The 72,089-nt window shown below is 32.9% G+C and overlaps 1 protein-coding gene across 1 annotated transcript; it reads left to right on the top strand.

The window, feature by feature from the left end:
* Positions 1-45,456: 45,456 nt before the first annotated feature.
* LOC130898027 (zinc finger protein Elbow) lies at positions 45,457-57,380 on the top strand. Its single transcript, XM_057807061.1, has 2 exons — positions 45,457-45,730; positions 49,888-57,380. The coding sequence occupies exons 1-2, from the start codon at positions 45,671-45,673 to the stop codon at positions 51,139-51,141; spliced, it is 1,314 nt and encodes a 437-aa protein (XP_057663044.1). The 5' UTR covers positions 45,457-45,670; the 3' UTR covers positions 51,142-57,380.
* The last annotated feature ends 14,709 nt before the right edge of the window (positions 57,381-72,089 follow it).

Raw genomic sequence — 72,089 nt, forward strand, 5'->3', positions numbered from 1 at the left:
TGTTTGATTTGAAAAGGGCAAAACGATACTAGAAAGATGATACCCCTGTCGGAGCATGATTTTTACCTACCTACCTATTCTACGTTCAAAATTAGTTGAGGGCTCAATACTTTACAATGCAAAAAGATGCACAATCATTTGCTAATTGAAAACAAATCTACGATATCTTTTCACGTATTTGGATTTCGTTTATTTAGTTATTTACAAGCTTTTGTCTACAAATTCTAAACAATTTTTTGACAATAAAACATTTGTCTTTCTCTTTTTATCTTTGAAATTATTTAAGGAACGTCCTATATATTTAAAGAACAAGTTTAACCGGTTTCTTACCTGTTCAAACCTTATTTTTACTTGGAGAGTTTGTTGTACCTGTATTTTCACAAATCGGCTTGTTTAGAAGGTGAAATCATGTCTCAAAATAGAGCCTGGTAACTTTTTTTATTATTGTTTATTATTTCATTAAGGGTGTTTGATTTGAAAAGGGCAAAACGATACTAGAAAGATGATACCCCTGTCGGAGTATGATTTTTACCTACCTACCTACTCTACGTTCAAAATTAGTTGAGGGCTCAATACTTTACAATGCAAAAAGATGCACAATCAATTGCTAATTTAAAACAAATCTACGATATCTTTTCCCGTATTTGGATTTCGTTTATTTAGTTATTTACAAGCTTTTGTCTACAAATTCTGAACAATTTTTGACAATAAAACATTTTTCTTTCTATTACTTTCTTTGAAATTATTTAAGGAGGTTCTATATATTCAAAGAACAAGTTTAACTGGTGTCTTACCTGTTCAAACCTTATTTTTACTTGGAGAGTTTGTTGTACCTGTATTTTCACAAATCGGCTTGTTTAGAAGGTGAAATTATGTCACAAAATAGAGCCTGGTAACTTTTTTTATTATTGTTTATTATTTTATTAAGAGTATTTGATTTGAAAAGGGCAAAACGATACTAGAAATATGATACACATATCGGAGCTCAAGGGCTCATTACTTTACAATGCAAAAAGATGCACAATCATTTGCTAGTTGAAAACAAATCTACGATATCCTTACCCGTATTTGGATTTCGTTTATTTAGTTATTTGTATGTTTGTTTTTTAGTTATTTACAAGCTTTTGTCTACAAATTCTAAACAATTTTTTGACAATAAAACATTTTTCTTTCTATTACTTTCTTTGAAATTATTTAAGGACGTTCTATATATTTAAAGAACAAGTTTAACTGGTGTCTTACCTGTCCAAACCTTATTTTTATTTCGATAGTTTGTTATATGTACCTGCATTTTAACAAAGCGGCTTGTTTAGTAGGTAAAATTATTTTCCAAAATAGAGCCTGGTAATTTGTTTTATTATTGTTTATTCTTTCAAAAAAGGTATTTGGTTTGAAAAGGGCAAAACGATACTAGAAAGATGATAGGTGTACTTGTGGTAGCGATTATTTCAATTTTTAAATAAGGATTTGTCAGGGGGTTTTGTGACATTGACATGGGTTGAGATGGATAATAATTTATACCCTCTCGAAGACGGTTATCCAAGTGTGGAGTACACTTTGATTGACACTAATACTTAATATACACAGAAAGAAATCTGCCACCCGCATTTTAAAAACGTGCCGAGTTAAAACGAGATTTTGCTACCGGATTAAATACTATTTTTAATTTGGAAATATTGAATAAGATTTTACGGTTTATTTCCTTTGAAATGTATAATTTTCGGAAACGGATTTAGATTTTCTCAAAAACGTTGTCTGCCTACGTAATTTATTACAGGAATAAATTGTTTAAAGACTGATATTTTGTACATTTTGTTAAGCCCTAGAAGGATTTTTCGGAAACTACGATCGGGTTAACCTGATGATGATCTGAATGTTCCGAAACTATCAACGATCACGTTCATGGTTATTCCGAATTTATCATATGATAAAATACAAAACGAAGTGAAAATACACAGGATGTTTAAGAAAATCAGGCCTTTAAAAAAGTTTTAAAAGGAAAATGACGAAAATATGATAGAAATTTTAAAAAAAAATTATTTATGGGTTATTTGAAGGAAAGGGGGTCAGTTTTTAAGTTTTTCTCGATTTTAGTCTTTTTTTTCATATAACCTCAAAATTTACGTAGAAAAATGAAATTTTTGATTTATTATATTTATTTTTTACAAAATAACATTTTTTTAAATGAAATTTGGTAAAAACTCACCTTTTTTATGTCCAAACGCATTATAATGTATTTGTTTGCAATTATTTTTACCTCATTTTGAATTAAGATCGCAAAAAAATGAAATATAAGCTTTAAAAAGTTTTTTGTAGGACTCATTTTTTTCTTTTTTTTTTCATAAATTCAATATTTTTCTACACAATCAAAAAAACAAAGATTTCAACGAAAAAAATCTCACAGAATTTTTAAAATATTTTGAGAATTTTTGATTGCGTTTTTGATATTTATTCAAAATAAGGCGAAAAAATAAATATTTCAAATTTAATCAATTACAGTCTATTTGGGACATGACATCACAAAAATTTCATGAGAAATCAAAATAGGAATAAAATAAAATAAAAATAAAAAAAGCAAAAATTTGATTTTTTTAATTTTTCACACAAATTTTGAGGTTATGAGAAAAAAGTCTTAAACCCCCCCTCCCCGTCTCTTTACCATAGGACTCTTAATTTTACCTAAAAACGAGATAAATCCTTTTTTATCATTAAAAACTCACCCCCTTCCCCGAAATTTATTTTTCCTTCCATTTTTATCATATTCCAATCGTTTCCCAATAAATCAATGATCTAAAATATACAGGGTGTTTCTAACAGTTTCTAACAGTTTTTACGCGGTTTTTCTCGATTTCAGTCTTATGAGAAAAAGTTTTTTTACATAACCTCAAAATTTATGTAGAAAAATGAAATTTTTGATTTAATATGTTTATTTCTTACAAATTAACATTTTTTTTTTCATGAAATTTGGTAGAAACTCAAAATCAAAATAATATAAAAAAATAAAAAAACCAAAAATTTGGTTTTCTTAATTTTTCATACAAATTTTGAGGTTATGAGAAAAAAGTTTTAAACCCCCCCTCCCCGCTTCTTTACCATAGGACTCTTAATTTTACCTGAAAACGAGATAAATCCTTTTTTATCCTTAAAAACTCATCCCCTTCCCCGAAATTTATTTTTCCTTCCATTTTTATCATATTCCAATCGTTTCCCAATAAATCAATGATCTAAAATATACAGGGTGTTTCTAACAGTTTCTAACAGTTTTTACGCGGTTTTTCTCGATTTCAGTCTTATGAGAAAAAGTTTTTTTACATAACCTCAAAATTTATGTAGAAAAATGAAATTTTTGATTTAATATGTTTATTTCTTACAAATTAACATTTTTTTTTTCATGAAATTTGGTAGAAACTCAAAATCAAAATAATATAAAAAAATAAAAAAACCAAAAATTTGGTTTTCTTAATTTTTCATACAAATTTTGAGATTATGAGAAAAAAGTTTTAAACCCCCCCTTCCCGCTTCTTTACCATAGGACTCTTAATTTTACCTGAAAACGAGATAAATCCTTTTTTATCCTTAAAAACTCATCCCCTTCCCCGAAATTTATTTTTCCTTCCATTTTTATCATATTCCAATCGTTTCCCAATAAATCAATGATCTAAAATATACAGGGTGTTTCTAACAGTTTCTAACAGTTTTTACGCGGTTTTTCTCGATTTCAGTCTTATGAGAAAAAGTTTTTTTACATAACCTCAAAATTTATGTAGAAAAATGAAATTTTTGATTTAATATGTTTATTTCTTACAAATTAACATTTTTTTTTTCATGAAATTTGGTAGAAACTCAAAATCAAAATAATATAAAAAAATAAAAAAACCAAAAATTTGGTTTTCTTAATTTTTCATACAAATTTTGAGGTTATGAGAAAAAAGTTTTAAACCCCCCCTCCCCGCTTCTTTACCATAGGACTCTTAATTTTACCTGAAAACGAGATAAATCCTTTTTTATCCTTAAAAACTCATCCCCTTCCCCGAAATTTATTTTTCCTTCCATTTTTATCATATTCCAATCGTTTCCCAATAAATCAATGATCTAAAATATACAGGGTGAGGTTTATTTTTTATGGTATTCACAAGATATTTGAAGGCGATTTTTCAAATACTGGATATCAACATCATAAACAAAAAAATTTAATAATATTTTTATAGAATACTAAGAACAATATAATTAATGCCGTTATCTCTAACACTATCAATTAACGATATACCTTACAATTAATTAACGTTAATCAACTTTAGTTCGGAGACATGATCAATTAAACGTAATTACGTAGAGCTTTTCGGAGCAACGCGTTATGTATAATTTGTAATAAATTATTGTTATTATCGGTTAGAATAGACAGACATCCATCGGTTTATGAAGAGCATCAACAATGGAATGAATTGGTAACAATATAAGTGAGTGCTAGAGCGAAACAATACGTAATTATTTACGGGGGTATACATGCGATGGAGGAATTAGCAGGGGCGTAGCCTCCGCGCTGCAATTACTGAAATATGAATATTTCGACTAGTATTTTGAATAAAATAACGTTTGTACATATCACAGGCCTTTTTGTTTATCAAAATGATGTTATTATTATAAGTATATTTGTACGTTTCGACGCTTTTCGATAATAAAAACTGGAAGTTATAAAAATATGATTTAGAAGTTATTAGGGTTAATAATTTATGTTTTTTTATGTATAGGGGATGGAGTGGGAAGATAGAAACGGAATTTGTGGGGTTCATTGAGGAAAATCCGACATCTTGTAAAGCAGTTTTTGTTAAATAAGAAAAAGTTTTATTGTTGTTTCTTTTTCCATAATTTATTATCGTTTTTTGTTAATAACTTGGTTATTTTCAATTTTACGAAAAAATATCTAGGGATCTAATTTGTAGAGAATTCAATTTTATATTAAAAACAACGAAATAACTTTTCACGTTGTGAATAATTTTCTTGTTATAACGGAAAAACTATTTTAGATGTTTTTTGCAATATATTCTAATCTTTAATCCCCTGTAAAATCATTAAAACTGAAGAAAATTGAAAAAATTATGGGTGGAATTTATTTGTATTGAAACGAGCTAGAAAATTTATCTGAACAAAATTTCCGAAAAATGGATAATTGGAAAGTTACAGCGATTCAAAAAAATTTGTCACTAATTTTTGTTATTTTCTGTTAATAATTTTGTTATCCTTAATTTTATGAAAAAAAGTCTTGAAGAAAAATTTGTAGAAAATTTAATTTTCTATCATAAACAATAGAATAATTTTCTACAAATTTTCCAAAAAATAGTTGAATGAAAAGTAATATCGATTTAAAAAAAATTGACCCTAATTTTCTGCATTTTTAGTTGAATAATTTTGTTATTTTCGATTTTACGAAAAAAAGTAAAGGGACCTAATTTGTAGAAAATCAAATTTTTCACCTTAAAAAATAAAATAATTTTTAATGCGGTGGATAATTTTCTTGTTATAAGGGAAAAACCATTTTAAATCCTTTTTTTCCATATATTTCAACCTTTAATCCACTTTAAAATCCTTAAAAATTAACGAAATTGAAAAAATTAAATGTGGAATTTATTTGTCTGGAAACAAGCTGGAAAATTTATCTGAACAAGTTTTCCGAAAAATGGATAAATGGAAAGTTATAGCGATTAAAAAAAAAGTTGTCCCTAATTTTTGTCATTTTCTGTTAATAATTTTGTTATTCTTAATTTTACGAAAGAAGTCCAAAGAGGAAATTTGTAGAGAATTAAATTTTCTATACAAAACAATGAAATAACTTTTCACCTGGTGGATAATTTTCTTGTTATAACGGAAAAACCATTTTAAATCCTTTTTTCCATATATATTTTAACGTTTAATCCTCTGTAAAATCCTTAAAACTCAACAAAATTGAAAAAATTAATGGTGGAGTTTCTTTGTCTTGAAACAAGCTAAAAAATTTATCTGAACAAATTTTCCGGAAAATGGATAAAGGAAAAGTTACAGCGATTCAAAAAAAGTTGTCCCCAATTTTTGTCATTTTCTGTTAATAATTTTGTTATTTTTAATTTTACGAAAAAAGTCCAAAAAGGAAATTTGTAGAGAATTAAATTTTCTATACAAAACAATGAAATAACTTTTCACCTGGTGGATAATTTTCTTGTTATAACGGAAAAACCATTTTAAATCCTTTTTTCCATATATATTTTAACGTTTAATCCTCTGTAAAATCCTTAAAACTCAACAAAATTGAAAAAATTAATGGTGGAGTTTCTTTGTCTTGAAACAAGCTAAAAAATTTATCTGAACAAATTTTCCGGAAAATGGATAAAGGAAAAGTTACAGCGATTCAAAAAAAGTTGTCCCCAATTTTTGTCATTTTCTGTTAATAATTTTGTTATTTTTAATTTTACGAAAAAAGTCCAAAAAGGAAATTTGTAGAGAATTAAATTTTCTATACAAAACAATGAAATAACTTTTCACCTGGTGGATAATTTTCTTGTTATAACGGAAAAACCATTTTAAATCCTTTTTTCCATATATATTTTAACGTTTAATCCTCTGTAAAATCCTTAAAACTCAACAAAATTGAAAAAATTAATGGTGGAGTTTCTTTGTCTTGAAACAAGCTAAAAAATTTATCTGAACAAATTTTCCGGAAAATGGATAAAGGAAAAGTTACAGCGATTCAAAAAAAGTTGTCCCCAATTTTTGTCATTTTCTGTTAATAATTTTGTTATTCTTAATTTTACGAAAAAAATTCTTGAAGCAAAATTTGTAGAGAATTTAATTTTCTATTAAAAACAAAGAAATAACTTTTCACATGGTGGATAATTTTCTTGTTATAACGAAAAAACCATTTTAGATGTTTTTTGCAATATATTTTAATTTTTAATTCACTTTAAAATCCTTAAAAATCAACGAAATTGAAAAAATTAAAGGTGGAATTCATTTAACGAGCTAAAAAATTTATCTGAACAAATTTCCCAAAAAATGAATAAATGGAAAGTTACAGCGATTTAAAAAAATTTGTACCTAATTTTCTGTAATTTTTTGTTAATAATTTTGTTATATTCTATTTTTCGAAAAAAAGTCGAGAGAACTAATTTGTACAGAATTTAATTTTCTACCAAAAACAATGAAATAATTTTTTGTACGGTGGATACTTCAATAGTTATTTCAAAAAAACGATTTCACCATTTTTTTTCCAAGATATCGTATTTTCCCCAAGGATTACAACCCCACAAACTTGAAATTAAACTTTTCAGAACCTTCCCTATGCACTAGATAAAGAAATTGTTAACTTAGATACCTTATGGTATTCCTAGCCACTCACGAGTGGCCATAATTAGCCACAAAATTTATACGAGGACGATCCCAGAAGTCGACGATCATCCAGTACCGCTTTGTGGATTTTCTTCAACATTTCAAACTACCCCTATATCTAGGTGAAGACAGCTACTTCTGGGACAATCCTCGTAGATTAAACGTTGAAAAACCGGCCTATGTTCGTTTATTATTTTTAAATTACATCGCGCATCCGATCTATAATTATTTATGCATTATTCAGTCGTTGATGGACGTCTAAAATATTTGTCACTATATTATATAATTATTAGGTTAACACCCTTTTGGGTATAGTTAGTTGCTGGAAAATTATATGTTCGTGTCAGTAATAAAAACAGTTTTTTTAGAAGATCAAAAAGAGGTTTTGATGTTACGAAAATGAAAATTTATTTCACTACATTCATAAAAAAAATTATTCAGTGGAATATTTGTAGTTTTAGTAGTTGTAAAATCAAATTTTTAATGCTAAATTTTTTGATCACAATCTTCGATCCTAATCAATTCACATCTGATTCCTCGTGCTTTTCCTTTGGGTCCTGGTGAATGAGGATCAATATTTCTTGAACCACGAAACTTCTGGTTCTTCTAAAGCGATTTGTAAAACATCTTCTACTGAATCATCATTGATTAGAACGTAATCTTCATATTCATCAGACAGAAAAGCCTCATTTGGGATTCCTCTTCTTCTAAAGCTTATTCTGTTGGAATAAGTTGGAATGTACTTTTTTTTCTTCTTAGTAGTTCAAATTGAACTAACTGAGTAAAGTGGAATCCTTCCACGAAGGTAACGAGCTAAAAATAAGAAAAAAACTTACTAGGAAGTGACTCACAGAATACTTAAGTGCAGGGACTTTGAACATCGGCCAAAAATATTTTTATGTATATCTTTTAGACGAATATGACTGGGAAGAGACTTTTCCACACTGGATCTCTCTACAAAGTTCCTTCTTAGTGTTTTGAAGCAACTGGGGATGTTATAAAGAAGATTTTTCAAATGAAGATGACTGGGAAAGAGAATTTTCCACACTGGATCACTCTACAAAGTTCTTTCTTAGTGTTTTGAAGCAACTGGGGATGTTATAAAGAAGATTTTTCAAATGAAGATGACTGGGAAAGAGAATTTTCCACATTGGATCACTCTACAAAGTTCCTTCTTAGTGTTTTGAAGCAACTGGGGATGTTATAAAGAAGATTTTTCAAATGAAGATGATTGGGAAAGAGAATTTTCCACACTGGATCACTCTAAAAAGTTCCTTCTTAGTGTTTTGAAGCAACTGGGGATGTTATAAAGAAGATTTTTCAAATGAAGATGACTGGGAAAGAGAATTTTCCACATTGGATCACTCTACAAAGTTCCTTCTTAGTGTTTTGAAGCAACTGGGGATGTTATAAAGAAGATTTTTCGAATGAAGATGATTGGGAAAGAGAATTTTCCACACTGGATCACTCTAAAAAGTTCCTTCTTAGTGTTTTGAAGCAACTGGGGATGTTATAAAGAAGATTTTTCAAATGAAGATGACTGGGAAAGAGAATTTTCCACACTGGATCACTCTACAAAGTTCCTTCTTAGTGTTTTGAAGCAACTGGGGATGTTATAAAGAAGATTTTTCAAATGAAGATGACTGGGAAAGAGAATTTTCCACATTGGATCACTCTACAAAGTTCCTTCTTAGTGTTTTGAAGCAACTGGGGATGTTATAAAGAAGATTTTTCAAATGAAGATGATTGGGAAAGAGAATTTTCCACACTGGATCACTCTAAAAAGTTCCTTCTTAGTGTTTTGAAGCAACTGGGGATGTTATAAAGAAGATTTTTCAAATGAAGATGACTGGGAAAGAGAATTTTCCACATTGGATCACTCTACAAAGTTCCTTCTTAGTGTTTTGAAGCAACTGGGGATGTTATAAAGAAGATTTTTCAAATGAAGATGACTGGGAAAGAGAATTTTCCACACTGGATCACTCTACAAAGTTCCTTCTTAGTGTTTTGAAGCAACTGGGGATGTTATAAAGAAGATTTTTCAAATGAAGATGACTGGGAAAGAGAATTTTCCACATTGGATCACTCTACAAAGTTCCTTCTTAGTGTTTTGAAGCAACTGGGGATGTTATAAAGAAGATTTTTCAAATGAAGATGATTGGGAAAGAGAATTTTCCACACTGGATCACTCTAAAAAGTTCCTTCTTAGTGTTTTGAAGCAACTGGGGATGTTATAAAGAAGATTTTTCAAATGAAGATGACTGGGAAAGAGAATTTTCCACATTGGATCACTCTACAAAGTTCCTTCTTAGTGTTTTGAAGCAACTGGGGATGTTATAAAGAAGATTTTTCAAATGAAGATGATTGGGAAAGAGAATTTTCCACATTGGATCACTCTACAAAGTTCCTTCTTAGTGTTTTGAAGCAACTGGGGATGTTATAAAGAAGATTTTTCAAATGAAGATGATTGGGAAAGAGAATTTTCCACACTGGATCACTCTAAAAAGTTCCTTCTTAGTGTTTTGAAGCAACTGGGGATGTTATAAAGAAGATTTTTCAAATGAAGATGACTGGGAAAGAGAATTTTCCACATTGGATCACTCTACAAAGTTCCTTCTTAGTGTTTTGAAGCAACTGGGGATGTTATAAAGAAGATTTTTCAAATGAAGATGACTGGGAAAGAGAATTTTCCACACTGGATCACTCTACAAAGTTCCTTCTTAGTGTTTTGAAGCAACTGGGGATGTTATAAAGAAGATTTTTCAAATGAAGATGACTGGGAAAGAGAATTTTCCACATTGGATCACTCTACAAAGTTCCTTCTTAGTGTTTTGAAGCAACTGGGGATGTTATAAAGAAGATTTTTCAAATGAAGATGATTGGGAAAGAGAATTTTCCACACTGGATCACTCTAAAAAGTTCCTTCTTAGTGTTTTGAAGCAACTGGGGATGTTATAAAGAAGATTTTTCAAATGAAGATGACTGGGAAAGAGAATTTTCCACATTGGATCACTCTACAAAGTTCCTTCTTAGTGTTTTGAAGCAACTGGGGATGTTATAAAGAAGATTTTTCAAATGAAGATGACTGGGAAAGAGAATTTTCCACACTGGATCACTCTACAAAGTTCCTTCTTAGTGTTTTGAAGCAACTGGGGATGTTATAAAGAAGATTTTTCAAATGAAGATGACTGGGAAAGAGAATTTTCCACATTGGATCACTCTACAAAGTTCCTTCTTAGTGTTTTGAAGCAACTGGGGATGTTATAAAGAAGATTTTTCAAATGAAGATGATTGGGAAAGAGAATTTTCCACACTGGATCACTCTAAAAAGTTCCTTCTTAGTGTTTTGAAGCAACTGGGGATGTTATAAAGAAGATTTTTCAAATGAAGATGACTGGGAAAGAGAATTTTCCACATTGGATCACTCTACAAAGTTCCTTCTTAGTGTTTTGAAGCAACTGGGGATGTTATAAAGAAGATTTTTCAAATGAAGATGATTGGGAAAGAGAATTTTCCACATTGGATCACTCTACAAAGTTCCTTCTTAGTGTTTTGAAGCAACTGGGGATGTTATAAAGAAGATTTTTCAAATGAAGATGATTGGGAAAGAGAATTTTCCACACTGGATCACTCTAAAAAGTTCCTTCTTAGTGTTTTGAAGCAACTGGGGATGTTATAAAGAAGATTTTTCAAATGAAGATGACTGGGAAAGAGAATTTTCCACATTGGATCACTCTACAAAGTTCCTTCTTAGTGTTTTGAAGCAACTGGGGATGTTATAAAGAAGATTTTTCAAATGAAGATGACTGGGAAAGAGAATTTTCCACACTGGATCACTCTACAAAGTTCCTTCTTAGTGTTTTGAAGCAACTGGGGATGTTATAAAGAAGATTTTTCAAATGAAGATGACTGGGAAAGAGAATTTTCCACATTGGATCACTCTACAAAGTTCCTTCTTAGTGTTTTGAAGCAACTGGGGATGTTATAAAGAAGATTTTTCAAATGAAGATGATTGGGAAAGAGAATTTTCCACACTGGATCACTCTAAAAAGTTCCTTCTTAGTGTTTTGAAGCAACTGGGGATGTTATAAAGAAGATTTTTCAAATGAAGATGACTGGGAAAGAGAATTTTCCACATTGGATCACTCTACAAAGTTCCTTCTTAGTGTTTTGAAGCAACTGGGGATGTTATAAAGAAGATTTTTCAAATGAAGATGACTGGGAAAGAGAATTTTCCACATTGGATCACTCTACAAAGTTCCTTCTTAGTGTTTTGAAGCAACTGGGGATGTTATAAAGAAGATTTTTCAAATGAAGATGACTGGGAAAGAGAATTTTCCACACTGGATCACTCTACAAAGTTCCTTCTTAGTGTTTTGAAGCAACTGGGGATGTTATAAAGAAGATTTTTCAAATGAAGATGACTGGGAAAGAGAATTTTCCACATTGGATCACTCTACAAAGTTCCTTCTTAGTGTTTTGAAGCAACTGGGGATGTTATAAAGAAGATTTTTCAAATGAAGATGACTGGGAAAGAGAATTTTCCACATTGGATCACTCTACAAAGTTCCTTCTTAGTGTTTTGAAGCAACTGGGGATGTTATAAAGAAGATTTTTCAAATGAAGATGACTGGGAAAGAGAATTTTCCACACTGGATCACTCTACAAAGTTCCTTCTTAGTGTTTTGAAGCAACTGGGGATGTTATAAAGAAGATTTTTCAAATGAAGATGACTGGGAAAGAGAATTTTCCACATTGGATCACTCTACAAAGTTCCTTCTTAGTGTTTTGAAGCAACTGGGGATGTTATAAAGAAGATTTTTCAAATGAAGATGATTGGGAAAGAGAATTTTCCACACTGGATCACTCTAAAAAGTTCCTTCTTAGTGTTTTGAAGCAACTGGGGATGTTATAAAGAAGATTTTTCAAATGAAGATGACTGGGAAAGAGAATTTTCCACACTGGATCACTCTAAAAAGTTCCTTCTTAGTGTTTTGAAGCAACTGGGGATGTTATAAAGAAGATTTTTCAAATGAAGATGACTGGGAAAGAGAATTTTCCACATTGGATCACTCTAAAAAGTTCCTTCTTAGTGTTTTGAAGCAACTGGGGATGTTATAAAGAAGATTTTTCAAATGAAGATGACTGGGAAAGAGGATTTTCCACACTGAATCACTCTAAAAAGTTCCTTCTTAGTGTTTTCAAGCATCTGGGGATCTTATAAAGATGATTTTTCAAATGAAGATGACTGGGAAAGAGGATTTTCCACACTGGATCACTCTACAAAGTTCCTTCTTAGTGTTTTGAAGGTTCTGGGGATGTTATAAAGAAGATTTTTCAAATGAAGATGACTGGGAAAGAGAATTTTCCACACTGGATCACTCTAAAAAGTTCCTTCTTAGTGTTTTGAAGCATCTGGGGATGTTATAAAGAAGATTTTTCAAATGAAGATGACTGGGAAAGAGGATTTTCCACACTGGATCACTCTAAAAAGTTCCTTCTTAGTGTTTTGAAGCATCTGGGGATTTATAGAGATGATTTTTCAAATGAAGATGACTGGGAAGAGACTTTTCCACACTGGATCACTCTAAAAAGTTCCTTCTTAGTGTTTTGAAGCATCTGGGGATGTTATAAAGATGATTTTTCAAATGAAGATGACTGGGAAGAGACTTTTCCACACTGGATCACTCTAAAAAGTTCCTTCTTAGTGTTTTGAAGCATCTGGGGATGTTATAAAGATGATTTTTCAAATGAAGATGACTGGGAAGAGACTTTTCCACACTGGATCACTCTAAAAAGTTCCTTCTTAGTGTTTTAAAGCAACTGGGGATCTTATAAAGATGATTTTTCAAATGAAGATGACTGGGAAAGAGGATTTTCCACACTGGATCACTCTACAAAGTTCCTTCTTAGTGTTTTGAAGCATCTGGGGATGTTATAAAGAAGATTTTTCAAATGAAGATGACTGGGAAAGAGGATTTTCCACACTGGATCACTCTAAAAAGTTCCTTCTTAGTGTTTTGAAGCATCTGGGGATATTATAGAGATGATTTTTCAAATGAAGATGACTGGGAAGAGACTTTTCCACACTGGATCACTCTAAAAAGTTCCTTCTTAGTGTTTTGAAGCATCTGGGGATGTTATAAAGATGATTTTTCAAATGAAGATGACTGGGAAGAGACTTTTCCACACTGGATCACTCTAAAAAGTTCCTTCTTAGTGTTTTAAAGCAACTGGGGATCTTATAAAGATGATTTTTCAAATGAAGATGACTGGGAAAGAGGATTTTCCACACTGGATCACTCTACAAAGTTCCTTCTTAGTGTTTTAAAGCAACTGGGGATGTTATAAAGAAGATTTTTCAAATGAAGATGACTGGGAAAGAGAATTTTCCACACTGGATCACTCTACAAAGTTCTTTCTTAGTGTTTTGAAGCAACTGGGGATGTTATAAAGAAGATTTTTCAAATGAAGATGACTAGGAAAGAGAATTTTCCACACTGGATCACTCTACAAAGTTCCTTCTTAGTGTTTTAAAGCAACTGGGGATGTTATAAAGAAGATTTTTCAAATGAAGATGACTGGGAAAGAGAATTTTCCACATTGGATCACTCTACAAAGTTCCTTCTTAGTGTTTTGAAGCAACTGGGGATGTTATAAAGAAGATTTTTCAAATGAAGATGACTGGGAAAGAGAATTTTCCACACTGGATCACTCTACAAAGTTCCTTCTTAGTGTTTTGAAGCAACTGGGGATGTTATAAAGAAGATTTTTCAAATGAAGATGACTGGGAAAGAGAATTTTCCACATTGGATCACTCTACAAAGTTCCTTCTTATTGTTTTGAAGCAACTGGGGATGTTATAAAGAAGATTTTTCAAATGAAGATGATTGGGAAAGAGAATTTTCCACACTGGATCACTCTAAAAAGTTCCTTCTTAGTGTTTTGAAGCAACTGGGGATGTTATAAAGAAGATTTTTCAAATGAAGATGACTGGGAAAGAGAATTTTCCACATTGGATCACTCTACAAAGTTCCTTCTTAGTGTTTTGAAGCAACTGGGGATGTTATAAAGAAGATTTTTCAAATGAAGATGATTGGGAAAGAGAATTTTCCACATTGGATCACTCTACAAAGTTCCTTCTTAGTGTTTTGAAGCAACTGGGGATGTTATAAAGAAGATTTTTCAAATGAAGATGACTGGGAAAGAGAATTTTCCACATTGGATCACTCTACAAAGTTCCTTCTTAGTGTTTTGAAGCAACTGGGGATGTTATAAAGAAGATTTTTCAAATGAAGATGATTGGGAAAGAGAATTTTCCACACTGGATCACTCTAAAAAGTTCCTTCTTAGTGTTTTGAAGCAACTGGGGATGTTATAAAGAAGATTTTTCAAATGAAGATGACTGGGAAAGAGAATTTTCCACATTGGATCACTCTACAAAGTTCCTTCTTAGTGATTTGAAGCAACTGGGGATGTTATAAAGAAGATTTTTCAAATGAAGATGACTGGGAAAGAGGATTTTCCACACTGAATCACTCTAAAAAGTTCCTTCTTAGTGTTGTCAAGCATCTGGGGATCTTATAAAGATGATTTTTCAAATGAAGATGACTGGGAAAGAGGATTTTCCACACTGGATCACTCTACAAAGTTCCTTCTTAGTGTTTTGAAGGTTCTGGGGATGTTATAAAGATGATTTTTCAAATGAAGATGACTGGGAAGAGACTTTTCCACACTGGATCACTCTAAAAAGCTCCTTCTTAGTGTTTTGAAGCAACTGGGGATGTTATAAAGAAGATTTTTCAAATGAAGATGATTGGAAAAGAGAATTTTCCACATTGGATCACTCTACAAAGTTCCTTCTTAGTGTTTTGAAGCAACTGGGGATGTTATAAAGAAGATTTTTCAAATGAAGATGACTGGGAAAGAGAATTTTCCACATTGGATCACTCTACAAAGTTCCTTCTTAGTGTTTTGAAGCAACTGGGGATGTTATAAAGAAGATTTTTCAAATGAAGATGATTGGGAAAGAGAATTTTCCACACTGGATCACTCTAAAAAGTTCCTTCTTAGTGTTTTGAAGCAACTGGGGATGTTATAAAGAAGATTTTTCAAATGAAGATGACTGGGAAAGAGAATTTTCCACATTGGATCACTCTACAAAGTTCCTTCTTAGTGTTTTGAAGCAACTGGGGATGTTATAAAGAAGATTTTTCAAATGAAGATGATTGGAAAAGAGAATTTTCCACATTGGATCACTCTACAAAGTTCCTTCTTAGTGTTTTGAAGCAACTGGGGATGTTATAAAGAAGATTTTTCAAATGAAGATGACTGGGAAAGAGAATTTTCCACATTGGATCACTCTAAAAAGCTCCTTCTTAGTGTTTTGAAGCAACTGGGGATGTTATAAAGAAGATTTTTCAAATGAAGATGATTGGAAAAGAGAATTTTCCACATTGGATCACTCTACAAAGTTCCTTCTTAGTGTTTTGAAGCAACTGGGGATGTTATAAAGAAGATTTTTCAAATGAAGATGACTGGGAAAGAGAATTTTCCACATTGGATCACTCTACAAAGTTCCTTCTTAGTGTTTTGAAGCAACTGGGGATGTTATAAAGAAGATTTTTCAAATGAAGATGATTGGAAAAGAGAATTTTCCACATTGGATCACTCTACAAAGTTCCTTCTTAGTGTTTTGAAGCAACTGGGGATGTTATAAAGAAGATTTTTCAAATGAAGATGACTGGGAAAGAGAATTTTCCACATTGGATCACTCTACAAAGTTCCTTCTTAGTGTTTTGAAGCAACTGGGGATGTTATAAAGAAGATTTTTCAAATGAAGATGATTGGGAAAGAGAATTTTCCACACTGGATCACTCTAAAAAGTTCCTTCTTAGTGTTTTGAAGCAACTGGGGATGTTATAAAGAAGATTTTTCAAATGAAGATGACTGGGAAAGAGAATTTTCCACATTGGATCACTCTAAAAAGTTCCTTCTTAGTGTTTTGAAGCAACTGGGGATGTTATAAAGAAGATTTTTCAAATGAAGATGACTGGGAAAGAGGATTTTCCACACTGGATCACTCTAAAAAGTTCCTTCTTAGTGTTTTGAAGCATCTGGGGATATTATAGAGATGATTTTTCAAATGAAGATGACTGGGAAGAGACTTTTCCACACTGGATCACTCTAAAAAGTTCCTTCTTAGTGTTTTGAAGCATCTGGGGATATTATAGAGATGATTTTTCAAATGAAGATGACTGGGAAGAGACTTTTCCACACTGGATCACTCTAAAAAGTTCCTTCTTAGTGTTTTGAAGCATCTGGGGATGTTATAAAGATGATTTTTCAAATGAAGATGACGGAAAGAGGATTTTCCACACTGGATCACTCTACAAAGTTCCTTCTTAGTGTTTTGAAGGTTCTGGGGATGTTATAAAGATGATTTTTCAAATGAAGATGACTGGGAAGAGACTTTTCCACACTGGATCACTCTAAAAAGTTCCTTCTTAGTGTTTTAAAGCAACTGGGGATGTTATAAAGAAGATTTTTCAAGTGAAGATGATTGGGAAAGAGGACTTTCCATACTGGATCACTACACACCACACTAGAAAGTTGCTTCTTACTGTTTTGATACTACTAGAGTTGAAAAGTATTCAAAAACTAAGTACAACTTTTCATTGGCTTCATTACAAGGAAACTAACAAGGAATAGGTCTAGAATAAATCGATTATTACAACTTGTGTGTTCTAGAATGCATACCGCCATTGCCAAAATTGTCTCAGATACCAAATTATCTCTGTATAGAGGGTCTTCAACTAAATTTGTCAACTTTAACCAGTCAAGATTCAGATATTTGTATATATGGTCGAAAATATCTATTTTAAATAGATTAATTTAATTGCTTAGCAAATGTTCAAATTACAAAGATTTTCTTGCCCAAAGAAGTAGAGGGGTTGTGTTTCGAAAACGAATTAGTTGAAATTTCAGAAACCGTTCATGGTATTTAATACTAAACATCACACCAATTACTTTTGAAAAGAATTTCCGACAATATTTCGATTTTATTTCATCTCAAGAACCGGAAATTGAAATAATAAGAAAGCTTAATACGAGTAAACTTATTTTTGTTGCTTTCACTCGAATAAAATAACGGCAGAAGATATAAAAACAACAGTTAAAAGTTTTGGCGACATTTTTTTATTGAATTACGTCGACAACACCTTAAAGGCATCATCATCCGTCATAAAACCAATAATTTGTGTTGACAGCAGAGGTTGAGAGAAAGATGATGTATTCGCATCGATAACCCCCGCCCCATCAATCTTCATTGCCGTTGTCAACGCTAATCTGGCGGATGGGACACAATCCAATATAATGGCCGGCAGGGGCCGGTTACGTAAGCCCTTTTGTATTACGGACAGCTTCATATTGTTACAGCTGTCAGATGGTGATGTTAACAAAGACCCGACAGAAACTTGACTACAAAAGGCAGTCGATTTAGTGTATGCCCATAAGTATGCAGTTGTTCACTCGACATATCTTATTGAGAAAATCTTAAAATTCAGATTCAAAACATAATAAAATATCAAAATATAAAAATTAACAATTCTCTGTTTGATTACAGAAAATTATTGTGTGAAGAAGACATCGTCATCATTAAATTTAACATTACTACAAACAAATTGTGATTTCTGTAGCGTTTTTCATCAACTTTTGTTGAATAAATATCGTTTAAAAAATGTGAATACTCAAACTATACTTTTTGATCTATTTTGATAAGCAAAGCTAAAAAATTTATGATCCGTCCTATACAACTAAACTTTTTCTTATTATTGACAGCTGTCATATGTTCAAGATCTGGTTTTGTGATCAAACATTTGAAAAAAAACGATTTCTAACCAAATTTTCAGTATTCATGTGTCATTTTCACTTATTTTAATCAACAACGCTAAAAAATCGTTAATTAGATCCATAGAACTAAACTTTTTCTTATTATTGACAGCTGTCATATGTTCAAGATCTGGTTTTGTGATCAAACATTTGAAAAAAAACGATTTCTAACCAAATTTTCAGTATTCATGTGTCATTCACTTATTTTAATCAACAACGCTAAAAAATCGTTGATTAAATCCATAGAACTAAACTTTTTCTTATCATTGACAGCTGTCAGATGTTCAAGTCCTGGTTTTGTGATCAAACATTTGAAAAAAGACGATTTCTAACCAAATTTTCAGTATTCATGTGTCATTTTCACTTATTTTAATCAACAACGCTAAAAAATCGTTGATTAAATCCATAGAACTAAACTTTTTCTTATCATTGACAGCTGTCAGATGTTCAAGTCCTGGTTTTGTGATCAAACATTTGAAAAAGGACGATTTCTAACCAAATTTTCAGTATTCATGTGTGATTTTCACTTATTTTAATCAACAACGCTAAAAAATCGTTGATTAAATCCATAGATCTTTCCAGGAAATCTGAGAAGATCCGTTGACGCAAGAGATTTTGGTCAGGGATCAGATTTGTTGTCATTCGACGACCTGCATGCACAATTTGGTTGATTTTGATCACTGTTTCCGGAGTTGAAACAGTCACAGGTCGACTTGGGCGCTGGTCATCTCCAGTGTTCTTTCGACCACCACTAAAGCGCTTACACCACTCAAAACTACGCGTACTAGATAGAGAATTGTCCCGATAGACCTCTTGCAACAATTGATAGCACTTTCTTTCAATTTAACGAGAAATTTGAGAGACATGGTTTTGGTTTTTGTCGTTAAAAAATATCGGGCACACTCAAAAAATCAGCCTTCATGTTGCATGTCCACGCTCAACTCTTCTCAGACTCAATTTTCACAAGTTGTGTCTCAAATAATTTATTCTTGGACTAAAACAAACAACTTGACGAGGCCACAAGTTTAATAAAACATTTAAACATAAATACGGGAATTTATTCGTCAGAATTTGTGTGTAGATATGAATTTTCTACTACGTCGTCACATTGTGACAGATTTTTTCACCAAACACAAAACAAGAATCATCGCTAAGCCACAGTATTCACTAGATTTGATTCCCTATAACTTACAACAAGTGTATGGAAAATTGAGTTAGGTAATAGCGTGCTTGTATTTTTTTTATTATCTATTACGTATGTAAATACGTGAAATTGTTGATTTTTTTGTCAATTCAAGTCAAATTTGACTATATCGTATTGATACGTTACGATTTAATATATTTCGAACTAGCACAGTTGCCAATTTCATCGATTGTACATTGTAAGTTGAAGTTTCGTAATAATCGATTAATCGATTCTAAAATAGAAACCAGGTGCGTTTTTTTGAAATGGAAACATGATATACTACCGAATGAATGAAGTCTGTTAGCTAATAAAACATCCGTAACCATATTAATAATTGCCGGGATAACAACAACAAACTGTGAGAAAGCACCGGGCTCTAAAAGGCTCACACACACACAAAAAAATCGTAAATATAGAAGCTCTATAATTTAGACAGATACGGTTCTTTTGTGAAGGGTAGAACCGACGAATACATCGAGAAAAATAAATTATGAGCGCGTCCATTATTTAAATAATCTCGCAATAATCGTTTATAATAGAATGGATTCTAGAGTTTTCAAAAGAGTTGGATTGATGGGGATCAGCTGTAAACACTCCTCTCAGAGGACGAAACCACCATCCACATTCTTTATGATAGACTAGGGGGATCCAGAGTACTAAATCTGGTGTCGTTCGAAATAGAAGACGAAGATCTTTAGTACTTGAAGGATTCTAGACTTTTCAAAAGAGTTGGATTGATGGGGATCAGCTGTAAACACTCCTCTCAGAGGACGAAACCACCATCCACATTCTTTATGAGAGACTAGGGGGATCCAGAGTACTAAATCTGGTGTCGTTTGAAATAGAAGACGAAGATCTCTAGTACTTGAAGGATTCTAGACTTTTCAAAAGACTGGGATTGATGGGGATCCGCTGTAAACACTCTTAGAGGACGAAACCACCATCCACATTCTATATGAGAGACTAGGGGGAACCAGAGTACTAAATCTGGTGTCGTTTGAAATAGAAGACGAAGATCTCTAGTACTTGAAGGATTCTAGACTTTTCAAAAGACTGGGATTGATGGGGATCAGCTGTAAACACTCTTAGAGGACGAAACCACCATCCACATTCTATATGAGAGACTAGGGGGATCCAGAGTACTAAATCTGGTGTCGTTCGAAATAGAAGACGAAGATCTTTAGTACTTGAAGGATTCTAGAGTTTTAAAAAGAGTTGGATTGATGGGGATCAGCTCTAAACACTCCTCTCAGAGGACGAAACCACCATCCACATTCTTTATGATAGACTAGGGGGATCCAGAGTACTAAATCTGGTGTCGTTCGAAATAGAAGACGAAGATCTCTAGTACTTGAAGGATTCTAGACTTTTCAAAAGACTGGGATTGATGGGGATCAGCTGTAAACATTCTCAGAGGACGAAACCACCATCCACATTCTTTATGAGAGACTAGGGGGATCCAGAGTACTAAATCTGGTGTCGTTCGAAATAGAAGACGAAGATCTTTAGTACTTGAAGGATTCTAGAGTTTTAAAAAGAGTTGGATTGATGGGGATCAGCTGTAAACACTCCTCTCAGAGGACGAAACCACCATCCACATTCTTTATGAGAGACTAGGGGGATCCAGAGTACTAAATCTGGTGTCGTTTGAAATAGAAGACGAAGATCTCTAGTACTTGAAGGATTCTAGACTTTTCAAAAGACTGGGATTGATGGGGATCAGCTGTAAACACTCTCAGAGAACGAAACCACCATCCACATTCTTTATGAGAGACTAGGGGGATCCAGAGTACTAAATCTGGTGTCGTTCGAAATAGAAGACGAAGATCTTTAGTACTTGATGGATTCTAGAGTTTTAAAAAGAGTTGGATTGATGGGGATCAGCTGTAAACACTTCTCTCAGAGGACGAAACCACCATCCACATTCTTTATGAGAGACTAGGGGGATCCAGAGTACTAAATCTGGTGTCGTTTGAAATAAAAGACGAAGATCTCTAGTATTTGAAGGATTCTAGACTTTTCAAAAGACTGGGATTGATGGGGATCCGCTGTAAACACTCTTAGAGGACGAAACCACCATCCACATTCTATATGAGAGACTAGGGGGATCCAGAGTACTAAATCTGGTGTCGTTTGAAATAGAAGACGAAGATCTCCAGTACTTGAAGGATTCTAGACTTTTCAAAAGAGTTGGATTGATGGGGATCCGCTGTAAACACTCTCAGAGGACGAAACCACCATCCACATTCCCTATGATAGACTAGGGGGATTCAGAGTACTAAATCTGGTAGCGTTTGAAATAGAAGACTAGTGGGATTGATGGATCAGTCGTAAACACTGGGATCTTTGGTATCGTAGCAAGGAAATGGGTTGCAATGGATCGTATTTTATCTTTCTGTTTGTTAATAAAGGAAAAAACAGGAAATGAACATCGTGAAATTTTTTATTTGTTATTGAAGTATTTTTTTGCGTGTATTTTAGCGTCCTTTGAAACGTCGGGCGGTCGGGTAGTTCGGTCATATATCTAAGGCAAATAAAAATAATGTCATGTCAGACACACATGACAAAGTGAGGTACTCCATCATCGGGCATTAGAAACGGCCGTGTCTTCATGCAATAATGCGGACACAAAGCCTCGTTTCGTCAACATAATTGGATCACTTTTCATAGAACGAAAACCCGTCGAGAAGAATTTTTTTAAAAACTAATTATTATATTTTCCTTTGGGGAAAACTTTGTATAATAATATTTACGATGATTATTCAAATTTTAAATATGTGAAACTAATTAAAAATGAGATTAAATCCTCGTAAAAGTAATATTAATGATTATACAGTGTGTATTCAAAAAGTAACGTATTACAAAATTTTTAAAAAATGCGACAAAGTCTTATGTACTGTTATATTCTAATATAACTACTAATTTTGGTATAAATATTGATAACAAACACATATCAATAATAAAAGAAGCAAAAACTCGTTTTTCTCTTTGGATTAGCAGAAAATTTCACCATGTTTCAAATGTCTTTTCTCCTAAAACCAAGTAGTTTCCAGGTTCATTCAAAAATTGCACAACAACTGAATGAGTTTTTCGTTTAATATCGAGATCAAAGAAATTTCATTCAACCTACTTATTTGTTTGATCTATTCTATACCTTCAACCATCCTTACAATACTAGAAATAATAACCTTTACATAGTACCTCAATATAGCAAGTCAGTTTTCAAAAATCTTCAAAAACTTGGTAAAAACTTTATCAACTTTTGTTGTAAAATTCCACAACGAATGTTTGGGTGAAGTATTAACAATTGTCTGTCTTTTTAGCTGGGACCAGTTAATCTTGAAACGACGATTCTTCTTGGCCATTTCATCTACATTATATTCTTTGGTAAATATTTTTTTTGTTTCTAAAACCTCTACGAGTTACTTCTTTATATAAAGTTCCAATTTTACCAATTTATCTCGAACGTCACGAGGAGTAATTTAATACAATTACACTGTTTGCTTGTAGTACCAGTTTTTTAAACCAAGTTTCGAAAAGACTCCCTTCGATTCCCTGGCGATGGTGCATCATTCATCATCAAGTTTTCCTTTGTCTTCCACCATCATTCATCTTCCATCAACTTTATCAAACGACTACTTTCCATGTTTTCCTCAAAGATTCCTTTCCATTTCTGCAAGAATACCTTGAAGATTTGATGCAAACATACTGTAGATTGTTTCTCGTATTGGAGTTAACCTCTCAGATTTGATTTTTGAAAAATTTCGCGTCTTATTGCTTCACAAGTATTTGTAGAAAACATTGTTTCCTGGAAAGTATCTCTACTAGACATTCCTCGACTACAAAGTGAGTTAAAATTATTTTTCAAGTATCTGTTGATAGTTAATGCCGTCTCTTTTCAACTGTTTGGCCCCTTCTTTTTTCCTAGGCTCCAGAATGTCGGATATTTATCCAAATTGTGGTTGTTACCAAAAAATTTGTTATATAGTTGTCCCAGCTACGTTTTTGATGATGTTGAAGCTTGAACGTCCATATTTGTTCGCAGTTCGCAGAAATTTCATCTTCCACGGTTACCAAAACAAGAATGAACGTTAATAAGAAATTATATATTCCCAAAAGTAAATTTCGAAGAAAGATTAATCGATTTCCATCACGAAATTCATTTAAATTCAGCTAGTAATGTATCGATCTTTTTCAAACAACAAAACTGTCGATTCAACACAACGAATCTGTCGTTGGGTTTTGTAAAAACGATTTTATCTATGGTTAGAAACCTCAATACTTGATCCCGAGAGCCATTCCGGTTTATAATAAAATAACCGGCTTATTTATTAAGGTGGTATACGTCTGGGCATTTATTATATATGGCGTGACTTTTACCGAGCTCGTATATATCTTTGAATAACCAACCCGTGACTCCATAATTCATTTTATATGGCTTTTTCAATTTAACCAGTCGGATAGATACAGGATGGTCATTAGATCGTTAAAAATATAACCTAGGGGCTTTAAGCCAAGCTACGAAAATTATTAGAAAATGTTATCTAACGATTTTAATTGAATGGATTGTATTTTTTAGTAAAAATATACTCAACAAGTTCGGAAAATGGTTCCCTAGCACGGCTACTATGGAATTTTAAACAATCGGCGAATTCGCGCGACGCCTTTCGCGTTTTTTATAAATGGCGTTTCTTTTTTTAGAAATTCTCATTATAGCGGGCGGTTTATTTTCAGTTTTTCTTTCAAATGATTTCTAGGAAAGTCAATTTCTTTCGATTCTTTTTGTTCTAGAACTTTGTAGAATCTTATTTATGTATATAAATGATTTGTGTAAACGTAGTTATATAAATAGTCATAGTGAAAAAAACGATTTAGCGAAATAGTCAAAGAGTTTGAATAAATTACTTAAGTGATAGTGATAAGTGAATTATTATAAGTTAAGTGTATTGTATAGCGAGTAAATAAATTAAGTACGTAAGAGACTGTGTTTATTATTTCACCCCACGAACAGAAATAGTGTAAATAAATACGAGAAACGTCATAATAACATTTCCCAATCGTTTTTCCATGTATCGAATAAATTTTTAAGTGAGATCCGATATCGTGGTTAGTGCAGAACCTGCAGTGTGCATTGTCCTGCAGTAGTATGAAATTTTTGCCAATGAATGGAATCAAACGACGCGATCCCCTAAAAATCAAATCTTAGTTTTTATGGAAAATCCAATCTAATTGATGTCAATTGTCAAATGAAGTTAATTGAAGTCTTTTGATGTTTATTGACGTCATTTAATGTCGATTGACGTCCGTTGAGGTCGATTGATGTCAATTGTCAAATGAAGTCGATTGATGTCAATTGTCAAATGAAGTCGATTGCTGTCAATTGTCAAATGAAGTTAATTGAAGTCTTTTGATGTTTATTGTCGTCATATGAAGTTGATTGAAGTCTTTTGATGTTTATTGACGTCATTTAATGTCGATTGACGTCCGTTGAGGTCTATTGATGTCAATTGTCAAATGAAGTCGATTGATGTCAATTGTCAAATGAAGTCGATTGCTGTTAATTGTCAAATGAAGTTAATTGAAGTCTTTTGATGTTTATTGTCGTCATATGAAGTTAATTGAAGTCTTTTGATGTTTATTGTCATCATATGAAGTTAATTGAAGTCTTTTGATGTTTATTGTCGTCATTTAATATCGATTGACGTCGGTTGAGGTCGATTGATGTCAATTGTCAAATGAAGTCGATTGATGTCTTTGATCCTGCAGCCATTTGACTAAATCGATGTAAATCGTCGATATTATTCAGTTTTCGTTTTATTATAAATTATATACAAGGGTTAGATCGTAAGAATAAGAAGGCTAATTGATTTCGCCTTAAATTTTTATCACGACAGAGTTTTTTTTAATCAACATAATTAGAAAATCATTTAGAGAAATTTAAGAAAATATCTTTTCGTTTACCCTGTATATATATAGTCGTGGATGTTTCTGCTACAATTATTTTGAAAATTACACAACTTTAAGTCAATTTATTATGTAAAATAAATATTTTATTCACTAGTTACAAAATATACAGAGTGTTTACTTCATATAAGTATTCCGATATAATATTGGTCATATTTTTATAAATACCCTGTATAATTTGGTAAAACTTCGTTTTCTGAGAACGAATATTATAAAAGTGTTTTATATATTACAAAATATACAGGGTATCGCATTTTATAAGACCAATAGTTCCTTATAAAAAGCATATACAGTTACCGATTGTTTACACACACTGTATATCAGTATGATCCGGAATAATTTGATCTGTATGAAGCAGGTGTAGAGTAAACAACTTAAATAATGATAAAAAAAAAGTATCATCCAGCTGTAAATGTGATTTATTGGATTCTCATCATCCTTTATGTATACTCGACAGTCAGATGCTAATAAATCTCGAGGATTAAGAATCCATTGTCCGTGTTTTATTTATTATAACCATTAACACTAGTAATAATGCATTTGTTATCCTTCAGAGAATCATATATTTTATGAGCATGTCAACGGCAGCACATGTGCGTTCACTCAGCTAGGCCGGTTACCCACCATCTTTATTTAATTTAGGCCTGTCGTCAAGTTGAGAATACTTTTAATCAAAAAAAAAAAAATCACAAAAATCGACTACTTGTTCTATGGAAAAAGAAGATGAAGCTAAATCATTGTGAACGATTCATTTTCTGGATTGGTTCTCCTGGCAAGCAAAAGCTGGTTCACCGTTCAAAATTGACCGTTCCGCGTTGCTCTAATGGACCGGCGACAACATCTCCAGTTATTTCCGAAAACCAAATGAGAATTTGATCACAGAACTTCGTGCTCGTACAACTTTTGTAGGACTTGGCACCAGCGAAACGCGGTGGTTCATCATCAAAAGTCAAAGCGAGTTGATCCAATCCATCTGCTGTTATACGCTATTTGAGTCCAATATAAAAGAAAAACTGTGTTATTTTCAATAGAAAAACAAATTGTTTTGCATAAATTTAAATTCGAAATATAGTCAATGTAAAAAAACCCCGTTTAATATAATTTGATACGTCGTCGAAAGTTTTTTGAGATATATTTCGGAATGTCTTTGGTTTTAATGACTGGCCTATATTCCTCATCATTCTCTCTCTCTTTCTCTCTTTGTGAACCTCTACAAAACAGAAGCCAACAACACAACGATTAATGGTGTGTGCGGTGTACCTTTTCGAATATATCTGAGATATAAATCAGTAACAAATACCATGTTCTATCATTTGTTGTGTGGATGTGTCATCCATATAACGCCCATTCTATATATATACCCCGACATTATTAATATGTAGAAACAACTTGTGTGACATACCTATAAATTATTCATTTCTATGAAGGCAGTTGCGCATTGTTTTCGATTACATTTTTTTCGATGATCGAAGGAAGTTAATTGATTTGAGGACTTTCGAAACACTTAGAATTAAAATATTGTTCATACTATCGAAGCAACGATTTCCAAAACAATTGGTCATTAAAATAAAGTTCATACTATCCAAACAACGACTTCCAAAACCTTTGGACATTAGAATAAAGTTCATACTATCAAAACAACGACTTCCAAAACCCTTGGACAATAGAATAAAGTTCATACTATCGAAACAACGACTTCAACGACTTCCAAAACACTTGGACATTACAATGACGTTCATACTATCGAAACCATGACTTCCAAAACACTTAGATATTAGAATAAAGTTCATACTATCGAAACAACGATTTCCAAAACCCTTGGACAATAGAATAAAGTTCATACTATCGAAACAACGACTTCTAAAACACTTAGACATTAGAATGAGGTTCATACTATCAAAACAACGACTTCAACGATTTCTAAAACACTTGGACATTAGAATGACGTTCATACTATCCAAACAACGACTTCCAAAACCCTTGGACAATAGAATAAAGTTCATACTATCGAACAACGACTTCTAAAACCCTTAGACAATAGAATAAAGTTCATACTATCGAACAACGACTTCTAAAACCCTTAGACAATAGAATAAAGTTCATACTATCGAACAACGACTTCTAAAACACTTAGACATTAGAATGAAGTTCATACTATAGAAACAACGACTTCTAAAACACTTAGACATTAGAATGAAGTTCATACTATAGAAACAACGACTTCTAAAACACTTAGACATTAGAATGAAGTTCATACTATAGAAACAACGACTTCTAAAACACTTAGACATTAGAATGAAGTTCATACTATAGAAACAACGACTTCTAAAACACTTAGACATTAGAATGAAGTTCATACTATAGAAACAACGACTTCTAAAACACTTAGACATTAGAATGAAGTTCATACTATAGAAACAACGACTTCTAAAACACTTAGACATTAGAATGAAGTTCATACTATAGAAACAACGACTTCTAAAACACTTAGACATTAGAATGAAGTTCATACTATAGAAACAACGACTTCTAAAATACTTAGACATTAGAATGAAGTTCATACTATAGAAACAACGACTTCCAAAACACTTAGACATTAGAATGAAGTTCATACTATTAAAACAGTGACTTCCAAAACCCTTGGACATTAGAATAAAGTTCATACTATAGAAACAACGACTTCTAAAACACTTAGACATTAGAATGAAGTTCATACTATAGAAACAACGACTTCTAAAACACTTAGATATTAGAATAAAGTTCATACTATCGAACAACGACTTCTAAAACCCTTAGACAATAGAATAAAGTTCATACTATCGAACAACGACTTCTAAAACACTTAGACATTAGAATGAAGTTCATACTATAGAAACAACGACTTCTAAAACACTTAGACATTAGAATGAAGTTCATACTATAGAAACAACGACTTCTAAAACACTTAGACATTAGAATGAAGTTCATACTATAGAAACAACGACTTCTAAAACACTTAGACATTAGAATGAAGTTCATACTATAGAAACAACGACTTCTAAAACACTTAGACATTAGAATGAAGTTCATACTATAGAAACAACGACTTCTAAAACACTTAGACATTAGAATGAAGTTCATACTATAGAAACAACGACTTCTAAAATACTTAGACATTAGAATGAAGTTCATACTATAGAAACAACGACTTCCAAAACACTTAGACATTAGAATGAAGTTCATACTATTAAAACAGTGACTTCCAAAACCCTTGGACATTAGAATAAAGTTCATACTATAGAAACAACGACTTCTAAAACACTTAGACATTAGAATGAAGTTCATACTATAGAAACAACGACTTCTAAAACACTTAGACATTAGAATGAAGTTCATACTATAGAAACAACGACTTCTAAAACACTTAGACATTAGAATGAAGTTCATACTATAGAAACAACGACTTCTAAAACACTTAGACATTAGAATGAAGTTCATACTATAGAAACAACGACTTCTAAAACACTTGGACATTAGAATAAAGTTCAAACTATCGAAACCATGACTTCCAAAACACTTAGATATTAGAATAAAGTTCATACTATCGAACAACGACTTCTAAAACACTTAGACATTAGAATGAAGTTCATACTATAGAAACAACGACTTCTAAAACACTTAGACATTAGAATGAAGTTCATACTATAGAAACAACGACTTCTAAAACACTTAGACATTAGAATGAAGTTCATACTATAGAAACAACGACTTCTAAAACACTTAGACATTAGAATGAAGTTCATACTATAGAAACAACGACTTCTAAAACACTTAGACATTAGAATGAAGTTCATACTATAGAAACAACGACTTCTAAAACACTTAGACATTAGAATGAAGTTCATACTATAGAAACAACGACTTCTAAAACACTTAGACATTAGAATGAAGTTCATACTATAGAAACAACGACTTCTAAAACACTTAGACATTAGAATGAAGTTCATACTATAGAAACAACGACTTCTAAAACACTTAGACATTAGAATGAAGTTCATACTATAGAAACAACGACTTCTAAAACACTTAGACATTAGAATGAAGTTCATACTATAGAAACAACGACTTCTAAAACACTTAGACATTAGAATGAAGTTCATACTATAGAAACAACGACTTCTAAAACACTTAGACATTAGAATGAAGTTCATACTATAGAAACAACGACTTCTAAAACACTTAGACATTAGAATGAAGTTCATACTATAGAAACAACGACTTCTAAAACACTTAGACATTAGAATGAAGTTCATACTATAGAAACAACGACTTCTAAAACACTTAGACATTAGAATGAAGTTCATACTATAGAAACAACGACTTCTAAAACACTTAGACATTAGAATGAAGTTCATACTATAGAAACAACGACTTCCAAAACACTTGGACATTAGAATAAAGTTCAAACTATCGAAACAACGACTTCTAAAACTCTTGGACATGGAAATATGGTACCATAAGAAGTTTAATCTACATTACACATTTTCTGGATACTGAAGGTCTGAACACAAGACTTAAGAGGAATATAAACAATGTCGAAATTGCCTCAATGGATTTGCCAGCGCGTACCCCATACCTGAATCCTATCGAGCATTTTTGGTATAAACTTGAGAAAAATGCTATCGATACATGCAAAAGGGATTGGAAGTTGTTATTAGGACCTCGTGATGGAACGTTCAATATTGATAGGTGGTTAATTTCAAGTATGCGTTACACCCGAAGAGTTCAACATAACCTAACTTGAAAAGGTAGAAAGTGGTCAGGATTAAGTTAGTGAGTTATTTCGATTAAATTACTATATTTTTAATTGCTTAAGATTTTCTTTCGTTCGATATTTTTTCTAAACAAAAAAATTTAGACCACTCGTTCTAAAGCTAAGACTAATTGCTTCGAGATGCCAAATTTAGGAAAAGATTGGAAGCTACTGACTTTTCGGTAAAAACTTTTGACCGCCATCGTTCGATTTGAGTCGATTGCTTTGGTAACGAATTATGTTTTTAAAACTAAAAGTTGACGTTCGAAAAACAATTCTAGGTGTTTGATATTGATAATGACGCGTATCTGCCGTTAATATTTCATTCAAATCGAAATGTCAAACATGATAAATTTAACTCAATTTATCCAGGTCAAGCCTGACCTCAACTCTAGCCTAAATTTAACGACATTCAAGTGGCTGTTAAATGGAATTCTCAATTTACTACAAGGACTGAACGTTATTATGATTTATTCGACATACCAGTATCATGTACTTATATATAATTGCGTATTATTAATAACGTTTGACAGAATAATAAATATAAGTAATAATTAAACGCCATTGAGATATTGATAATATCTAACAATTATTTAAATCGATTCGAGGATAATGTTAATAAATGTTAATTATAATTTTATACGTACCAGTTTAGAAATACGATAAAATCATTTTATTAACAAGCTTTTAGTAGTTTCCACGATTTTGTCCTATTTTTAGCGTCATATTTAATTTAAACTTTCCACGATTGTCAAAGACTGCCGATACGAGTAAGCGCGCAGTACCAAACTTGAGAAAACGAGATGCAACCATCACTACATCCGTACATATCAAAAAACTTGTACTACAAAGTTTTATCTTTTTCACCAACACAAAGAAATAACTACAAAACGGAACACTAGGAATTACACATGACAAAAGTGCCCAAAAATCTGACTCCTGACCAAAAATTCTCGCGTCAACGGCTCTGCTCAGATTTAGGAAAAGATTTGCTTTAAAAGGGACTCGATTTGAGTCGTTTGAAGGCAATAATCAAAGAAGACTTCCAGCACTGATTCGATCAATGGAAAAAACGTATGGAAAGGTGCGTGGCCTTTTTTCCTATTGATCGTAAGCTTATACAGAGGTCACCACGTCCAAGCTGCTTGTGTTTACTTAGTTCCAAGTAGGATTGAAAGAAATCCACGATAATCGATAGGTAAATGAAGTTTGAATGGTAGTTTAAAGATTAGGGAATCCAAAAGATTGATAATTGTTTTAAAAATTTTCGAAAACTTGATGTTTGGAACTAGGGAGAAGACGGCATTCATGGTTGCGCAACCCACGCCAAAAAAGAAGAAATGTAATAAGAAAAAGCAGAAAAAATCAAGATAAAATAGGGCATTACACTATAAAACGTGAATTAAATGTAGTGTTTATCTGACTAATTTCATGTGTAGTTTGTTATACTTCGATTCACGATTTCCAATAAATTAATTATTATTTTTATTTATTGTACAGTCCGACAGCTCTAAATTACAGATAAAGTGCTAACTCATTGCATTCTCATTAACTAATCTGATCGAAATTATTAGTCCATCTATGAAAACAAAAACCAAAAGAAACGCCATTTTTGAAAGGTCAGCTGCTAGTAGTCAATTTCATAATCTATTATAGCCTAGGTAACATTTTTAATTTAGCTTCGTAGTTTATTTGTTAATGATCAAACTTAATCCTTTTGTCCATCTTCCATCCAGTTTTTCTTCCAAAAATTCTTCCCATTTTCTCTGTTTTTCGCTCTTCCACTTTTGGCTTCTAGTATTCTTTGTTCTTCCACCATTTTGACCACAATAATAACGCGAAAAAATACATTAAAAGCTTTTTACTTAATTTAATTTGTATATATGTAAGTTATTTCGACTGTCTAAGCCTGTTGTAAGAAGCATTTCAATCTGACCTCCCCCTGTACTAAACTGTCATGATAAACACCTGTCATTGCAGCTTCTCTTCACCAATCAACAAATTTTACATCTTCATTAACCCAAACTTGAAGATTCCTCGTCCTTTTGGTTTCTAAATCATTAGATATTTGGAGAGTGTGGATTGAAATTGTACCTACCAAAAAAAGTATCGCGTCAAACATAAAAATGGCAACGTTGCTTGAAAAATAGCTTCTTATCAGTTTCTATTAGGCACAGATCGACAGTACACAATTTATGCTTTTTTTTGTGGCATTTCTACATTAATATTGACTATTGACACGTTAGCTAACCTCACAAAATGGAAGGAATCCAGAGATCCAGAGTAAATGACACCTCCTCACTTTAATAATTTATTTATTATATTAAATATCCCATGATAATTTGTTGAATGTGGGTTAAAACTAGATTGTTTATTCGATCTAAATAAACATTTAATTAATAATATATGCGAGGTTTTTAATTGACAGGTACTAATTAGCAGTTTCATATGGTATAGTTACTGATATTATCGGAAATCTTATTGACTTTGATTATAATAATTATCAACGAGAATTAACATTCAAGTTGACTGGCAGCCTTGGTGATGGATTTCTAATAAAATCAATCTATACAACATACTTCCGCTTAGATTGTCAATATAATGATTTCGTTAACGCAATGGAATAATCACGAAATTCGTTTTTTTGACACGTAATGTCACTGTCACTGTCAATGTCAGATAATTCGATAACTAATGTCAATTTAGTTGAAGTGAAAGTGTAGTTGAAGCTTCCTCGGTTAAGTGTAATTCAGAGGAAGATCAGAGTTGTTTTTGCACTTAATTATTCGTCGTGATCTAGACTTTTGGAAACGAATTATCTTGAAAAAACTTTCAAGTTGTACAAACACGGACGTATTCTAGTTTACAGATCACCATATTTAAGATTTCAAGGGAATTATGATTAAAGGTAACTGTCTGGGCTTCGATGGGTATCAATGGGTTTGAATTTTGTTGGAGATTTGGTGTAAGGTTTAATTCTGAAGAAACAATATCAAGACTTTAATCTAGCTGGCAAATAGTCCTTATATAAACATATCATCGTGGGAATTCATCTAAATACTTTCAGTACAGGAAACGGATCTGACCGCTAAATCATTGCTGGTGTCTTTAGACCTGCGACCAATCAAATTTGCTATTCATGAACCAATACGATTTGTTTTAATGTTTCCATTCCGTAGATTTATTTGGTAATAACTTCGGAAGACCTCGCGTTTCACCTTTCTTTCATTGTAGATTAATATCAGCATTTTTCCTAATGCCCGAGGGACACAGTTTTTGACCAGGTGTCCAAATCAACTCAAGCTCTTTTGTAAAGAACAAATGAATTTGAACATAACCTAAAAATTACAACTGATAAATTTAAAACGAGTATTTTATCTATGCTAGCTATATTCGTCGTGTTATAAAAAACGCAAGCGACAAATTCGTATCTAATAAAACTTAGATGATAACAGTTATTCATTCTATTCAACATTAAACAGTTCTTAAAACATTATACTAAAAAAAATCATAACTATAATTGGGTGGTAGCACTGATAAACAAACTAGATGAACAATTGTTACTGTTTCACACTTAATAGTGACAGTTCGTCATTGCCAACATAAAAAACAACTTAATAGTGACAATTCGTCGTTGCCAAGATGAAAACTTCTATTTAATATTGACAGGTCGTTATTGCCAACATAAAAAACAACTTAGTAGTGACAGGTCATTATTGCCAACATAAAAAACAAATTAGTAGTGACAGGTCGTCATTGTTAACATGAAAACCAACTTAATAGTCACAGGTCGTTATTGCCAACATAAAAAACAACTTAGTAGTGACAGGTCGTTATTGCCAACATAAAAACCAACTTAATAGTCACAGGTCGTTATTGCCAACATAAAAACAAAGTTAATAGTGACAAGTCGTCTTTGCCAACATGGAAACTTCAACTTAATAGTGACAAGTCGTCATTACCAACATGAAACTTCAAATTTTGCTTATATAATAATAGTTATTTATTCTGATTCAAATTAAACAGTTGATAAAACATTATACTAAAAAAAATCATAACTATAATTGGGTGGTAGCACTGATAAACAAACTAGATGAACAATTGTTACTGTTTCACACTTAATAGTGACAGTTCGTCATTGCCAACATAAAAAACAACTTAATAGTGACAATTCGTCGTTGCCAAGATGAAAACTTCTATTTAATATTGACAGGTCGTTATTGCCAACATAAAAAACAACTTAGTAGTGACAGGTCATTATTGCCAACATAAAAAACAAATTAGTAGTGACAGGTCGTCATTGTTAACATGAAAACCAACTTAATAGTCACAGGTCGTTATTGCCAACATAAAAAACAACTTAGTAGTGACAGGTCGTTATTGCCAACATAAAAACCAACTTAATAGTCACAGGTCGTTATTGCCAACATAAAAACAAAGTTAATAGTGACAAGTCGTCTTTGCCAACATGGAAACTTCAACTTAATAGTGACAAGTCGTCATTACCAACATGAAACTTCAAATTTTGCTTATATAATAATAGTTATTTATTCTGATTCAAATTAAACAGTTGATAAAACATTATACTAAAAAAAATCATAACTATAATTGGGTGGTAGCACTGATAAACAAACTAGATGAATAATTGAAAGTTTTGTTACTGTTTGACACTTAATAGTGACAGTTCGTCATTCCCAACATGGAAACTTCAACTTAATAGGGACAGTTCGTCATTGTTAACATGAAAACCAACTTAATAGTCCCAGGTCGTTATTGCCAACATAAAAACAAAGTTAATAGTGACAAATCGTCTTTGCCAACATGGAAACTTCAACTTAAAAGTGACAAGTCGTCATTACCAACATGAAACTTCAAATTTTGCTTATATAATAATAGTAATTTAATCTGTTTCAAATTAAACAGTTGATAAAACATTATACTAAAAAAAAATCATAACTATAATTGGGTGGTAGCACTGATAAACAAACTAGATGAATAATTGAAAGTTTTGTTACTGTTTGACACTTAATAGTGACACTTCGTCATTCCCAACATGGAAACTTCAACTTAATAGTCACAGGTCGTTATTGCCAACATAAAAACAAAGTTAATAGTGTCAAGTCGTCTTTGCCAACATGGAAACTTCAACTTAATAGTGACAAGTCGTCATTACCAACATGAAACTTCAAATTTTGCTTATATAATAATAGTTATTTATTCTGTTTCAAATTAAATAGTTGATAAAACATTATACTAAAAAAAATCATAACTATAATTGGGTGGTAGCACTGATAAACAAACTAGATGAACAATTGAAAGTTTTGTTACTGTTTGACACCTAATAGTGACAGTTCGTCATTGCCAACATGGAAACTTCAACTTAATAGTAACGGATCGTCATTGCCAACATAAAAACCAACTTAATAGTGACAGGTCGTCATTGCCAACATAAAAAACAACTTAATAGTGACAGTTCGTCATTTTTAACATGAAAACCAACTTAATAGTCATAGGTCATTATTGCCAACATAAAAAGAAAGTTAATAGTGACAGTTCGTCATTTCTAACATGGAAAATTCAACTTAATAGTGACAGGTCGTCATTGCCAACATTAAAACCAACTTATTAGTGACGGATCGTCATTGCCAACATAAAAACCAACTTAGTAGTGACAGGTCGTCATTGCCAACATAAAACCAACTTAGTAGTGACAGGTCATTATTACCAACATGAAATTTCAAATTTAGCGTATCGTACAATGTTACTAATTGCATTTATATATATTCTGAGGCCAAGAAGTGATAGACCGCGTTACGTACCTCGTATAAAAAACTTTTTGTATCACCATTTGTGTGTTTCCTGTGTGGGTTCGAGCAAAAAATGACACGTAACCAGCAACATTGTTCGAAATAACGAGTACGTAGTTAATAAATTCAATGATTTATTCAGAAAACCTTGTTTACTTCGCGCGTTTGGTTGCACATGAGAAGACATCCATTAACATGTTGGGTTTTAAAGCCCATTAATCATCTAAACTAATTAGACAGGCGCGATTTTTTTTTTCGAAAATTTTTATTAAGCAAAACAGCGGAAATAACATAAGTTATAGCTTGTCAACGATAACGGGGTCGAGCACATAATGTCGCTAGTCGTAAATTATCATTATCACTTAATATGAGAGTTGTCAGAGAAAGTGACTAATTATCGGTTCTCTTGGATTACTATTATTTAACAGATAGTAATTATTCAATTCTATTGTCCACAAACATTTCTGTAATTAGATGTAATGTACTAGCAGCGACTCTCTCGTAAATAACTGGTACTTTAAATCGGTCTATTGTTTGAAAGGTTACTCGTCTAATTGCTTTGTTACTTAATGACATGTTCTAATGACATACTTTAATGTATCATCATCGATAGTTGACTAGTCGACTAGAGTATAATATAAATTATCTATCTTTGTCCACGTGAATCTATTAATTAAACATCTAATTAACATTTATCTACGAGGTGTAATTCAAAAAGTTATCACCTTATTGATAATTAGTCCGTGAAACCGGAACTGTTAGAGCTGGCAACACTGCCTTTGAAAACATCCGCGTGTTATAATCTAATTTTTTTCTAAATAACATATTTATAGTACGTATACTACTTAGAGATTTACGTGGGACATTTTTGTGTCTTGTTTTGTACTGTGTTTGAAGTTTTTACTTTCCTAAATTAGTCTTCGACCATTATGATGATGAAAGTTTATCCATCTTCATTGCTGCCGTTGGAAAGTCCTTCTGTCAGCTGTCAAATATATCGACAACGACATTTGAGTTTAAATTAAATTTAGACAAACTTTTTTTCATCCAAAGAAGTCAAACAAACTCATTTTAGAACCAGTTGAAGTTTGGAAAAGAGTTTTTTCGACCAAATTATATTAGGAACATTATAATGTTCAAATAGATCTATGAAAATCCAATTTTCAACCAAATGAGGTTTGAAATAGCCGTTTCTATCCAAATTGGATTAGAAATAATTGTTGTTCAACAAAATTAGATGTGGAGAAGACAATTTAAAACCGAAGGAAGTTTGGAAAAGAATTTTCTGGTCCAAATTATATTGGGAACAGTATAATGTTCAAATCGATCTAGGAAAATACAATTTTCAACCAAATGAGGTTTGAAACTGCCGTTTCTATCCAAATTGGATTAGAAATACTTGTTGTTCAACAAAATTAGATGTCGAGAAGATATTTTGGAACCAAATGAAGTTTGGAAAAGTATTTTCTCGTCCAAATTATATTAGGAACAGTATAATGTTCAAATCGATCTAGGAAAATACAATTTTCAACCAAATGAGGTTTGAAATAGCCGTTTCTATCCAAATTGGATTATAAATAATTGTTGTTCAACAAAATTAGATGTGGAGAAGACATTTTAGAAGCGAAGGAAGTTTGGAAAAGAATTTTCTCGTCCAAATTATATTGGGAACAGTATAATGTTCAAATCGATCTATGAAAATCCAATTTTCAACCAAATGAGGTTTGAAATAGCCGTTTCTATCCAAATTGGGTTAGAAATAATTGTTGTTCAACAAAATTAGATGTCGAGAAGATATGTTAGAACCAAATGAAGTTTGGAAAAGTATTTTCTCGTCCAAATTATATTAGGAACAGTATAATGTTCAAATCGATCTATGAAAATTCAATTTTCAACCAAATGAGGTTTGAAACAGCCGTTTCTATCCAAATTGGATTAGAAATACTTGTTGTTCAACAAAATTAGATGTGGAGAAGACATTTTAGAACCGAATGAAGTTTGGAAAAGAATTTTCTCGTCCAAATTATATTGGGAACAGTATAATGTTCAAATCGATCTAGGAAAATCCAATTTTCAACCAAATGAGGTTTGAAATAGCCGTTTCTATCCAAATTGGATTAGAAATAATTGTTGTTCAACAAAATTAGATGTCGAGAAGATATATTAGAACCAAATGAAGTTTGGAAAAGAATTTTCTCGTCCAAATTATATTAGGAACAGTATAATGTTCAAATCGATCTATGAAAATCCAATTTTCAACCAAATGAGGTTTGAAATAGCCGTTTCTATCCAAATTGGATTAGAAATAATTGTTGTTCAACAAAATTAGATGTGGAGAAGACATTTTAGAACCGAAGGAAGTTTGGAAAAGAATTTTCTCGTCCAAATTATATTGGGAACAGTATAATGTTCAAATCGATCTATGAAAATCCAATTTTCAACCAAATGAGGTTTGAAATAGCCGTTTCTATCCAAATTGGATTAGAAATAATTGTTGTTCAACAAAATTAGATGTGGAGAAGACATTTTAAAACCAAAGGAAGTTGGGAGAAGAATTTTCTCGTCCAAATTATATTGGGAACAGTATAATGTTCAAATCGATCTATGAAAATCCAATTTTCAACCAAATGAGGTTTGAAATAGCCGTTTCTATCCAAATTGGATTAGAAATAATTGTTGTTCAACAAAATTAGATGTCGAGAAGATATGTTAGAACCAAATGAAGTTTGGAAAAGTATTTTCTCGTCCAAATTATATTGGGAACAGTATAATGTTCAAATCGATCTATGAAAATCCAATTTTCAACCAAATGAGGTTTGAAATAGCCGTTTCTATCCAAATTGGATTAGAAATAATTGTTGTTCAACAAAATTAGATGTCGAGAAGATATGTTAGAACCAAATGAAGTTTGGAAAAGTATTTTCTCGTCCAAATTATATTAGGAACAGTATAATGTTCAAATCGATCTATGAAAATTCAATTTTCAACCAAATGAGGTTTGAAACAGCCGTTTCTATCCAAATTGGATTAGAAATACTTGTTGTTCAACAAAATTAGATGTGGAGAAGACATTTTAAAACCAAAGGAAGTTTGGAAAAGAATTTTCTCGTCCAAATTATATTAGGAACAGTATAATGTTCAAATCGATCTATGAAAATCCAATTTTCAACCAAATGAAGTTTGAAATAGCCGTTTCTATCCAAATTGGATTAGAAATACTTGTTGTTCAACAAAATTAGATGTCGAGAAGATATTTTGGAACCAAATGAAGTTTGGAAAAGAATTTTCTCGTCCAAATTAAATTGGGAACAGTATAATGTTCAAATCGATCTAGGAAAATCCAATTTTCAACCAAATGAGGTTTGAAACAGCCGTTTATATCCAAATTGGATTAGAAATAATTGTTGTTCAACAAAATTAGATGTGGAGAAGACATTTCAGAACCAAATGAAGTTTGGAAAAGAATTTTCTCGTCCAAATTAAATTGGGAACAGTATAATGCTCAAATCAAATTAAGAAAAGCTATTCTTGAACCAATCGAGGTTTGTTGAACCAGATAATTGAATGAAATAGCCAGCTCTATATAAATTAAATTAGGAAAAATCATTGTACCACGAATTGAAATTCGGAAAAGAGATTCAGAACCAAATGAACTTTAGAACAAACATTTTAGTTCAAATTAAATTCGGAAAAAGCAAATCTTGAACAGCCAGCGATTGGAGCAACCTATCTTCGTACTTAAATATAAAAAATAAAGCTTTGTAAGCTCTTAACTTGGTACTTTCGAGTTTTTTCTATATCTGCGATGTGTTTCCCTGAATATTCCGTACAAACTTCAACTTTCTAGCGATATTGATCTATACAGGAACTCACATTGTACTTGATGAACACAGAATTTAATTCTATCGATAAAATCGATGATAATTTATGTATGAAGTGATAATTCATCGTAACCTGATTGAACTATTGTTTGTTTTAAGTGTCCTAGAACTATCAGTGAAATTAATATTTCTTTCATCCCTAAACATGTTATAAACTGCCCAACATTCAAAAAGAGGTTAAATACTTCTTCTTCTAAACAGTAGTCTTCTTTTTTCGTCAGTTTCATTTCCTTAAGATGGACATTCAGGCATTTATGTCACGTGTATTAGATCCACTGAATCATCTCGATAAAATTTCCAATTCCTTCATTGTTGGAACAGAAAATAATCCGAAGGGGTTAAATCTGGCGAATAGGTAGCAATTCAAACCGACGCCATGACCTTCCTTGCAACTGGAACAGTTTTTGCCTTCTTTGGAGTAGTTTCTTCGTTTTCAGTCTCAAATCATTGTTTAATTCGTAATAAATTGTTCACTAATTGTTGTGTGACACCCTGTAAATGTACGTAGGGTTTAAAAAAAAAGAAAGCGTCATCTAAAAGGGCAATAAGACCGGTCGTATATTAAAATTACGGCTGAGTTGGTTTTTTCCCAGATATCTCCTGCAAAATGTAATAAGAATTGTCAAATATTTCACTTAAACACCGAGAAAGAATTTGAAGATATACCTAAATTGTTACTTGGACATTTTATTACTTAGATAAAACTGCAAATGTTGTTCTAAGAATCCACGCGCGATTATTTTAAGACTGTGCTTTCCAGCAAATTATATTTTTAATATAATCGCTTTTTGGTAAATTTTGAGACAATAATTCAATATTAAAACTGTAGTTTTTGCTCAAATTGTTACGAACAATAACGTTCGGCTGTTATACGAGAAATCAAAGGGTACCAAACATGGAATATATGGTGGATCATCTATCAATTCGATGTTTTGACTTCAAAAACGTTTTTGTTTGAACTGATGTATCACAACTCGCATTGTTGTGGTAGAGAAATGATTTGTATTCTAATCAATCGATTACTTTGCACCAATTGAGTTGTTGTGGGAAAAATTGAAAAGGAAATCAGAAAGCAGAGTCCTAATTCCATTTCACATCTTTGGAATATCCTGAACAACGGATAGAACCTAAGGGTACGTTTCCAGCGAAGTGGAAACGCGGCTTAGAAGCTCGGCATACCAGAAACAGGCTTAAGAACTGTCCTGACACGGTCTATAGAGGTTGCATTGTGCAGATCAAGGATTATCTTCTTCCTTTTGATTGCATATCGATTTGCACGTGCTCGAGGTAACTTTTGATGCAATTACTCGTTGCAGGCTCGTGCCTATTCGCGGCAATCTTTCTTGATCGATGGCCGAGCTTTGCGGCGGGTGCAAAAGGCGATGGATAGAACTAAAAGCTGCTTTTCTCAAACCTCGGCGAGTTTTTGCTATTGAAGTGTCGCGTTGAATCCCGATATCTGTATTTGATCCAGTTGCAAGAAATATCCCGATTATATTAAGTTCTTCAGTGTCCAGGGAGAGGTAGAAGGTTTTGGTTTTTCCCAAAGTCAGGTATATTGGGGAGGATTGTTATTGTATGCTATTTGGACACCGAGAAGTTTACTAAGAGTTTCTTGGGTCGGGTAACGGTCAGTCAAATGTGGACGCCAGGAAATTTAACCTCAAAAAACACGAAACTCGTACACCAGCACTATTCGCAAAATCGTTGGCGTGTTGTTGCGTATTAGGGCAAAAACTTTTGACTGGTAGTCTATATAAACAAGTAACAGCGTTTTTTATTCTAAATTGTCTTGAATCTGTTGGAATATCAGCCAACGAATTGCTTTGCTTTGCTAGTTTTTAATGTAAATTATTTTTTTTACATATAAACTTGTTGAAATTCGTACTATTAGAAATATTTATACGCAAATTATGTTAATCGCCGTTAGATAATAGGTAAATTAATTAAGGTTTTTGAAAGGTATTTATTAAAATTTCGTGACAAGTTATTATTTCTAGGGACGTTATTAGTCGAAGAATTTAAACAAAATTGATAATGCGACCGATAAAATACAAAATATGTTAATGTTATATTCGTTACTCAACGAGGTTGTTGAATATTTATACGAGGTGACGACAGAATTTACTTTACGAGAATCTGGCATAAATTTGTTTTGATATCTATATGAGAAATAATTGTTAAAAAGGTTTAGTATATTCGAAACAATTTAATTGATGAAAAGAAATAATAATAATGTACCATACCCTCTATATATTAGCAAAAAAACAACGAGAAAACAATTTGTAATAATCAATTTATCGCAGAATATTAATTACGTTTCGCACAATCGAAAATGTTCGAAATCGATTCTGTCAGTACGAATTCGGATTCTTGACCGTCGTCTTTTAAGACCAGCTACAGGCAACACGCAGCCCCATACATTCATGGATAATACATCTCAACACGTCAGCTCGAGTAATCAATCGTGATTTATGTGTATTGAATGGGCCTGTGAATGGCGGCTGTTTCACAAAGCCTTCGCCATAATGTATTTTGACTAGACGAAGGAAACATTCCCAATATACAGATTCCAGAAGAAAAGAACCGAAAGAAACTGACGCGAGATAATGTTTTCTTACGAACAGGACCGCATCGAGTAAATAATTCAGTTAATAACATTGTGATTTGATCATCACATTCTAAATCTCCATAAATTTCTTATTCAATAGAAGTTCATTGGTTTATATGAAAAAAAAAACGTTTAAGATATAGAAAAATTCTTTATTGTAAAGATTTTCTACGCGGCGAAATTCCGTGAGAAAAATTCTTTATTGGACAAATTTTCTACGCGGCGAAATTCCGTAAGAAAAATTCTTCATTGTACAAATTTTCTACACGGCGAAATTCCGTGAGAAAAATTCTTTATTGGACAAATTTTCTACGCGGCGAAATTCCGTAAGAAAAATTCTTTATTGTACAAATTTTCTATGCGGCGAAATTCCGTCAAAAAATTCTTTATTGGACAAATTTTCTACGTGGCAAAATTCCGTAACAAAAATTCTTTATTGGACAAATTTTCTACGCGGCGAAATTCCGTAACAAAAATTCTTTATTGGACAAATTTTCTACGCGGCGAAATTCCATAAGGAAAATTCTTCATTGTACAAATTTTCTACACTGCGAAATTCCGTGAGAAAAATTCTTTATTGGACAAATTTTCTACGCGGCGAAATTCCGTAACAAAAATTCTTTATTGGACAAATTTTCTACGTGGCGAAATTCCGTAACAAAAATTCTTTATTGGACAAATTTTCTATGGGGCGAATTTCCATAAGGAAAATTCTTCATTGTACAAATTATCTACACGGCGAAATTCCGTGAGAAAAATTCTTTATTGTACAAATTTTCTATGGGGCGAATTTCCGTCAAAAAATTCTTTATTGGACAAATTTTCTACGTGGCGAAATTCCGTAAGAAAAATTCTTTATTGTACAAATTTTCTACGCGGCGAAATTCCGTAAGAAAAATTCTTCATTGTACAAATTTTCTACACGGCGAAATTCCGTGAGAAAAATTCTTTATTGGACAAATTTTCTACGCGGCGAAATTCCGTAAGAAAAATTCTTTATTGTACAAATTTTCTATGCGGCGAAATTCCATCAAAAAATTCTTTATTGGACAAATTTTCTACGTGGCAAAATTCCGTAACAAAAATTCTTTATTGGACAAATTTTCTACGTGGCGAAATTCCGTAACAAAAATTCTTTATTGGACAAATTTTCTAAGAGGGGAAATTCCATAAGGAAAATCCTTCATTGTACAAATTCTCTACACGGCGAAATTCCGTGAGAAAAATTCTTTATTGGACAAATTTTCTACGCGGCGAAATTCCGTAACAAAAATTCTTTATTGGACAAATTTTCTACGTGGCGAAATTCCGTAACAAAAATTCTTTATTGGACAAATTTTCTACGCGGCGAAAATCCGTCAGAAAAATTCTTCATTGTACAGATTTTCTACGCGGCGAAATTCCGTAAGAAAAATTCTTTATTGGACAAATTTTCTACGCTGCGAAATTCCATCAGAAAAATTCTTTATTGGACAAATTTTCTACGTGGCGAATTTCCGTGTGAAAAATTCTTTTGTGGACAAATTTTCTACGCGGCGAAATTCCGTCAGGAAAATTCTTCATTGTACAGATTTTCCCCGCGGCGAAATTCCGTCAGAAAAATTCTTTATTGGACAAATTTTCTACGCGGCGAAATTCCGTCAGGAAAATTCTTCATTGTACAGATTTTCCCCGCGGCGAAATTCCGTCAGAAAAATTCTTTATTGGACAAATTTTCTACGCGGCGAAATTCCGTTAGAAAAATTCTTCATTGTAAAGATTTTCCCCGCGGCGAAATTCCGTCAGAAAAATTCTTTATTGGACAAATTTTCTACGCGGCGAAATTCCGTCAGGAAAATTCTTCATTGTACAGATTTTCCCCGCGGCGAAATTCCGTCAGAAAAATTCTTTATTGGACAAATTTTCTACGCGGCGAAATTCCGTTAGAAAAATTCTTCATTGTAAAGATTTTCTACGCGGCGAAATTCCGTAAGAAAAATTCTTTATTGGACAGATTTTCTACGCGGCGAAATTCCGTGAGAAAAATTCTTTATTGTACAAATGCTAAAAATTTACATAACCACTACACCAACACTGTTTAACGCTTCCGAAGACGATGTTGAATATTATCACTTCTTCTAATAATTCATCGTTTGGTTATTCAAAGTATTGCCTATCTGAATTTATGACCTTTTCCCATCTTTTAGGCAATTAGTGGATCCCACCCCAAAAGAACTGCCTCTGCTTGGCAGATAATAATGAATCAATACAATTTTTGATATCTTGTTCTGATGTGAACCGTTTTCTCCAGTGAGGGCGTTCTGCATCGACCGGAACAAATGGTAATCAGAAGGGACAAGATCTGGGCTATAAGGCGACTATAAGAGGCGACTATCGATTGGCTTGGGGTTGTCGTAATGGATCCATTTTTCATCACCAGTAACAATCCGATGCAAAAATGACGTTCTAGACATGCAAAACCGCCATTCGACGTCTCTCGGCTTGAGTTCATGTGCAACCCAATTTGGTTGCTTTTGAGTATATCCAGCTGCTTTTAAACGTTTCGAAATGGCTGCTTAAATGACACCCAAAGATTTTGCGAGTTCTTCTTGTATTTGGCGAGAATCTTCATCGAGTAATGCTTCTAGTTCTTCATCTTCGAACTTTTTTGGCTGCCTAGTACAACATTTTCAAGTATTTCAAATTTGCGTATCACTTTTTTCCCTCAGTTATATTTTTATATAGATTTTTCAACAATCCGTAATACATTTTATGGTCTTTCGAGCCGTATTAAAATCCGATCAACGACAACTCGACTATAATATCTATGTATTACACATACGCTGTCAGTTAAATTGTAGAAAGAGCAATGGAAACTTGAAAGAGTGACGACAAGCAAATAGAAGAAGCAATAACACGCTGATCTGCGGTCGAGGGTGTCAAAGCTCAAAACGGTGGGGATGGAACAATGCGTATGACGTCACAGACGGCAGAGAGCGCTTGTCGCATGGCCAAGTGAGCGTCAGTGCCGTCAGTTCAGTCACGTTAACGTACGGACGTTCGTCGTATTGCGTTTTTAGATAATTTCATCGCGGGTGTTGAAACGAATTTATTTTTTTTTGTTTAAATATAGTGTGTATGTGAAGTTTCGAGTGATTTTTTTTAATCTTCATTCGTTCAGCCTATGGAACACATCGTGACATTATGTTGACTTCGCCTAATCAGTATTTGAGACCGGAGTATCTCACACCGTTACCTACAACGGTAAGTTCTTCATTAGGAATTGTAATTGCTCTAACTAAGACACCATTTTGATCCTATATACCTCTTGAAACGCAGTTAACGATATTTCTAATAAAGTTTTATAACTAATCCACGAGTGTAAAATAAAATATCCCACCACGTCTTAGTCCTAAATATCTCAATTAAATTTGTTGTTTTACATTATTGAACATAACCTCAACAATAAAATCAATCGACAAAATATATCGATGAAGTTGTTTCGTCTCGTTCTTCTTTAAATGAAATTTTAAGGTTAGGAAACACGAAAAGTCGACGCGGACTAGATCCGGTGAATACGATAGCTATTCGAGTTTTCTTTTCGGTCATATTTCTTCCTGTACATTACCAAGCATTAATACTTGATGATCTTTATTTATTTTTTCGCTTTTTTGTGAATATTAAATGTAAACAATCCCATTAATATCCGAAAGAAATGATCGTAATCGCCGGGTAGATCTGGATCGTCGTTTTTTGACTGTTTATCGTTTCAGCAGTGTAGTGGTGGATCCGGGATTCATCTACAATTATAAATAGACGCAAAAATGTGATTTATTTTGCTTAAATCGCGTCATTAAGGCCTTTATGATGATATTTATCGATGATATTACAAATTAACGCAATTTTTGACCGTCCACCAACATTTTAAGACGTAAATGATAGTGCTACATAATATCTAACTTCTAGATCATTTAAGTAAGCGAATTGTCTCTTGAGAGGGCTGGAATTTGAATTAGAAACTCTCAAATATGTTTTTAAAATTGAAATGATTGAAGTTTTTTTACACAATCCACGTCTCATTCTACAATATCTGTCACCATCGATGTTTTGTTTGAACTGATTAATCAAGAACGTTATGTGACATATCGAGCAGATACTAAACGATTTTACTTGTATAAGATATGAAAAAATTGTTCCAAACGTACATTTTTGTGGACCAAATGTACCTACGAAACATTGTTCATAGAAAGTCGAGTCGATGATCCACCCAAATGATTTTAATTTGTACACCGCGTATAATAAATAACAATACTCAATAAAAATATTAATTACAATAGTAAAAACAAAATATATTACTCACAGAATAAATATTTTCTGATGAAATATACGACTCATAAATTTTAATCATTTATATTAATATTATTTCCTGTATCATGTAACATTGTGTTAATATTATCTTTATATACATATGAAAATTATTATTTATGATATTTTTACTACATATTGTATAATATGTACACAAGAATTTCGTTTCATCCTGTCATAAACTATATTACTTGTATATCTTGATGTTGATTGTCGTTCAAACTAATTGAATAGATCAGCAAATGTGGATACTTCGGATAAAAGTTTCTGCACCGAAAACTCTAACCAGAGAAGATCTGCCGAATGTACCAACTTAAAACGACAATCTAGTCCTCTTGGGGTCCCAATGGACACCTGAAGGCGCTAAAGTTAGCGGGTAATGCGGCATTCTCTCGAAGGAACTCTAGAGGACTACACCAGGAAGCGAAGACGAAGATCTCGGGAAGTTACAACCATCCTACATACATTCTGGACTTTCTAAGAAGACTTTTAGAAAGATTATGACGTCCACAGCTATTGAATATTTCCACAGATTCTCATTATTTCTTTTGAAAATGGTTATTTGTTTTTGGCAAATTATTAGAACAATCTACAAACCAAAACTCTTCTGGTAAACTCTAACCAGAGAAGATCTGCCGAATGTACCAACTTAAAACGACAATCTAGTCCTCTTGGGGTCCCAATGGACACCTGAAGGCGCTAAAGTTAGCGGGTAATGCGGCATTCTCTCGAAGGAACTGTAGAGGACTACACCAGGAAGCTAAGACGAAGATCTCGGGAAGTTACAACCATCCTACATACATTCTGGACTTTCTAAGAAGACTTTTAGAAAGATTATGACGTCCACAGCTATTGAATATTTCCACAGATTCTCATTATTTCTTTTGAAAATGGTTATTTGTTTTTGGCAAATTATTAGAACAATCTACAAACCAAAACTCTTCTGGTAAACTCTAACCAGAGAAGATCTGCCGAATGTACCAACTTAAAACGACAATCTAGTCCTCTTGGGGTCCCAATGGACACCTGAAGGCGCTAAATTTAGCGGGTATTGCGGCATTTTTTCGAAGGAACTGTAGAGGACTACACCAGGAAGCGAAGACGAAGATCTCGGGAAGTTACAACCATCCTACATACATTCTAGACTTTCTAAAAAGACTTTTAAAAAGATTACGATGTCTATCGCTATTTTCATAATCCTGTGAAACGGATCCAATATAGTTCTATAGAGTAGTTACTCGTGGAGAAGTTCAATCACCTCCAATTGAGCTTTGCAATCTTTCAAGACATACATCCGCGATATTATAAGTCTTATAGTAGATATGAATCATAAGTTTTATATTTTCTTCGTTTTTATTCCATAATCCTGGCTCTAGATTGTCATTTCCAGCCGCTTCGTGGTCGACCTCTACTCCGTGTTGCAATTGGATATTGGAGTTTTGTATACTCAACAGATTGAATAAAATTCGAGATAATTTTGCGTATTTTTCTAAAAATTCTACGCAGTAATTGTTCCTTATTTTCGAGTTTCCACCTTCCATCAAACAGTTTGCTAGATAAAAGTACCCAAAAAGCTTTGGACGAGTCTATGTCGAGTTTTCTTTGCACAATGACAGATCTCTAAGTCTGGCCATAATATTATATCGTCTCCAACGTGATATTGACAAAATTAAACTAAAACAGTGTATACTGTAGATATTTCTCCCTTAAATACCTGTTGTCGAATTCGCACAACAGACAGAACTTTACCAGCGAATTTCGCTTTTTTTCTTTATTTTTTACATTTCCGTATAAAAATAATTGTTTCCTATGATATTCCAATTGGAAAGTGTGAAGTATTTTCCACAGAAGATTCGGATATTCGGCTATAACACGGTAAATGCTTGAAATATTTTGGTTTTGAAAAGCTGTTCAAACCAAATTCGAAAATTTTATTCAATGTCACAAGTAATTTTCGTAATTTTCAGCAAAACGGTGAGTTTTATCAAAAAAATACATCAGACAAAAATTGTAGATCATAAAATTATCTACAAAAAACGTATTATTACTTTTTTTCCTAAAAGCCACTGTTTCTGAGATATAATGATTTAAAAATCAATTAAGTATATTTTCAGTAATAAACTTTTATTATAACATTGAATTGAACCGAGACTTTTTGTGAGTATTTATAAAAAAATTCTGTTGACTGATTGGAACTATCAGAAGTTCATCTAATAAATTATCAATTGACGAAGATGTTATAGCCATTAAATACGACGACGAATATATCTGAAACATTTCAACTTTTACAACTTTTTGAATCGTTATATCTCAGAAACGGTGGATCGTAAGAAAAAAAGTATCGATACATTTTTTGTAGATAATTTTATGATCTACAATTTTTGTCTGAGGTATTTTCATGATAAAACTTACCGTTTTGCTGAAAATAGCGAAAAACTCATTTTTTTAACCTTTGATCTTTAATAAAATTTTAATAGCATATTTTTTGTTCTAATTTGACCGGACTATTAATCTAAAAGTTAAAAATAATTCTTGTTTCATATACTATTTGGTGGTTGAACAAATCCAAATCATTTCGATAATTATTCTTCATTTTTTTATGACCACCAACAAAATCAGTTTTCCTTCGTTTCCGTAGATTTTGTTTTTGCGATGCGCCTCCTAGAGATTCTCGAGTCTTAACCATTCACACTCTCGATTCATTCTATATTCCATGTCTTTTGATTTGCGCGTAGTTTCGTCAATTTTTGAGATAAAATTATTAAAAAATTAAAATATCCAAAAACTTTCTTGTTTGAACTGTTTTTTTCGAACAATTCATGCAATATCTGTTCGATTGAATTCCTAAAACCACCTCGAGATGATGATTCATCATCAAAAGTTGAAGCGACTTGATGAAAGTCATAGAAAATTATCGCGCTAAAATCTTGAAACTGAATTTAAGTGTCTGTGTCACATTTTGTGATGATAATTTCAATAGTTGTGTTGGTGTTTCTTTTCCAATCCAATATTATTAAGCGTAAATTAGTAAATGAAGAAATTTCTTTTTGTTGCAGCTCGATGCTAAGAAGAGCCCTTTAGCTTTGCTCGCCCAAACGTGCAGTCAGATAGGCGCAGACACCCCGAATTCCAAACTACTTCAAAGTTCTGAGAAATCTTCAAAATCCAAAAACGATTCTCAAAGAGATAAGAATGAACCGACGAACAAATCATCGAAATTAGACGTAATAAGTCCGAGGGAGAAATCTAAATCTCCCGAAGAAAGATCGAATTCCGTATCCGGTGCAACAAATAGAGTACGTACTCCGGTGGCATCTAAACCGATAACCAATGGAAGGTGTTCGAGTAATTTGAGTAATTCCCCTAGAGCGTCACCGGCCGAAAGAAAAAGTCCCGCCACCGAAAGTAACGCAGACGGAAGCGCAACTCCTGAAAAATCTTTAGGAAGAACTACTCCTCATACGCCATCTTCATCAGCTTCAAAAACAGCTTTCACCCCCAACATATTAACATCGTCATCAGATCCAGCTATAAAAGATCTACCGTTGGGCACTTTTAAACCGGGTGTACCCCCTCCGACGAGTTCTCCGTTTATAGGAGGATACCCATCGTTTCCTCTATCCATGGACTTGATGGCTTCCACGTTAATGAATCAACATCACGCTTTAAAAAACGGCGGACTCGTTCCTTACCTCGGTTACGGTCGAATCAAATCGCAAGATTCGTTATCTTCGGCGTGTAGAGATCCTTATTGTACAGGATGTAGTGTTAGTTCCCATTTACTAGGTACTTCGGTGAAATCTTGTCCTGCCGGATGTACTCAATGTGATCATTCGAAACCCCCGACGACCGCCAGTTACATGAGCCACGGTCCGGCAGCTACGGCGTACGCTCACGCGCAACTGGCCGCCCTAGCGGCGGCTTCCCACCTTCCGTACGTGTGTAATTGGATATCAGGCGATGCGGCTTATTGCGGAAAAAGATTTTCCAGTCCCGAAGAACTCCTAACTCATTTAAGGACTCATACTAGCGGAGCTATTTCCGATAATAGCTCGGCTTTATCGATGTTAGGTTCACCTGGGATACCTCCGACGCATCCCTTACTCCACAGAACATATCCCACGCCGCCGCTTAGTCCTTTAGCGACGGCGAGATATCATCCTTATAGTAAACCGTCCTTATTACCTCCTTCGCTTAGTTCATCGTCCTTACCTGGATTTCCTTTGGGGCATCCAGGCATTTCTCCTTATCTTTCTCCTTATTCTTTGTACGGGCCTAGATTGGGCGCCACGCCCGGTATGCATCAGTAGATTTTCTCGTGGAGCCAAATACTTTTTTTATATATAAAAATATATATAAAAAAAAAGAAAAGCTGTGTTACAGACTCCTAGTCTTTAAATATTTCCTAGATGCTTTAAGCGTTCGGGCGGATACTTTTTTGAATATTTTTTGTTATGCCCAATCGTTTGGAGCGTCGTGGTTTCACCTGGTGTATTATTGTGTGGACGTTTATAGTGTGATATTATTTTTAATAATGTACATTTTCGAATAACGCCCTAGGGTCATTCATTTACGGAAAATTTCGGTGCTCGAGCAAAAAATAAATATCGCCAAGTTTGAGCGGCAACATGCTGAGTTGAGTTGAATTGAGAATGTTGAATGCAAAATCAGTTCCTAGTCCGTCTAGAAATTCCCTAAATTGAGGATAATACAATGTTATATTTGACCAATTGTTTCGCATGATGTGGAAACTTGGTCCTTGAAAGTGAGATCCTTAACCAGAGATGTGGCAGACTTCTACGGATCCTGCGAAGACCTAGTATCCAACCTTCAAGCTCATACTGACGGGAAAGATCGACTAGGCAGGAAACAACGTTCCTGGTTACGAAATATAACAAACTGGCGTGGTGCAGAAGATGGATGCCTTCACATAATAGATTAGAAGCTTCTGCGACGAGGAAGTTACTTTTGCATGATCTGGAAACGCGGTCCTTGAAAGTGAGATCCTTAACCAGAGATGTGGCAGACTTTTACGGATCCTGCGAAGACCTAGTATCCAACCTTCAAGCTCATACTGACGGGAAAGATCGACCAGGGAGGAAACAACATTCCTGGTTACGAAATATAACAAACTGGCGTGGTGCAGAAGATGGATGCCTTCAGATAATAGTTTAGAAGCTTCTGTGACGAGTAAGTTACTATTGCATGAACTGAAAACGTGGTCCTTGAAAGTGAGATCCTTAACCAGAGATGTGGCAGACTTCTACGGATCCTGCGAAGACCTAGTATCCAACCTTCAAGCTCATACTGACGGGAAAGATAGACCAGGGAGGAAACAACGTTCCTGGTTACGAAATATAACAAACTGGCGTGGTGCAGAAGAGGGATGCTTTCAGATAATAGTTTAGAAGCTTCTGCGACGAGTAAGTTACTTTTGCATGATCTGGAAACGCGGTCCTTGAAAGTGAGATCCTTAACCAGAGATGTGGCAGACTTCTACGGATCCTGCGAAGACCTAGTATCCAACCTTCAAGCTCATACTGACGGGAAAGATAGACCAGGGAGGAAACAACATTCCTGGTTACGAAATATAACAAACTGGCGTGGTGCAGAAGATGGATGCCTTCAGATAATAGTTTAGAAGCTTCTGTGACGAGTAAGTTACTATTGCATGAACTGAAAACGTGGTCCTTGAAAGTGAGATCCTTAACCAGAGATGTGGCAGACTTCTACGGATCCTGCGAAGACCTAGTATCCAACCTTCAAGCTCATACTGACGGGAAAGATAGACCAGGGAGGAAACAACGTTCCTGGTTACGAAATATAACAAACTGGCGTGGTGCAGAAGAGGGATGCTTTCAGATAATAGTTTAGAAGCTTCTGCGACGAGGAAGTTACTTTTGCATGATCTGGAAACACGGTCCTTGAAAGTGAGATCCTTAACCAGAGATGTAGCAGACTTTTACGGATCCTGCGAAGACCTAGTATCCAACCTTCAAGCTCATACTGACGGGAAAGATCGACCAGGGAGGAAACAACATTCCTGGTTACGAAATATAACAAACTGGCGTGGTGCAGAAGTGGGATGCCTTCAGATAATAGTTTAGAAGCTTCGGACAAGAGAAAACCTCACGGCAAAGTATCCCACATGGTACATCAAACATTTTTTGTGAGACTTGGAATTAAGAGCTCGAACTTATTGAGATGTAGATGAATATTTTGCATGAGCACCGAAAAAATGAATGAATCACTCTACTATTTATGTAAATACTTGTTATGATTGAAATTTTCGTTTTCGCATATTTGAAATTCGATTGTCATTTGTCACTTTTCAACTGTACCCAATCGACGATTAGTCGATCGTGTTTCAAGTTTTTTTTCCCCTGTAATATAATTCATACCTGAAATATGATCGGCGAAAGTCTTTCGTTGTCTTTATCAATCAACAAGAAGCTGCTGCTACTGAAATACACTCAATTTATACAGGGTGGGAGAGATTCGACGTGAAATTAATGTTATGACATAAAAAAATTTGTCATACGACCCACCGTTTTTGAGTTATAGGCGTTTAAAGTGGCGAAATCATAACTCATATTTTCTAAAGTATACATTCGAAAATTATGGATGTTTATGTCCATTTAGTGTGTTTTATGAAATAAATATACTATATTTAGAATGTGTCTTTATGACGAACTGTTTTCTTGGCATGTACAACGATCTAAAAATCGAGTTAAGCAAAGAGTAGGTAATTTTTTGTTGGAAAATCGATTAAAAAATTCATTTTTGTTATATTTACATTGTACAGGCTGACCCTGTAAAAATAAATTGTTAACAATTGGGCATGATCCGTCTCTGACCTTCAGATAATAGTATAGAATAAATTTATACCGTCAAACACATTTTTATTTAATGTCACAGCATTATTTTCACGACATCTCACACCTGACTTTAATGTAAAAAAGAAACATCAACTTCTAGCCCCAGCGAGTTCAAATTTTGATATTTCATAATAGAATTTTGGGTAATTTTAAACCTTCGTAGTTCCCTCGTTTTTTGGCTCTAAAAAATCGAAAAATCATCCGATTTCGATGAATTTTTTGTATATTAATTGGGAATAAAAAGAATCGAAACTTATATTGTTTAGGTGAGGTTAGGGGGGATGGGGGACGGGCTAAAAATTCAGAACAAATGTTTACATTTGGTCTGCTTGATTGGGTGCATTTTTATGAAAATTTAAAGCCAAGGAAACTAATATGAGCTCCCATTTTTTTTATTTCCTAATTTTTTATCGTAAATCCTCCTTAAAAACGAAGATTTGTACAAAAAATTCATCGAAATCGGATGATTTTTCGATTTTCTAGAGCCAAAAAACGAGAAGACCGTGAAATTTAAAACGTCCTGCATATAAAATTTTTTAGAACCATTTCCAAAATATCGAAAATGTTTCGTTCATTTTTTAAAGAATTGAAAATACTTTATTACCATTAATAATTAACACGAAAGTTGTCTCAGAAGTTCTCAAAATAATAAAAAAAAAGTAAAAAAATTTAGAAAAAAATATCTTTCAGCATAGTCACCTCAATATATCAGTTTCCCAACGCAGTTGGTTTTACATACATTACAAGTTACTTACATAATAATGTTTTTTAACAACACAGTCAAAAAAAAAACTGTCACGGTCTTTTAATTGCAAAAAAACCAAAAATTCCGCTTGCTTATTATACAAGTTATTTATAAAATGAACCTCGTATATTTACATAACCTTAAAAGTATAATTTGTACAATTATTTCACGTACATTTTCATTAACTTAAATTCCATAACACAAATTGAAAAATCGCATTACATGTGGACGGTTTCACAGCATTTGGTCTTGTTAGAAACCATCAGGGTTAATTGGTCGTAGCGTTCGTGTCCCGATCAGGACCCCAGCTAACACATCATTCAATAAGTCGTGTGACTAACTAAGAAAAAACACATTTTTTTACCAAAAATCGATTTTTCCATTATTTAACAGTAATACAATCATTCCAACACGCTTCTTTAACAGCATCAGCAATTTCTTCTTCATTTGAGCTGCATTTTTTGAGATCAGCGCATATCCAGTGGTCACTGGGTACCAGATCTGGACTAAACAGTGGATGAGGAAGCAATTCGTTCAATTTAATCATCGTTTTCATCGACTTGTGAATCGGTGCATTGTCTTGGTGAAATAGTAGTTTTTCCATCGACATACGAGGCCGGTTTTCCTTGATTTTACATCCAACAATTCTATGTAGTGTTGATTGTCTTTTGAAAATAGTCGATGAATAATATTCTGAAGCCATGACCTTTCCAGCTGATTGATGTGCCTTTGGACGCTTCGAACGTGGTTTACTGACTCCAAATGATGATCGTTTTGATTCTGAAGTGAATTGAAGGATCCATGTTTCATCCATTGTCACATAGCAATGCGAATAACCTGATTTATTAAGTGTAAACATGGCCAAACACCTCTCTGAATCATCAACACGTTGTTATATGAGTAATAATATCAATTTGACGACTAGAACATACTAAATTGTTTTAAATCCATAAATCCACAAAAGTAGCTTCACATAAATGGCTGACACTTGTTTCTGACAAATCGAAATATCACGAAATTTGACGGATAATCTTTTTAAAGTTGGTACTTCATAAACGTCATATGGATTTAACAATAGCAGCGCCATCTGTCTGTCAGTCATACGACTTATTGAGTGATGTCATACTTCTGGTTTTATCTCCACATAAATGGCTGTAACTTCTTTGTAACTAATCGAAATATCACGAAATTTGACGGATAATCTTTTTAAAGTTGGTACTTCATAAACGTCATATGGATTTAACGATAGCAGCGCCATCTGTCTGACAGTCATACGACTTATTGAGAGATGTCATACTTCTGGTTTTATCTCCACATAAATGGCTGTAACTTCTTTGTAACTAATCGAAATATCACGAAATTTGACGGATAATCTTTTTAAAGTTGGTACTTCATAAACGTCATATGGATTTAACAATAGCAGCGCCATCTGTCTGTCAGTCATACGACTTATTGAGAGATGTCATACTTCTGGTTTTATCTCCACATAAATGGCTGTAACTTCTTTGTAACTAATCGAAATATCACGAAATTTGACGGATAATCTTTTTAAAGTTGGTACTTCATAAACGTCATATGGATTTAACGATAGCAGCGCCATCTGTCTGTCAGTCATACGACTTATTGAGAGATGTCATACTTCTGGTTTTATCTCCACATAAATGGCTGTAACTTCTTTGTAACTAATCGAAATATCACGAAATTTGACGGATAATCTTTTTAAAGTTGGTACTTCATAAACGTCATATGGATTTAACAATAGCAGCGCCATCTGTCTGTCAGTCATACGACTTATTGAGTGATGTCATACTTCTGGTTTTATCTCCACATAAATGGCTGTAACTTCTTTGTAACTAATCGAAATATCACGAAATTTGACGGATAATCTTTTTAAAGTTGGTACTTCATAAACGTCATATGGATTTAACGATAGCAGCGCCATCTGTCTGTCAGTCATACGACTTATTGAGTGATGTCATACTTCTGGTTTTATCTCCACATAAATGGCTGTAACTTCTTTGTAACTAATCGAAATATCACGAAATTTGACGGATAATCTTTTTAAAGCTGGTACTTCATAAACGTCATATGGATTTAACGATAGCAGCGCCATCTGTCTGTCAGTCATACGACTTATTGAGTGATGTCATACTTCTGGTTTTATCTCCACATAAATGGCTGTAACTTCTTTGTAACTAATCGAAATATCACGAAATTTGACGGATAATCTTTTTAAAGTTGGTACTTCATAAACGTCATATGGATTTAACGATAGCAGCGCCATCTGTCTGTCAGTCATACGACTTATTGAGTGATGTCATACTTCTGGTTTTATCTCCACATAAATGGCTGTAACTTCTTTGTAACTAATCGAAATATCACGAAATTTGACGGATAATCTTTTTAAAGTTGGTACTTCATAAACGTCATATGGATTTAACGATAGCAGCGCCATCTGTCTGTCAGTCATACGACTTATTGAGAGATGTCATACTTCTGGTTTTTATCTTTGTTTGTTATACTCATATAGAATAAATTTTTGATAATTGTTATCTCTAGCATCAGTGTACATTAAAATTAATTATCAGAAGACATAAATTATAATTATCAGTAGTAATTTCTTCTCAAATCATCAAAGTATATAAAATAAAGAGAGTTTACCAAAAAATGATCTAATTATTATATAAATATAATAAATTTTTCTCATTATTTTAACTAATTTTTTTTATATAATTGTAAAAAAATTCAACTTGTGTATTATAAAAAAAATTGTATATAATTGTGAAGATGTATTTTCTGTACACGCCCTGTAACTAATTATCATAATAATTTTAATTAAATGAGTTTATATTTTATATTGTTAAATTTTGATGTAATTATTGTATTATTTCTTTTACAAAAACTATATTAAAAAAATATTTACTTCATTTATATCGTTTTATTTACAAAAAAACCAGCCTTTCAAAAACGAACATTCACGATTGTCCAAATTAGCGTCCAAAATTGATATCGAGAACTTTTCAAACAACCCTCGATTATTGAACAAAATCCGAATAAATTTTCATTGGTATAAATTGGTATACGTGGAGAAAAACATTATTTCAGTCCAATATGTTCATTAATTCTTGTATTAAACAATGTACTTGTTTGACCAATATAGTGGAACATCTATTGGCATGAAAAACGACGAGAAGAAGAAAATTATCGTATTATCGATAGTATATGAACTAAATAATTTAATCACAAGGAAAAATATATGATTAGAAATTCAATTAGTGCTAATTAAACATCTTGAAACAGTTACATTATGTTTAAAAATTATTAAATTGAGAATTAAAATATTAATGAAACGCAATGACGGCGGAAAAAAGCTGGAAAAATATTTGAGGAAACACATAACTTCATTTGTACATGCAAAAATTTATTTTTTCAATTAAAAATCTGAAAATGTCATTGAAAAACATCATTTCCAACTAATAAATTCAACGCATTACTTTTGTGTTGATTAATTCTTGTTTAAACAATCTATTTGTTTGTCCGATATTGTGAAACATCGACTGGCGTTAAAAACGAGAAGATGTACAAGATTTTTATTTTTTCGATTGCTAATCAACTAGAAAATTGGAAAAATGAGGAAATTTGTACTTGAAAATCTCATTTTTCCAAATTAAACAACTTGGGACAGTAAAAATATGAAGAAGTATTGAGGAATCTAGATAATTGGACAGAAAACATTTGTGGAAACCAATAACTTCATTGATACAATTAAAAATTTTTTATTTTTAATGAAAGTTTGATAATTAAATAGAAAATATTATTTCAATCCAATAAATTCAAATTAAATTATTATTGCTTTTTCGTATGTTGATTAATTCTTGTTTAAACAATCTATTTGTTTGTCCGATATTGTGAAACATCGACTGGCGTTAAAAACGAGAAGATGTACAAGATTTTTTTCTTATCGATCGCTTACCAACTGGAAAATTGGTTAAAATGAAGAAATTTGTACTCGAAAATCGAATTTTTCCAAATTAAACAACTTGGGACAGTAAAAATATGAAGAAATATCAAAAAATCCAGAATATTGGGAAGAAAACATTTGTAGAAACTAATTACTTTGTTGCTAATATAAAAAATTTATTTTTTCAATTAAAAATTTGAAAATTTCATTGAAAACTTCATTTGAATCCAATAAATTCAAGTTAAATCATTTTCGCCTTTTCGTATGTTCATTAATTCTTGTTTAAACAATCTTTTTGTTTGTCCGATATTGAGAAACATCAACTGGCGTTAAAAACGAGAAGATGTACAAGATTTTCATCTTATCTATTGCTTACAAACTAGAAAATTGGTTAAAATGAAGAAATTTGTATTTGAAAATATAGTTTTTCCAAATTAAACATCTTAGGACAGTAGCAACATCAAGAAATATTAAGAAATTTAGGATTGGAACATTGTTTATTCTTTAAAACGTAAAAAAAGATAAAACCAAAAATTTCTACGCCGTACTGATGAGGCGCAATAGCGTAAAACAGTATTGCCTACCCACCTAGTGGAGACAGGTAACTGTATATTATTGAGTATTCGTTTTTTATGTTGTTAGATGCCAAAAAAATTTCGAAAAAATATTCCATTTCAAAGAAAAACATTTTTTTATGGAATAACAAAAAAATTCTTACGAAAGATCATCAGTCATAAGTTATTTTTCACTGGTACGAAAACAAATTAGCTCCTTAATTTTATATTTACATGAATGTAGTTGAACGGCGACATAGATTAACAGCAGTAGTTTAACTTTTCGTCGGCCATAAAACAAAAATAATTGGGACATTGTAACGAGTGAGAAGAGCTATCTGTCTAATCCTAGAATAGATCGGCAGCGACAGCTGCACAATTTATTCCGCAAACATATAATATATTTTTCCTAGTGACGACAGCTGTCTCTCTCTCGTTCTTCTCAAGTGTCTTGTATATATTTAGTGTGGTTTCTTATCACACATAATTTTCCAAACAGTTTCCCATCCCAAGTTCTCAGTCTAACATAGCAAGAAAAATCACAAAAGAAAAAATTGTGATTATTCTTTAATATATCCACAAGTATTGAAGCTTTAGAATTGAAATGTTGTCGTACGGTACTAGATCGGGGACATATGGTGGGTGTTCACACCTCGGTTGATCTTGCCGTGGTTTTTCTCGATAATTTTCTGATGCAGGTACCTTTGTTAGTGGTATGTCGCGTTCAAAGTTGTATTTGATTCACTGCACCACAACATTGTAGCCATCACTTTTGAGAAGAGAAGAAAACCAATAACTACTTTGATACAAACAAAAATTTATTTTTTCAATTAAAAATTTGAAAATTTTATTGAAAACATTACTTAAATTCAATAAAATTAAAGTTAAATCTTTTGCTTATTCGTATGTTGATTAATTCTTGTTTAAACAATCTATTTGTTTGTCCGATATTGTGAAACATCAACTGGCGTTATAAACTGAAAGAAGTAGAAGATTTTTATCTTATCGATTGCTAATCAACTAGAAAATTGTATAAAATGAGGAATTGTGTACTTGAAAATCGCATTTTTCCAAATTAAACAACTTGTGACAGTAAAAATATGAAAAAGTATCGAGAAATCTAGAATATTGGGAAAAAAACATTTGTGGAAACCAATAACTCCATTTATACAATCAAAAATGTATTTTTTCAATTAAAAATTTCATTGAAAACATTATTTGAATGGAATAAATTCAAGTTAAATCATTTTTACTTTTTCGTATGTTGATTAATTCTTGTTTAAACAATCTATTTGTTTGTCCGATATTGTGAAACATCAACTGGCGTTATAAACTGAAAGAAGTAGAAGATTTTTATCTTATCGATTGCTAATCAACTAGAAAATTGTATAAAATGAGGAATTGTGTACTTGAAAATCGCATTTTTCCAAATTAAACAACTTGTGACAGTAAAAATATGAAAAAGTATCGAGAAATCTAGAATATTGGGAAAAAAACATTTGTGGAAACCAATAACTCCATTTATACAATCAAAAATGTATTTTTTCAATTAAAAATTTCATTGAAAACATTATTTGAATGGAATAAATTCAAGTTAAATCATTTTTACTTTTTCGTATGTTGATTAATTCTTGTTTAAACAATCTATTTGTTTGCCCGATATTGAGAAACATCGACTGGCGTGAAAAACGAAAAGATGTACAAGATTTTCATCTTATCAACTGGAAAATTGGTTGAATTGAAGAAATTTGTACTTGAAAATCGAATTTTTCCAAATTAAACAACTTAGGACAGTAAAAATATTAAAAAATATCAGAAAATCTAGAATACTGGGAAGAAAATATTTGTAGAAACTAATAATCTCGTTGCTAATATAAAAAATTTATTTTTTCAATTAAAAATTTGAAAATTTCATTGAAAACTTCATTTGAATCCAATAAATTCCAGTTAAATCATTTTAACTTTTTCGTATGTTGATTAATTCTTGTTTAAACAATCTATTTGTTTGTCCGATATTGAGAAACATCGACTGGCGTGAAAAACGAAAAGATGTACAAGATTTTCATCTTATCAACTGGAAAATTGGTTGAATTGAAGAAATTTGTACTTGAAAATCGAATTTTTCCAAATTAAACAACTTGGGATAGTAAAAATATGAAAAAATATCAAAAAATCCAGAATATTCGGAAGAGAACATTTGTAGAAACTAATAATTTCGTTGCTAATATAAAAAATTGTTTTTTTCAATTAAAAATTTGAAAATTTCATTGAAAACATTATTTAAATTCAATAAAATTAAAGTTAAATCTTTTGCTTTTTCGTATATTGATTAATTCTTGTTTAAACAATCTATTTGTTTGTCCGATATTGTGAAACATCAACTGGCGTTGTAAACTGTAAGATATACAATATTTTCATCTTATCGATTGCTAATCAACTAGAAAATTGTTTAAAATGAGGAAATTCGTACTTAAAAATGTAATTTTTCCAAATTAAACAACTTGGAACAGTGAAAATATAAAGAAATATTAAGGAATCTCGAAAATTGAAAAGAAAACATTTGTGGAAACCAATAACTTCATTGATACAATTAAATTTTTTTTTATTTTTAATGAAAATTTGATAAACAAATTGAAAATATTATTTCAATCCAATAAATTCAAGTTAAATCATTTTTACTTTTTCGTATGTTGATTAATTCTTGTTTAAACAATCTATTTGTTTGTCCGATATTGTGAAACATCGACTGGCGTTAAAAACGAGAATATGTACAAGATTTTCATCTTATCCATTGCTTATCAACTAGAAAATTGGATCAAATGAGAAAATTTGTACTTGAAAATCTAATTTTTCCAAATTAAACAACTTGGGACAGTGAAAATATAAAGAAATATTAAGGAATCTCGAAAATTGAAAAGAAAATGTTTGTTGAAACCAATAACTTCATTGATACAATTAAAAATCCATTTTTCCAATTGAAAATCTTGAAATTCCATCGAAAAACATTATTTCCGCTTAGTATATTCAACGCAACATTTTTGTGTTGATTAATTCTCGTTTAAAAAACTGTATTTGTTTGTCTGATATAATGAAACATCAAGTGGCAAGTAATTGTTTCAAAATAAATATCTTGGGATTGCAGCCTTTACTTTTTTCGTACTTATCGTGACCTTTCCTGTTTATGGCACGCGCACTCCATTCCAATACGACTCCATAGATCAATATATCAATTGAATAGACCTAAAATGAAGACAATTATCAGCAAAAACGTATAAAAAGGTCTAACGAGCATTTTGACTCTAAGGCTGGTCACACACTAGCTTGCACCTCGAAGACCAAACCGTTTTAATCAAGTGGAGCTCAAACAATATGTGACAACAATTTTCGGGCTGTGCGTGACCTTTTCAAGGGAAAAAACTCCAGGAATGTTGGTAGATTACTGTTGGGATGTACCAGAAGTTAAACATTCACGAAAATCGTAGCCATGTGACAAAAAACTTGGCCACAGTGAATTCGGAATTCGGTAAAGCGTATAACCTTTTCGTAGAGTTTGTATGAAATTTTTTCGGCCGTAAGTTACTAGACTAATAAGCGATGACGTGTAGAAAAAATATTCCCGAGTCTTTTAAGTTTCCCAAGAACACATTAATAGGCATTTAACTGACAACAGTAGTGACATATTTATGATTCTTGCTCTCACATATATGAATGTTTACCATACATTAACTTTATTTATTTCTATTCCAGTTGGCGTTTCTATTAGGCTATAACTACTAAGCACTACCGTCTAGATTTATAGTAAAAAGTTTCTATAGTTAATTTCAACTAAAGGTTAAATGTCTGTGTATATTTTATAGTTTTTATTATCGAATAAATTATAACCGTTCATAATTTACTTTGATAGTTATTTTCTTTCGTTTTATGGCGTACTAAAATAAATTATGTTTGCAACATGTTTTTATGGTTGGTAATTTAAGTTTCCTTTGACAAGGTGAATGCTATTTTCGCTCGCTGGATTATTACTTACAAATCAACAGCAATTCACTAAAAACCGATCTCCGACGATGGTTCCGGAAGTACCCGGCCCGACCTAGAGATGGCGGTAATTGCTTAAGCAGCCATCAAAAAGGAAGGTCTTCATTTGTAAACTTGGATCATTATGTGATACAAAACTTTTATTTCAAAGGCTTTATCCCAACCAATATAGAAACCGAACTAGATTCTACTCTTGGTGGGACTTCGTCTTCGTTTTCAAAAGTCTAATATCGGATAGAAGAGTTCAATCGAGGATTTACAACCTGCGGAAACCAGAAACCAAAAAATAGAAACAATGGATTGAAAAAGGGAGAACCAGCTCGAAAGAACACGTCTGCAAAAAGGAAAAACTATTATTGGGCTTTTGGTAAAGACAGCTTTTTTGAAAGCTCTTTTGACACATGACATTAACTCCTCCAGTTCTTCGAGGATCGTCTGCGAAGCTGCTAGATCTGTATAGTCGATTTTCCGGATTCCTGAGGGCGTATCGAGGTGGAGCTCTTACCTTTTCAAGTCTTTTCAAGTTTCTAGTTGGTCGAAAGCGATCCGTACGGATGGTGAATGCTTCCAGCGCGTGTCGAATTTGTTTTTAATTGCGACTGCACATGGCGCGGTCGGCATACATTGATCCGCAATTAAATATTAACATCCACTATAGAGTGAAGATGTTGATAAAAAAATAACCTGTAGGATGTGGTTTCTCGATAGATTCCAGAACGGATGCGTCGACTTTAAAGGAAAAACTATTATTAGGCTTTTGGTAAAGACAGCTTTTTTGAAAACTGTCTTAACACATGACATTAACTCCTCCAGTTCTTCGAGGATCGTCTGCGAAGCTGCTAGATCTGTATAGTCGATTTTCCGGATTCCTGAGGGCGTATCGAGGTGGAGCTCTTACCTTTTCAAGTCTTTTCAAGTTTCTAGTTGGTCGAAAGCGATCCGTACGGATGGTGAATGCTTCCAGCGCGTGTCGAATTTGTTTTTAATTGCGACTGCACATGGCGCGGTCGGCATACATTGATCCGCAATTAAATATTAACATCCACTATAGAGTGAAGATGTTGATAAAAAAATAACCTGTAGGATGTGGTTTCTCGATAGATTCCAGAACGGATGCGTCGACTTTAAAGGAAAAACTATTATTAGGCTTTTGGTAAAGACAGCTTTTTTGAAAACTGTCTTAACACATGACATTAACTCCTCCAGTTCTTCGAGCATCGTCTGCGAAGCTGCTAGATCTGTATAATCGATTTCCCGGATTCCTGAGGGCGTATCGACAACAACGTTTTCTATTCCCCATGTCCGTACTAAAATCGAGGTGGCGCTCTTACCAACGAGAAGCCTTTTCAAGTTTCTAGTTGGTCGAAAGCGATCCGTACGGATGGTGAATGCTTCCAGCACGTGTCGAATTTGTTTTTAATTGCGACTGCACATGGCGCGGTCGGCATACGTTGATCCGCAATTAAATATTAACATCCACTGTAGAGTGAAGATGTTGATAAAAAAATAACCTGTAGGATGTGGATTCTCGATAGATTCCAGAACGGATGCGTCGACTTTAAAGGAAAAACTATTATTAGGCTTTTGGTAAAGACAGCTTTTTTGAAAACTGTCTTAACACATGACATTAACTCCTCCAGTTCTTCGAGCATCGTCTGCGAAGCTGCTAGATCTGTATAGTCGATTTCCCCGATTCCTGAGGGCGTATCGACAACGTTTTCTATTCCCCATGTCCGTACTAAAATCGAGGTGGCGCTCTTACCAACGAGAAGCCTTTTCAAGTTTCTAGTTGGTCGAAAGCGATCCGTACGGATGGTGAATGCTTCCAGCGCGTGTCGAATTTGTTTTTAATTGCGACTGCACATGGCGCGGTCGGCATACGTTGATCCGCAATTAAATATTAACATCCACTGTAGAGTGAAGATGTTGATAAAAAAATAACCTGTAGGATGTGGATTCTCGATAGATTCCAGAACGGATGGCGTCGACTTTAAAGGAAAAACTATTATTGGGCTTTTGGTAAAGACAGCTTTTTTGAAAACTGTCTTAACACATGACATTAACTCCTCCAGTTCTTCGAGCATCGTCTGCGAAGCTGCTAGATCTGTATAGTCGATTTCCCCGATTCCTGAGGGCGTATCGACAACGTTTTCTATTCCCCATGTCCGTACTAAAATCGAGGTGGCGCTCTTACCTTTTCAAGTCTTTTCAAGTTTCTAGTTGGTCGAAAGCGATCCGTACGGATGGTGAATGCTTCCAGCGCGTGTCGAATTTGTTTTTAATTGCGACTGCACATGGCGCGGTCGGCATACGTTGATCCGCAATTAAATATTAACATCCACTGTAGAGTGAAGATGTTGATAAAAAAATAACCTCTAGGATGTGGTTTCTCAATAGATTCCAGAACGGATATCCATTTAAGAAAGACAAAGGAAGGAGTTAACTCGAAAGGCGGAAGACCCAGAAGAAAAAGCGGAAATTCTAACGAAAATTTCAAACTCTAACAAATTAACAACGCTTCCAGTATTTTCCCTATTCTTGTCTTATATTCCCTAATATTCCCTTCTTCCTGAAGGTCCTTTGTGCATTCATAACCGATATTTCATCATTTCTTATTTTATCTAATTAGAACTTTGTTATTTTGTTTTATTTTTTGGTGTTTTTAAGGACAGTTTATGATCTTTGTATTTTCTCGGTTAAAAACCCTTTGATGTCTATCAGTACGCGCCGTTGCGCTTCATCAGAATGTTTTTTTCTTCTTCTTATTCTTTTAATTCGTAGCCAACGAGGTTTTTCAAAATTATAAAACCACACATCTAAGATTTATTGCTTTGTTAATGACGGTGAACAGCAAGAAGGTATAACTAACCTCAGCATCGTTGTTAACTTGAAACCGGCGACACCATAATTTCGTGGGTAGCTAAGCTGTGATTTTAGAAATGGCTCCTTGGGGAAATTCTAGTAATTTGTTAGTGTACCTTGTGATCTAAGGTCTATCGGCATGGCGGCGGTCCGCCAACGAGACATAATAAAATTAGGTCGAAAAAAAAAATGAACCGATCATTTTTGCGGAAATCCAGGAAGGATTTAATGATTTATTTTACGTTACTGACAGTTTAATCATCATAATTTCTTATGGTTTATAGTTTTAGTTTGTGGTAAATGAAGGTAAAATTATATGTATATACCTACAACTAGTACAGATTTATAATTCAAACTCAAGATGCCACACCAAGAGCTTCCTACCGCTCCATCCATAGATTTAGAGGAAATATTCCTTCATCACCTCTAATAGAAAATCCTTGTCTTTATCTTCACTGCTGATCACTGTCCAACGTATCTGGTGGAATCCGATATGCGGTTTCTCAACCCCATGGTCTTGTCTACCATGGTTTTTCTTTTGGTACAACTCTTGGTAGATCTACTGCATCCTGATCTAACAAGAAGCCTCCACTGTTTACTGATGTTATTATAAGTTTTTAGTCGATGTTCTCTTACAAGGTAAACTCTAAGTATATCAAGGTGCTATTGGAAGTAATTTACGACATTGAGTAGTATATGATGCTGTTGTTAATGAGTATCCAGCGCGTTTTCAGGTTTCTCCACCCAAACAAGTGTCGTATGCTTATTAGGTACTGTAATTAAGTTAAGTAATTCAAAGTGTTTATGTTAATTTGTAAGACGTTGTCCATAGCAACGAGAACCTTCTCGATAGACAGATGGTTTTGAAAAAATATGAAATTTAAAAAAAAAATATGTTTCCAAATAAAAAAAAAATGTTTTTCAATATCGTTCCTTGTTAAATATTCATCAGTTTCGAAATATACAGTGATGAAATTCAAATTTATCAATAATAAATTGTTGACATATGTGAAAAGTTATTTAGTATAATTTAATTATTAATTTATAAACGGATTTCAATCAATTCCATAAAATCGATAGGGTTATTAGAAATTGTTGTAATTTGCATATTAAATTTGCATTGAAACCGTTTGTAACGACAAAAAAAAATTATGATTTTATTGCGTGACTAAGTAAAACTTTTTTTTCGCCAAAAATCAATTTTTTTCTCGTTCAAGAGCCATACAATCATTCCAACGCTTCTCTGGGGACTAGATTTGGACTATACAGTGGATGAGGAAGCAATTTGAATTATATTTACTTTAATTCAATCATCGTTGTCCAAAATATTAAAGCCATGGCCTTCCCATCTGCGTTTGTTTTGCGTTTGAAACCTACGAACCTAGTTCACCGACTTCAGTCCACTCAGATTATAATATTTTTGATTACGGATTGAAGTTTTGTATCTATTTTAACATATCGACGCAAAAAATCTTATTTATTACGTACAAAAATCATAAACGCGTTGCTTTTGATCGACTGTAAGTTAACGCGTAACCTATTTTGAAAAAAAGTCAAATATTCATTTCAACAGTAAACACATTGCCTTCTGATATCTTTACGGCCTCAATTATCTAACTCAATTTCAATTGACGATTAAATATAACCAATTTGTGGATTTTTTTAATGTTTGAAGCCATTGCGGAGCTCGTACATCACATCATAAACGTCAAATGGATTTGACAATGGCAGTGCCATCTATGCGTAAGTCACCCGACTTATTGAGTGACGTGGTATTCATTAATTTTGAAAATAAATACGAATGAATAACAAAGACTATCATACTAACCCTTACAATTATACAGAGTGGTCTAAAATGAAAAAACTTTTTTACTCGGAGGTATCAATCCGTATCTTCGTCAACTTTTTCGTTTTTGTAGGTTATTTTCGAAAATTTCCAACCTCAAAATGAAGTTTTTTGATTTTCTTTATGTTTTTTTCTTCCAGACATATATCTACCAGAAGTTGACGCAGTTTTCCTTTTAGATAGAACAGATATAAAATATTTATCCACATTTCTTGAATCTTGTACTAACAGCAATGTCCAATTAACATTCCAATGGTCTTCTAGATTGAGTATTTTGCGAATTTATTGTTTTCTCTTCATTAATTATTGTCCATACACCTCTGGATAACGCGCAATTACTCAAAATTGACCAATTGTAGCACTCTAGCTGTTTCTTCAACCAATTTTTCATAAACTTAGTTCATAGTATGATAGTACCAGATAGAAGCCTCATCTAGTACGACTAATCAAAAAAAAAATGATCTAGTAGATCCCATAATTCATTATACGATTGTTTTAAGGCTCCCTGGTTACCTCAATTGCCTCATTGGTAGCTTTTCACCAACAGGTTATACAGATCTAGTTTGAGGTACGAATCTAGGGAATTTTTGATCAATATTTTTGTTAAACACACCACAGTTTGTAGTAGTATTGTTTAAAAAAACCTCATGATTAAGCTGAGGTGTCTTTAGCTTAATCTAGGGTCGATACGAATGAAGATTGGGTTCGGATAGAGAAAGTTTGGTCGGTATAATTTGAGATCTAGTAAAATTAGCAACGAGTAGTTTCAATTTAAGATTTAGATTCATATTTTTGATCTATCACATTCCCGGTTATTTTCAATATGAAAATCGATCAACGATCAACAACAAGCGTCGAGGTAGATCAAATTAAAACGGTCGGTATCAGATTATCCGAGACGAAATTAGATTTTCGTTTGTGTTTAGTTAGAAATTGCCGACGAAATCAGAGTAAGCAGGCGGGCGGGCGCCACGATAATTTCTCGTACCCCCGGTGATTAAGTGCCGCCCTGAAGTCGCCTAAAAATTGTAGTGGTTTGTAATACTTTGAAATCATTGTGGTGCTAATGGTATACTTAGGATAAATACACATTCTACAGGACCTAACCAATCATTATTTCAATTTAAAATTATATGCAATTAAATTAACTATCGTATTAGATCGAGGAAGTTGGGGGGTTTTTTGTTGTTTTCATTTTTATATTCACAAAAATTGTGGTAGAACTCGGGGCTATATAATCCCAACTTTGTATAGATTTGAATCAAGATTCGGGTTTAAAATTACCAATGGAAATAAATCATAATCGTCTTCGTCATAAAGCTTCTTGAACATCCTATCGAGTCAAGAAAATACAGAGCTTTTGAATGGGCGGGAATGTCACCACAAGGATCTATGTTAGGTATTTCTATTAAGACAAAATCCTCCATCTGGAGGAATTTGGTACGCCGATGATTTTGTGGTGGTGGTCGAAAAATTGAAGTCGTATTCATGGTCGATCTTAAGACAGTGAAACAGTTGACTGGAGTCCGGCGTATAGACCAGGAAACTATGAAAAAAAAACGAAAATTTAAAGAATCGATATCTATAGACTTACAGGTGAGAAAAAGAAGCAGAAAGAAGCTACCAAAGACAGTATAACAGACAAAGGTAGATAGATAAAAAGATTAATCCCTAACATCAAGATAACACGGATTTTTCATGGATTATTTGGACCGTTCTAGAATTACAGACTCACCAATTTGTCCTTATTGTCCTGAAGTGGAAAATACTGCAGTGGACACCCTTTTTATGGACCTTATTGTCCCCAGAAAATATTATTTTGATAAACCCTAGATAATAAATCAAAAAGATTTAGTAAATAAGTCTAAACAGTATAATAAAATTATCGAATTAAAGTTTGAGTTGCCAGATTTAGTCCCCTCGGATTATTTTCTGCTCCCTTACATAAAAAAATGGTTGGATCGTCAAATATTTTACAAAAATTAAAGACTCTTTGTAGTATTCAAGAATTGACACCGAGAAAATTTATAACTCACGATTATAACAAATAATCGTCATTAATATCCTTATGTTTGTAATAAATTAAATGGAAGAACGTTGCAATAAAACTATAAATGTATATACCACAGAAACTAATTATAATAAAGATAAATAATCGATGATTTCAATTAAGTTATAAACTTGTTGAAAAACGGGTTCGATATACATACATTAAGTAAAGTCGATATCGGACAAGCATCTTTTCTCGTGTGAAGACGCCTTTAAACCGCTTGGCTCTTATTACACGTTACCGGTATATAAAGTTAATAAATCAACCACCATGCGGGAAAGTTTTATATGAAACAATGTAAAATTGCATTAGTACGAGTACTGACGTTCTCTTTTTACTTTGGTCGCACGTTTCGCACTCAATTCGAAACGGAAAGTTGCAGATTGGTGCACTTGGAAGCTCTGAATTGCGCGCCATGTTTCCCAGAGCATAAATCTCACATTTTATGTCCTAATACAATTGTTGTATGTAAAAATTAGTTATCTACATGATAATAAATATACGTGAATGGTTTTATTCATATTCAAATCTTTTAACTCACTCTCTTTATTCATTTTTGTCTTTCCTATTCTAAATTCATCTTACTTACTATTTTGATTCGCCCCGTATCAGATTCAGATGAATAATAACGAAATAAATGATTCTCTAACCACGATTTTTCTTTAGACTTCTTTGGCTACGCTTGATTCTATTTTTGACAGTCTGACGGTTTTCTCTATGAACTAAATTTTCTTTTGAACATCATCCAGTTTTGAGTCGGTATTTAGTTTCTCTAAAAACACACCGGCTGGTGTTTCATTCTTCAATATCGAACCTTCTACTAAGATTCAGATTTCTCGTCCTTTCTTTCCTTGAAAATCGTTTTAGTCTTTTAGGATCATAAATTTTTCATCAATTTTCAGTCTCCAAGGATTGTTTTCGCTCTTTCAAAAACATTTTTATAGGTTTTCTTGTATCTTTACATCTTCTAATCACCCTCAGAATCATCAATTTTTACTACATCTAATTTTATAATCGGAAAATCCTCAGGAATTTTCTCGGGCAGTGTGAGTTATATTTTGACTCAATTATTGAGCTCCAGAATCATCTGTGCCTAATGAGTTGAATGTTTAACCCAACCAACATTATTTTGTATCAAAATAAGAGTCTGAGAACTGGTATGAACTGGAAACAACTACTCCAAAGTGAGTTATAATACAAAAATTGGATAAGAAAGTATTAGCAACAGTTTTTTTGAGTTCCAAATAGAAAATCTTCTGTTTATCATCCAAACACTAGTAAAACAATGAACTCAAAGTATTTTTGTGATATTTTGGAATATACTGGATGTAAAAATCACTTGCTAATACATTAAGAGTGGGTATTATTTATGTCAACAAATTTATCCGCCGTACTAAATGATTATAGGCGTTAAAGGAAAATTCTCGTTTTAAGCGATGGTGCCGTGATTAACTGCAGCTCATTATTCAAACGGAATAAAGTGCATCCTGTTGCTATCGCCGCTAACAAATAGCAACGAACAGATTAGCACTGCCACTGCACCTTCGGTGAAGATGATTCTGTTTATTACAAGCATGCATTGTTTTACTTGACAGGCCAATTCGAAACTTCATTCATTATGTCGACGGAACACGCAAATCGTTTAGAAAATTGGTTAAAATAAAACCCACGCTTTAATATTCACATATTTATATTTTGCTTACAGTGGAATGGACTTAGTCAAACTGTCTTCGTATTTGAGATCTCAAATACGAGTCCAATACTAACTGGTTCGTTGCAGTAATCAACCCATCAACACCACGATGATTTTACCACCAGTAGATGGAATATACACACCAGTATTCGGTCTTTAGCTCATTGAAAGTTTCATTCCAGTAGATTAGAGCTGGTTTTAGATGTTATGAACTTCATTTGAAACGACAAACGCGTCCTGTTTCATCCCCATAACCATCAGGTTGTTGCCTCTTCGATATCACTGCCGCAGAATCATTTCTTGGAGAAAGTTCGGTCAATTCCGAATCCACATGGATTTGATCATCAAAATAGTTTCATTGGAAGCCTTCGGCTCATCTTCTATAAGTAGAACTCCAGTAAAGTTACGGAATGTTTCGGCCAAGCAGGGACTCGTCAACATCTTCGTTATTCCTTCAAATTTCCTTGAGAGACCAGATTAGTTGTGAAGTATGGGAGTTTGTACCCATTTTCTTCACCCCATTTGGTCGACCTCTGCGATGCTGGTCTTCACAGGTCTCATTTACCAATTTACTGTAAATTTTCAAGCAACTACCGCCATCTCTAAGTCAGGACAGGTATTTCTCGGACCATCT

The sequence above is a fragment of the Diorhabda carinulata genome, chromosome 9, assembly GCF_026250575.1.
Source record: "Diorhabda carinulata isolate Delta chromosome 9, icDioCari1.1, whole genome shotgun sequence".
NCBI lineage: Eukaryota > Metazoa > Arthropoda > Insecta > Coleoptera > Chrysomelidae > Diorhabda > Diorhabda carinulata.

Bases quoted from the DNA above. Each gene is read 5' to 3' on its own strand.
- LOC130898027 (XM_057807061.1), top strand. From the start codon at position 45,671: ATGTTGACTTCGCCTAATCAGTATTTGAGACCGGAGTATCTCACACCG. The intron at 45,731-49,887 runs GTAAGTTCTTCA...TTTTTGTTGCAG, and splicing joins TCACACCGTTACCTACAACG to CTCGATGCTAAGAAGAGCCC.